This window comes from Furipterus horrens, unplaced genomic scaffold (genome assembly GCF_987537825.1).
Source record: "Furipterus horrens unplaced genomic scaffold, mFurHor1.1.pri manual_scaffold_8, whole genome shotgun sequence".
Taxonomy (NCBI): Eukaryota; Metazoa; Chordata; class Mammalia; order Chiroptera; family Furipteridae; genus Furipterus; species Furipterus horrens.
In genome coordinates this window covers 87,888,501-87,956,701 of record NW_028327178.1, presented here as the reverse complement: position 1 = coordinate 87,956,701, position 68,201 = coordinate 87,888,501, and the positions used below count along the sequence as shown (strand labels likewise).

The window sequence follows — 68,201 nt, the reverse complement described above, 5'->3', positions numbered from 1 at the left end:
CCTCTGCAACTTATAGCTTTTTTACAATGGGTGCATGAAACAGATCTAAATCTGTTACATGGGAAATTCCGCCTTGTTCTTGAAAATCAAAGAATTGTACTATTGGATAAATTTGGTGAAAACCAAAATTGCCGATCCAGTCCAGCCAAGGGCCAATGCTCAAACTGTAAAATAATTCACTAATAAGTTGTCTAGTGCTGACTCCATTTTTACTTAGTTCATTCAGCATGTAACAAGAACAAATCAGGAAGGCAAGTGCACCTTTTGCCCCCATTCATGGCTGCCACATTTAAAAGATATGGATGCGTTTGATGGCTAAGCTTGAAGGTTAGGTACGGATGGCAGGCAGCCCAAACCACTTCAATGTGTTGCTCTCCTACCTTTTTCTCTGTGGAGAATGCCCGTTTGTTTCTTCCTTGTTACATAATTTGTGCAGATTCATTACAGACACTAGACAATACAGCAAAACACAATAAGGAAATATCAACCATCTGGATTTTGCTGTACAAAATTCTAGGCTTTTAAAATTCCTACATTTGCCATAAAGATATGTCAAAATTGGATCATTCTATACATGAAGTCTTAAAATCTACTTGTATATTACTATATATCATTAACATCATTCTGTGATAATATGGTCATTTTTTAAAATGGAAATATGTTGTCTGATCATTAAAATATGTTATCATTGAAAAAATATAGAATTGCATAAATAATCAAGGTTCTCTTTTAATACACTGCTGTTCACATTTTTTTTAATTTTTGATTTATTTATAGTTTTTCTATTATAGTTGTCCTACTTTTTCCCCCATTGCTTCCCCCACCCAGCCCACCTCTCTCCCACAGTCAATCCCCACCTTGTTGTACATGTCCATGTGTTATTTATACTAGTTCCTTTTGTTTACATTCTAATATATATATATAGCTTTCTCCATTTACCACACTCGTCTGGACAGCCTTCACCCCTTTCCAAACCTTTAGATTTCTTTATAAATCACATTTATATTCAAGCGGATTATGCTATGTCACTTGGCAAAAATATAGCAAGGCATTGAACATACAAGTTACTATAAAGTATCCAACACTATTCCAATTCTGAACATACTTTTTCCTCGAACCCATGTATTATTAGTGCTTAACGTGAGGTGGAGAAGAAGGAGCATAAAATTTGGAATCCAAAGTTCTAGATTTGAGTCTGGCTTCTGCTGAGATACGCAATCTGCCTGGACATCCATCTTCTCCCCCGTTACAGGGCAGTTGTACTAAAATGTGCTTCCCAGGAACCAAGTAAGCATCAGGTGAGACATGAACACACAAGCAAATTCTGTGATGATTGTATAAATGCTTAACGATATTGATAATACTTGCTATTGTTGCTAAATTGAAAAATATTTCCCTAATTTTGCATGCCCAACCCCTTACGCTTTTCTCTAAAAGTGACTTCTCAACTCAATGAATGGGACTAAAATGATATAGCAGGAGAGCAGAGTTCAGAGAGCTGGAAAGCCTACATTTCCAGGTGATCTGGGTAAAAGGAGGACATTGGACAAAATGACCCCTCAGTGCTCTTCCAGCTCTGAGACACAGGCTGGTTACTCTGTGATTTTAGGCAAATCATTTCTCCAAAGGTTTTGGTTTCTCATTTGTAAAACCAAAGGGTTGGGCTGGATGATCTCTCTGATCTGTTTCCCTTCCGAGAACTTATACAACCCCGGTGACCTGCCCTCTGTCCTCCCTGTTCCCTAGGGTGCTCTGGGTGCCAGCACGCCTGTGGAAACTACCACTCAGCCTTCCAGGTGTGGCCTCCGAGTCCCCACGTGGTGGACTGTGGTTTCTTTTCTCTCTGTTTGGTTTTTCCGCTGCATGCTCACAAATAGCCAAGTGACACAGGGTGAGCCGGGCTGCCCACTGGTTTACCTTGGCCATGCCCCAGGCTTAAGCATCCTCGGCTGTTTCCAGGTGGAGCTGGGGCCTCTCTGGCCCTTTCCCACGTCCCCAGGTGCTGTGTGCTCCAGATAAACTCATGTGCACTCTTCCCCAGGGTCGGCTGCATCCCCTCCTCCACTCTTTCTCCTCCTGCCCAGAATGCCTCGCTGTGTGATCTTTTCCTTCCGGAAATGCCTGAAATGCCTCCTCCTTCAAAAACCACTCTTATCTCCATAATCTGTAGTCGTCACTCCTGAATTCTTTCTACAAGTGGTATGCACCTCTTTTTTAGTTCTTATGAGTTTCTGTCTTTTAAATAAATAAATAAATAAATAAATAAATAAATAAATAAATAAATAAATAAATAAATAAAAAGCTTCATTGTTCCCTGTCTGTCTTCTCAAGGGCTGGGCGCCCCTTAGTGCTGACCACCCACATCACACCAGCAAGCATTCGATGAGCACCGGTGTGAGTCGGAAGGGACTTTTGCCTGTCTGTTCTTCCTTCAAGGTTTTGCACATCAAAGTCGAAGCTTTGATATTAGTCTCAGCAGGGCCCTGCCTCACTGTTCAGCCCTGAGTCATTGACAGTATCAGTAGGTAATGATAGTCTCCTGAATGAAAGGCCCAGAAAGACCCAGGTTTTACTCAACTGGGTGAGTCGTCAGAGACGGGAGACATAACTTGGGTTTCTGCTATCATGTTGGCCTGGGTTCAGATCCTGATGTTATTGCTTTTGATTAACTCAGTTGCTTGCCATGTTACTTCACTTCTCTAAGCCTCTGGCTTCTTTTCTTTTCTTTTAAGATTTTATTTTTTTTTTAGAGAGAGGGGAAGGGAGGGAGAGAAATATCAATATGTGATTGCCTCTCGCACGCCCCCAACTGGGGACCTGGGCCACAACCCAGACATGTGCCCTGACTGGGAATCAAACTGGTGACCCTTTGGTTCGCAGGCCAGCATGCAATCCACTGAGCTACATCAGCCAGGATTAGTTTCTTTTCTATAATACGCAATAGCAATATCTTCCTCGTAGGGTTGGCATGAGGCTTAAATGTTAACTGATGTAAACTCTTAGCACAGAACCTGGCACCAAGAAATGATGGCCAGCCACACAGACTCACGTGCTCCCCTCCTGAAGAAACTTGCCACTAAGAGATTTTTAAATTTTATTTTTATTTAAGTGTAGTTGGGGTGCAATCTTATATTGGTTATATTAATTTCAGGTTTATAATACAGTGATTCAACATTTTTGCACCTTACTTTATGACCACCCCACTAATTAGAGTGATCATCTCATGGATTTAGATGGCATATTATTTGATGAGTCACCTGGGCATATTTGAGAGGTTCAGAGGTAGGGAAATCAGTGCATCTTGTCATTTTCAATGGGCTTTTATGTATGTCATCTCATGGCTCCCCAGAATGCTCCAGGGGGTGAGCGGTGCAGGTACCATTTATACCAGCTTTTCAGAGGAGAAACCTTAGGCTCACAGAGGTTAAACAATTTGCCCAAGGATGGTCTGCTTATAAAAATGGGTGCTCCTGGTAATTTAGAATGTGTCTGAGACTTAAACCTAGGTTTGTTTGGTTCATGGCAAACTCTCTTTCTACAATATACTGAAATGATCAGGTGGAGGGGAGAGACTTGCTTTCAGCCTTAGTAAGGACAAGACCTGGATATCAAAGAAACAGGAAAAGGGTTCCAGACAGGGGCATTTTATAAATAGGTACAGAGTCAGGAACAATCAGGTTGAGTTCCAAGAAAAATGATTTAGATGTATTTGGCTATAGAGTTCATGGAAGAGCGGTATAAAATAATGGAATTAAGGTTGAACAAACACTGGAGGGCCTTGAATGCCAGACTAAGGAACTGAAACTGTAATAGGTCAATGGGGAGCCATTAAAGGTTTCAGAGGAGGGGAGTAACATGATCTCAAGATGTGAGAGGCCTCCAAGTCATAACTCATCGGGAATGGTTGAAGAAACTGATATTTAACCTAGAAAAGAGAAGACTTCTTGGGAGGGTAGAGGGGTGTTTTCCAGACTTGGGGAAGAACATGATTGTTGTCAGGTGAAGGAAGAAACAGACTTGTTTCACATGGATTCAATGAGGGACTGGCAGGGAAGCAGTGAAGACCAGTGGGTAGAAGCTCTCTAAGACAAATTCTCAGTTCAAATGGAGAACTTTCTGGTCCTTTTGGTGCACTTTAACCCCAGTTTACTGAGAACCCAGGGCATGCCCTGGGCACTGGAATGCACTGGGGATAAAACAGTGTTGGGGACAAAGTTCCTGCCCTCAAAGAGCTCCTACGATATCGGGGAAGACACACCTTAAAGAGAATCACCCCAGAAGTGAATGTTACAGCCAGAACTGTCTAGCGCAAGTGCAGGCTGCTTGGACAGGTGCAAGTTTCCTGTCCCTGGAGCTTTCAAGATAAATGTGTCAGGAAAGGGGATTCGTGTGCTCTGAGAAAGGTGGGGTTGATAATTTCTCATGAGATTCTGTGCTTCTCTGCCTGTTGCAAAATATTTAGCAACCCTAAATCCCTTAATTAGAAGGAGAAAAAAAGGTAAAGATCATTACCATCCTCATTTTTTTTTTTTAAAGCAACCATATTTGCGTGCTCCATCTTCACTGGAGTTCGAGGTGCAGAGTGTGGCCAAGCAGGAATTTCATCCAATGCATAGCTGGGTGACTCCACCTATGAATTGAAAATCATTTAGCTGAAATTGTGACATAGTGTGCAAATTAGGGCTCGCCTGCAGGTTGGGGCTGCGGCTGAGGCCCTGGCGCAACTTCCCAGCAGTTAACACAAAGACAACTCAGGGCAGGCTTTGAGGGGATGGGGGCGACAGGGCCCGGCTGCAGTTAACAGGCTACAGGGGATGGGGCAGAGCAGCAGTGCGGACAGCCTGGAAGCTGGGCCCCAGGTGTTGGTGCAACACCATACTGCCTACAGAGGAGCATTGCATCCACGATTTCATGATTGTGAGCCTCACTCCAGCCCTGGGAGGTGTATGGGTAGGTTGAGAACACTGAGGCTCCGGGATGTAGAAGGATTCTGCCAGGGTACAGTGGGCAAGTCAGAGCCCAGCTTTTAGCTGGGGTCTCCTGAAATCAGCGTGGGTGTCTCTCTACTACACCCCCTGGGGTCAAGGTTGATCAGCTACAGACCCTCCAAGGGAAGACCATGAGGTCAGAGGTCAGGCACCACTGCCCGCCCTTGTGGGTTCCACTGCCAAATCTGCAATGCTTAAGACTATGGAGGGATAATAAGAATACTAATAATATCAATACTAACGTTGCACTGGGCAGTGCCAGGCACTGTGCTGAGCACTTGCTACTCGTTGTCTTCCTTAGTCTCACAGTGATTCTACCTCAGCTGTACAGGTGAGGAAGCAGTGACCCTGAGAGGTGAGGTGATTGGCAGAGCCAGAATTGGGAACCTCCATCTGTATGATCTCAGGGGTCCTCTCTAAGGACAGCGCTGCCTCCCTATCACCTCGGCAGGTGGCCTTGCCAAGTCACTGAAAAGAATGCTCAGGATCCAATTCTCCTCAGCTCCCAGGCCACCAGTAACAATACTAATAAGCAAAACCCCTGTTTCTTTATAACACACTTGAGAGTATGTGGGGCACATTCACGTCCATTCATCCGTTTGGTTCTTGGGGTCTTTGGCAGGACTGACTGGCCACATCCCAGCTAGTGCTGTGATAGGGGCCAAGACCCACACTCAAACCTACTAATCTGGGTCCAGCAGTCCTTGCCAGACACCTCTCTACCCCTCTCTCTTCTGGGTCATCTGTCAGAGCCAACAGTAGTCATTCTGCCTGGCATGGCTACAGAACTATCTCTCTCAGATGCTGGGAAAGACTGAGGTCCCACCTCTCTTAGGCGGTTGACCTCCAGGTTAAGTGAGCAGGTTCTGGAGTCGCTCATATATGGATATGAATCTTCTGGTTGCATAGATTCAGGTTAACCCATTTCTTCCCCCTGAAAAATAGGAATAAAAACAGTAGCTATGTCATAAGATTGATATGAAGATAAAAAGAGGTAAGACATGTGGAGTGTTTAGCCAGTGCCTGCCCACAGTGAGCACTAAGTTGATGGTAGTTATGTCCATCCTTACGGTGAGTGATTGATTCACGTTTTCAAAAATATGTGTGCTTGTGCTACGTGGCCAGCCCACGCATGGTCCTGAAATGTGAATAATATGCATCCTGTGCCTTCAAAGAGTTCAGTCTGGGGGTGGGGGGCAGACATCAACAGATCATTCCAGTGAGATACAGGTGGTAACAGAGGTCCTGCAATGTACAAAGTGCTGTGCAGAGAGAGAAGACATACATTCCTCTTTTTCTAATCCACCTGTCTATTCGGTCTCGCCTTTCTCAAGATCCAGCGCTCCCACATTGTCCTAAAGACCCTATCTTGCCATCACAGTGCTGGGTCTTCATTCCCACTCCAACTCTGGGGAAGCCTTAAGAAATTTCTGCTCTGTCATGAATCCTCAAAGCATTATCAATTTTTATTTTATTTATTTTTTATTGTTTTTCTATCACAGTTGTCTCATTTTCTCCCCTGTGTTCTCCCCTGCTTCGCAGCATTATCAGTTTTTTAACCTCCTTTGTCTATCACAGAAAATGTTGGCACTTGTAAATATTCACAATAGGATCTTTTGAAAAACACATCCCCTCAAAACAACATGCAAGCAACCTGGGCCCAGAGAGCATCCATGACTTACCCTTCAGTCCTACAGAGGACATGTGGCAGAACCAGGCTGAAATTATTTCACCACTACAAGATCCATGGCTGTCCCCACTGCCTCATTTTAAAAAGGAGAGTTTCCCCCTAATCTGAAATCCAACTGACATTGGGACCCAGAGGGCACCTGGATTTAACCCACTGTGGCTCCCATCCATGCACTTTTGACTTGCATCACCTCATTGATTATTCCCTCTACTTGGTGAGTTGAGAAGGGAAGCCACAGAGGAGACCCCCAAGGCTTCAAGGGCCAGTGTTGGACCAGCCAGCGTTGGAACTGAGCACTTCTAACTCCCACCCAAATGCTCTTTGGGGCGCACTGCAACCCTGAACAGGTGAGCTGTGGTGAGTGATCCATATCCTTGCCCAAGTGGAAACCACCAACGTGTGTGTATAGTGAGAAAAGACTAAGTGATTTTCTGCTTCTAGGTTTTGCAGAGGCGTTTCTTGGAGACTTCTCAGCTCCAGCTCTGGACAAGATACTACAAGAAAACCACAACAAAACTTCCTAAACCCTGCAATCCAGAGAGAGTTATTCATCTCTGGAAAAAAAAAATCACAAAAGCAAACTCGTTCTTTCTTATCACCCTTCTTCTCCCCAAGCTAATCTTGCCCAAGCAGGCGCCCTTCCATTGGGCGGTGAGCTGGAGATGGCATAAGGCAAACGTTGACAGGCCCCACAGGAATGACCTGGTGCCGCGCCCACCTCATTATAATGCTAATTGGGGTGCGTAGGAGAGGCTTCTATAAATGGTAAGGCAATCCTCGGCAGCCAGTCTCCCCACTTCTTGCTGCCGTTCCCAGCGGAACCCCAAGAAGAGGAAGAAGAGGCAGAGGAAGGTGAAACATGACTGGTGAGTGCATAGCATCTTCTCTACCAGGTCCTCGCTGGAAGCCTGTGCTTCTCCTGGGCCAGCCTGAGAGGCCGGGTGGTCCATCTCGGACAGCTGCCACCGGAGGCTCTGAAGGCTGGATCTTAGTATGTTTAAGATTCTGTTCTTTCTCAATGGCTGCCATGGTCCTGGGGGTAGAACATACTTGGGATGTAGTCCTGAGTAATGGGTAGGGTATTCAGTGTAGCTGGAGGTCACATCCCCTTAGGGAGAGAGAGACAAGCTTTGCTGTGTCAAGCCAGCAGGTGTCTGCTTCCCATGTTTCTCAGTGCAGTTTTGCTGGCTGTCAGTAGCACAGGCAAAGAGAAGCATGTCTCAGACCTACAATCAGTGAGACAGTGACAGCCTGTAAATTGATTTCAAAGAAACCATCAGCAGCACTGGGATTCATCTAAGTAAACTACACCTTCAGAAGCACCGGCAGCCTTTTTAAAAATTTTAATTATTTATTCCCAGAGAGAGGGAAAGGAAGGGAGGAAGAAAGGGAGAGAAACATCAATGTGCAAGAGAAACATAGATTGGTTACCTCTCACACGCCCCCAGCTGGGGACCTGGCCCGCAACCCAAGTATGTGCCCTGGCTGGGAATCGAACCAGCAGCCCTTCGGTTTGAAAGCCTGCACTTAATCCACTGAGCCACAGAAAAGGGCAGCAGCCTTTTTTAAAGTGACTTGATGAGTTGGAACCTCCCAGTAGCAGCAGAAACAGGTGTGCCAAAGACTGTCCCTACAAGCAGTGCCAGGGAAGGCGGGTGGATAAGAACGACAAGAAACGTGGGTTCTTTAGCTCTGCGGTCACTGTCGAGGATTTGGGCTCTTGTTAGATGGCACCCCTGCTAAGCAGCGTGCTGACTATTACCTGTCCTGGGTGCTCAGCCTAGGGCATCGCCAAACCCAAACAAGACATGGATCAAACCTGTAAAATATTTTGAATGGCGGTTAGGGCCACAGGAAGGTTTGCCAAAGATCGCTGAGCATGGTGCAAAAGGCAAATGCTGGTTACTTCAGGAATCACAAAAACCAGGATGGGGTGGCTGCAAAATGGACCTTTCCCCTCCTCCCACCCCCACCCCACACCCCTTATTACCTCCTGTGAACATGCAGCAACATACTAGGTTGCTAAGAAGGGGAGCTTAGGACCCCATAGACTTCAGTAGAAGGGGATGTCAGCTGTCACCTAGGCCACCTTCCTCTCTCTAGGGGGAGGAGGAGTTCCAGGAAGGTCTAGAGACTTACCAAGTCACTCAGAGAGTTGGTAGCAGAGCCCAGACTGGGTCCTAGCAGTGCTGTTTCCACTGTGTCCTGTTCCTGGAGCTGAGTTCATCCATGAGTACGTGTGATATTCAGGACATGGCAAAGCAGTGCTGGACCTGGTTTCTCATTTGAATCCTGTTACCAGCAGCTTCTGCACTGAGCCTCAGAATCTTAATGGCACGATGAAGGGCTTGAAATAGGTGACTTTCTGATGACTCTTGCCTTGAGAGGAAACCAGGGACAGGGGACTATGGGCCCTAGCAGTGCCCACCCACTGGGAGCCTGTGCAGCCATTGCTGTTCAGGCCCCGTGAATAGCCTCACACCTGCCCACTGGGAGCCCCGTGTGTCAGTGCCTGTGAGTCTTGGAGACGTTAACCTCTTAGAGCTCAACATCTAAACCAACTGGAGATCTTCTGTGGTCACAACCAAGCATAGACAATGGGTGGTAGAGAGAAAATAAATGTTTAAAAGGGCAGGGAACAGACAAGTGAATACTTTTATTCCCTTCAATTTGTCACATATGCAATTCCTGGCTTAGCTCCTAGTCCCTCAGCAGGGAAGAGCTCAATGTCTCTTGAATGAATGGATTTATTTATTGGACACCTAGGGAATGGAGCCACAGCAGCCGCAGTGGAGAATGCAGAGATAAGTGAGCTATGGTCCCTGCCCTCCGTGGGCTCGCTGCCTGATCATGCTTGGTCAGGAGCAGTTTTGTAGGGTGAGGGGTGTTCTGGGCAGAGGGAACAGAAAAATAAATGTGGGCAGGTCAGCAGGTGTGACCCAGAGGCTATCAGGTCAATGGATGTTGATTGGAGAGGACTGTGTCCAGCTCCCATTTTAAGGTTCTTATTGGAATCAATGGGGGTTCAGTTACTGAGCGTCCAGGTGGAGAGGGCAGCCTGGGCTATGGGTGAGGACAGTGGGGGTGGAGGGAGGCCTGGCAGTGTTCTGAACAAAGTACAGTTGGCCCTTGAAAAACATGTGTTGGAACCGGGTCCACTTATACACAGATTTTTTTAAATTGACCTGCACAATTCAAACTGAGTTGTTCAAGGGTCAACTGACCACTTGGGAATCCACGTGTGCAAAAGTATACACAGATTTTCAACCGTGAGGGTAGACGGTACCCCTAACCATCAATCCCAGCACCCCAAACCTCCCCCAACCCCATGTTGTTCAAGGATCAGCTGTAGCGTGGCATCCTCTGCCTGCTACCCACTGAGTCCAGAACCCACGGGTGGACAGGAATGCAGGTTGTGAACACAGGCTTTGGGCACACTGTGGAGTGGAAGCCTGGTTCCTCAGCCCCAAGGCCATGTGGAGGCCCTGGGTAAGAGGCAGAATCCTCAGGGTTCAGACACGAACCACGGACCTCAGCCTGTGGAAGGCCAGAACCTCCGTTCCGGGGACTAACGCTCTGACCACTGGGGCAGGCGGCTTCCTGCCAACTCTTTTGCTGGGCAGAGTGCTGCCCTTGGCTGCAGAGACTTACCTGCTCTGGCCTCATTCTTCAATCTGTAGATGACCCATCCCGTTCTAGGCTGTGGGTCGGCCACAAAACAAAACGTCTTTCTTTGGAGCTGGGACACTAGTGGCTCTTTCTGATGGGTTCCTGCCTCCTTCTGGCCTGGAAATCTAGGTGCATCCTGGGTTCTCCTTACACTGGGCAACTGCTTCTTGGTTCAGCCACCTGGACCGCAGCAATTCCTATGGTCTCTCTGAAAGCAGATAGCCAGTGCCTGGGCTCAGAGGCTCATGGCTTCAGGCACTCAGTGTCTGTGATAGGACAAGCTGCCTCTTTTTCTCCCTGCCCCGCCCTCCCGCTATCTTTCATCTGGGGCAGCATCTACTCCAAGGCCATCTCACACAGACCTGCCAGCAGCTGCATCCACCTGGAATGAGGGCTACCCATGTTTCCACTTGTTACCCAGGATCACATGCAGAGGTGGGTACCCCAAGGGTTCTGAGCACACGTCCGGGGACAAGCTCTGGATTGAATCTCAGCTCCATCCCTTTCTAGCTAAGTGATCTAGGGCAGGTTACATAACCAAAGGGCCTCAGTTTCCTCATCTCTAAAATGGGGTGATTGTGGAATCCACCTAATAGGTGCTCAGTTCACACATCTTATCGATTTGGGGAAGCTTTTCTTGAGCCTAAAGAAAAACCCTATGAAGTAGAATCCGTTTTCTAATTGAGGGCAATTCTTAGGGGAACCTCTCCCACTGAGAGCCTCCCCTGCCCCCTTGCCAGCCCCCTCACTCATTTCCAAGTCCCCAGTGAGCTGTTCTCGTTCACCTCAGATAGCCTCTCTGCTCTGCCTCCACCCCGCTGGGCCATGCTCCGCAGGTGGGGCAATCACTCTCCTCCCCAGGGCCCACATGCCAGCCTGGGGTGTGAGCTGAAGTTAGGAAATTATTTTCCCTGTCACTCAGGAGTGGAGGGAATGAGGCCCCGGGGTCTTCGGTAGGGGCTGAGAGATGGGGTCCAGAAGGAGTCGGCATTCTCTGCTCTGAGCCTCACCTTCCTCCTTTGTGAAAAGGAGGCAGTGATTCCCTCACCTTCCTCCCAGAGCTCCTAGTGTGGCTCAGGCGAGAGAATTCATATAAAGGAGTTTTAAGAAATGTAAAATGATATATCAACCTAAGGTAGTAATTCTCAGTCCTGGGCGCTTATCAGAATCACCAAGAGAGTTAAAAAGCAAAATAAAACACCAATGCTGTCCCTAACGCAGCAATTCTCATTTAGTCAGCCTATGATGAGGCTCAGGCCAGTCTAAACTCTCTGGATGATGCCATGTGCAGCAAAGGTGGGGAACCGCTGGCCTAAGTTAAGCTCTCTTTGCAAGTGAACTTGTCCAGGGGTCCTTCTTGCTTCCTCTCCTCCTTCTCTGACCATGTAATGTCAGGTATGGGTGGCCCTTTCTCCCTGCCAGCTTCCTAGAACCATCCTAAGTCATTGTCACCACAACCATCTTTGCTGGCTGCAGGGCAGCAGCTTGGAGTCATATGTAGTCAGACCAAACTGGCTTCCAGTCTAGGCTTGGGTCCAGGCTCTGCCTGAGTGTGCAATATTTGGCAAGTGATGTCACCTGGCTGGACTTTCAGATCTCTTACCTGTGAAATGGGAATAACATCATTGGGGTTGTAACTATTGAAGGACATAATGCAAGGAAAATGCTTAACACTGTGCCTGGCATAGGTGGCGTCCTCAATGGCAGCCCATAAAAATCCTCAAACCCTCTTTTGCCATTATGTATGGGGTCCCAAGAGATTTGCACCCCCAACTTCTGGGGGCCCAATGCTAGTAATGGGTGCATGTCGGATCCCAATAATAACCCCACAATAGGAGGATGTGCAGGTTTAGTACATTCCAGAAACACTTGAGACCTTGCCCAAGGCCTCATCCTTCCAGGCCACCAGTCCAGGACTCCCTCACTTCCTCCCAGGGAGCCTCATCAGCTCCTCACTCAGCCAGCTTCTCTACCAACTGGGCACCCAGCAATCAGACCACTCGTGCTGCACAGTGATCACCCATGTGTGAACGTGGGGGAAAGAGGAAGGAAACAGCACAGGCTAGAGAGAGAGAAAAAAAGGAGAGGTGAGAGCTGAGAGGGAAGCATCCAGTTCTTAGGGCAGGGCGGGGAGCTCTGGGAATGACTCATGCCCCATAGTGACCAGGATCTAAGACCAAGCTCTGCTTTTAAAATACCCTGTAACCTCGGCAGATGGTTTCCCCTGTCGGGGCCTCAGTTTTCTTACCTGTAATATAGGAATATGGGATTACATCACTGCACTTCAAGCTGCCATTTGTTACCCCCTGGCAGCTTGTAAGATCAGCTTCATGGACTGTGACCAGCAATTAAAATGAAGTAGAAGGGAAAAATGTCAGTAGGAGTCAGTATTGTTTTGTGAAACTTTGGGTCAGGTAGAGACCCATGTTTGGAAACACTGTGTAAAGCGTATTTCTTAATGTAGTCTCTAAAAATACTTGAAAACACTTGGCTGGATGATTTTTTAATATGTTTATCAGCCCTAAACTCTAGAAATCTGTAAGATACAAATATGTCTTTGCCTAGAAAAGAGACATAGGAAAGAAGGTCTGAGTAAGTGGGGGAGACGCAGCCACTGGAGTATCAGCTACGTTGTGTAGGCCACCTGCCAACATCTATGCTGGGATCCTCTCAAGAACAGGAGGTGAAAACCCCAGTCACTCACCCGCAGCCAAGTCCTACTTACCTGTCTGCTGCCGGTGATTCAGTCAGAGTGCCAAGCTGGTAAGAATTGTGACAGATGACTAGTAACCCCCTTTCACAGCCTGCAATCTGCTCTGTGTTTCTCATGTTACCCCTGCCAAAGTGGACCCCAGAATAATTTGGGAGGTTACATCATCAGGTATGTGTGATTAGGTCTGGCTGTGAGTGACAGGGAGTCTTCATATAACAGTGGCTTAGAGAAATAAACAAGACAGAAGTTGATGTTTTCCAACACAGTAGGTCTGGATGTAGGCAGTTCCGGTCAGATACGGCAGATGCACAACCCCCAGGAGCCCAGGCTCAGTGCAGTCCCCACACAGCTGTCCCCAGGCCATGCATGGTCTGGGGTGACCACTAGAGCTCTGTCTTTATCACACCCACAGTCCAGGCAGCAGGGTGGAAGAAGAGGGTAAGAAGACTAAGGGAATTTGCCAACTGGTTTGAAAAAGAGGTTTCCTCAAGAGAATTGAGAACAGGTATTCAAACAAATACTTGCATATGAGTGTTCACAGCAGCACTACTCATAAGAGCAAAAAGGTAGAAACAGCCCAGATGTCACCCAACTGATGAATGGATAAACTGAATATGGTAAATTGATATACAGTTCACCTGTAAACAACACAGGTTTGAACAGCTGGGTCCACTTATATGAGGATTGTTTTCAATAAATACAGAAAATGTATTTTCTCTTATGATTTTCTTAATAACATTTTATTTTCTCTAGCTTGCTTTATTATAAGAATATAGTATATAATATATGCGACATACAAGATGTATACTAATTGACTTTTTATTTTAGTAAAGTTTCCAGTCGCTAGTAGGCTATTAGTAGTTAAGTTTTGGGGGAGCCAAAGGTTATGCGTAGGTTTTCAACTGTGCAGGGAGCTGGTGCCCCTCACCCCCATGTTGTTCAGTGGTGTACTGATAAACGCTACCTTGTGGCTAAATCTGGAAAACATTATGCTTGGTGGGGTGGGTGAAAAAGGTGAAGGGAATAAGAAGAACAATTTAGCAATTACAGAACAGTCATGGGAATGTGAAGTACAGCATAAGGAATATAGTCAATAATACTGTAATAATTATAATGGTGCCAAGTGAATTTCCCTTATCAAGGGAAATTACTTCTTGAATTATATAAACATCTAACCACTACACAATATACCTGAAACTAATATAAAATAATATTGAATGTCAGCTGTAATTGAAAAATAAAAAACATTAAAAAGAATAAAACATTATGCTAAGTCAATGACTTTCAACCCTTTTCATCGCATGGCACGCAAAAACTAATTACTAAGATTCCGCGGCACAGCAAAAAGTATATTTTTTGCCGATCTCGCAAAAAATCGGTATAATTTTGATTCGTTCACACTGGACGGCTATTGTTGTGTTGACTTTTGACATTTTTTTAATTTGACAATATAAGGGAAAGAGATCAGTGCCCCTGACTAAATAGTCAGGCATTACATGTTTTAAAAACACTTCCAGCCCCCCGGTTGAAAATCACTGTGCTAAGAGAAAGAAACCAGACTCAAAACCACACATTTGTGTGACTCAATTCCTAAAAAATGTCCAGAATAGGTGAATCCATGGGAACAGAAAGTAGGTTATACTGTTTGCCAGGAGCTGGAATTAGGAGGAAATAGGGAGTGACTGCTAATGGGTAGGGGGGTTCTTCAGGGGATGATGAAAAAGTTCTAAAACTGGATAGTGATGATGGTTGCACAACATTGTGAATGCACTAATTACCACTCAGTTGTACACTTTAAAATGGTGAATTTTATGTTCTGTGTATTTCACCTTAATTTAAAAAAAATTTTTTAAGAGATTGACTAAAAGTTAACATATTAACTTCCTGCTGCGAGTGACTGACCAGAACTCATTCACATGATCTCCCAGCTGCAGGGGAGCTTGGGAAATATAGTGCCCATGAATATGGGGGATTTTGTTACCGAGAGAAAAGGAGCAAGTGAATATTGGCATAGACATTTAACAGTCCTGCCACAGTAGGACTGCTGGTGGCCTGCAATTGTGAAAAACACTGGAATGAGAGCCCAGAGATGTCTCTCTGTGGGCAAATCACCTCCCAGGCCTCCAGGTCCCCATATCTGGATAAGGGTGGGAGTATATGAGCTGTCTCCAAGGACTTTTTCCCTCTGATGTTCTTAAGAGTATATGCTAATGATCAATTGTAGGGTTGATGCAATGCTCCTTTTCTTCCTTCTCTTCATCAAGCTGGAGCAGAAGACAGCCCTGGGATTCATAAATACCCCTGAGGTTGTAAACTTAGGTGTGCCCTGCCTCACCCCTGCCCTTTCCCTTCATAAAACACTCCAGTGAAGAGGCTTGTGATTACTGCTCTGTCAAAGGGTGGTAGGTAGGGGAAACTGGGACCTAAATAATTCACAGACAGGATCATCAGACCCTTGATTTGGGGGCTGGCAGAGCCTGTGCTAGGGCTCAAGGGGTGCCGATGACCAAGGGCAGTGGCGGGTGGAAGGCGAAGGGTTTCAGAAACCACACGGGAGGCATTAGGCACATGCTCTCAACCTGCCCGTCCCACTCCAGGTGCTCACTCTCTCCTCTGCCAAAATACAAATGCCAGAGGGGAGGACAATGCATAGTGAGGGACCCTCACCCGTTACGTACCCTCTCGACTGAAAGTCTTGAATGGGTTCGTCCCCCTTCTAAGTCAGAGAACTGGGGACCACAGCAACAGAGGAGGGCAAGTAAGACCTGGATTCAGAGCCCTGACTCTGCCCATCACTAGGTATTGACCTCAAATAGATACTTACCTCTCTGCACATCAGTTTCTAGTTTCCGTAAGGATCCCATCAATGATATGCAAAGTGCTCTGTATACTGTTAGTAGCAGCTGATGTGCAATAGATTGATGTCAACTGTGAATCATGCTTTTCCTCGCCCTCCAGCCCAGAGAAGCTTTGCATATCCCACAAGCACCCTGAGGGAAAGCAAGGCTCCTATACCAGGGCTCATGTTTGGTGTCAGGAGAAACAGAGATGACCTAGCCGAGAGTGCCCTTCGTCTCTTCAGTGTCTCTGCAGCCAAGGCACCCAGGAGCTCAGTCTTTTCTTTGTCATTTTCCCTGTGGACAAGCCACTGTCACTGGGATGAAAGGGCGAAGCCTCTGCTTTTGGCACAGCTACAACATGTGGTGCATAACCCTTGGGAGAGCAAAGAAGGATGTAAACCTGTTGAAGGAGAGGCAGGTGCCAGCTGTAGATGTGAAATCGCTGCATCCCTTTCCTTACCCCTGTGTTTGGTAGAGGCTGTGAGGGACATTCTTTCTGCTCTCAAAGTGCTCATGGTCTGGAATGGTGAGCTTCGCCTGGGGACAATTCATGCATTCTTTTGTGTTAGGGAGTGGAGTGAAGAATCTCTAGGGGGTTTATGTTATTTGAACCCACATGTTCCTTGGGGCTCTTCTTTTTTCTAAAACAAGACACGAAATAAAGTTCTACCAAATCTCAACTGGCAGGCATGCACAGCTGGTAGTGAGCAAGGTTGGGGAAGAGGCAGGTGGTTGCCAGGGGGGCCATTGCCCCAGAGAGAACTAGCATCTACAAGCCATGGAGAGCTCAAGGTTGCCAGAGAGTGTCTAAGATCTGGGCTGTCTCCATTTGATATATATGTACAGGAGCACTGATCTCTCATCCCTCCCTCCTTTGGTTCCTCCCTTTGCCCTTCCCTTTATTCAATAGATCCTTGTCAATTGCATGAATGTTTTAGTTTCTCTGAGTTTGTGCAAAAACGGATTAATTTATCCACTCAATAACTACTTGTTGAATTAACAAGTGAATGAATGTGTGAATAAATGAACCTTTAGTACCCTGAGCTGGTGGCAAGATCACCTCTTGAATGCGCCTCTCCAGTAGCTTTGTTTGGCTGGTTTTCACTTGAAAGAGTATCTATGATGACCTTCTCTGCCCACGTCCAAAGCTGGTTTGGGGGGAGTCCCCAGCCACAGGCCAACCCTGGAACCACACTCTCCTTGCCTCACTTTCTCTTCTGGAGAGAGCCTTAACTCTAGCCAAATAGCATACCTGCTCCCTTGTGCCCCGGCCTCCCTTCCCGTTGTCTGGAATGCAGGCTGCTCCATTGCACCTGACAAATTCCTCTCTTCCTTCAGGGTCCAGCATTTTCATGAAGTTTTTTCTGGTCCCTGCAACAGAAAGTGATTTTTTCCCACCTGCATCTGCTAGACACTCTTTATTGGGGAGGTTGGATTTACCCTGTTCCATCATTCATTAGGTGTTGTCTTACCCACTGCTGAACCGCTCTGAGGGTCAAAACTTTTTTTCATACTTTTTACACTGCCAACATTGTGCCTAACCTAGTGTCCTGTAAATAGTAGGTACTCTATATACTTACTGAATGAATGCTCTATATTCCCTTTTTCTTGTGGACTAAATCTTGAGCTGTAGTTACAATGGTCATATCATGACATTAGTTTTTGTTTGCTGGTTCATTTAATTCCTTCATTCATTTGTTTATCTAGTTGTCCTAATGTAATCAACAATGTGCTAGGCATCAGAATACAAAAGTCAAGAAGGCACATTCTGAGGAAGAGAGATGGACACATTTATAAAGAGAAGTTATACCTGGCGCTGGGATGGGCCACCACCCTCACATAACTGTGGTCTCATCATAAAGGCAGAAGTCAGATTGATGCGCAGAGGCATGGATGATGAAACATCTCAAACATAACTCAGAGGAATAAAACTCTTTAAAGGTTTATAAAGGCTAAGTGCCTCATACCTCGTGGTATCTCTCACAGACTCTTCTCAGTTTAGCTCCATTACCTCTGTAATCATGTGAGAAGAAGGGAGCAGTGAATTTCAAGGTGTTTACCTTCAGGGTAGTATCCGGAGATCTCACGGACCTTTGACTTCCTCCTTTATACTTGCTCTCGCCAGCGAATCTCTAGGCCTACGAATGCTGCTCAGAGTTGCGCTGCTCTCCCCAGCTTCAGAGGCACGAGCCAACAGCCAGATGTTGCATATGTCAAGTATAGAATAAATACACAAGCAAATATTTGCTGGATGTTGGAATGGTAAAAGGTACTTAGTGTCCATGGAGATGTGAAGGGAAAAGCAAGCAAGCCAAACCAGGGTGGTGGGTTTGAGAAAAGTAGCTTCCTCCCAGTTCTCTGTGAGTGCCCATCCACCACGTAATGCTGTTAAAAGAGGACAGAATGTGGGTGCTCTGGTTACGCAACTCTCATGGCTGGCTGGGGGAAGCTACACCAAGCACATTGCCTGTTCCATGAGGGCTGAGTGACAGCTGGCCAGGCAGAGGGGGAAGATTCTGGCAGCAGTGTGAATAGTGTGGGCAGCGGTTCAGCTGCCTAGAAGGGCAGAGGGGATAGACACATTGTGAAGCTTTTGCTATGCTGACTAGCTCTTTGGATTTTAATGTGGTTTTTCCTAGAAGTTGGGCTCTACTAGCCCTGTCTAAAAGCCATCCCTTTGGTAACTTAAACCTTCTCCCCATAACACTATCTCTGGCCTCTAAGGAACTAAGGTCCTCTCTTGTCTTTCTCACAGATTTAAGACTCCAGAATATTGACTGGCATGCAGCTACCAACCGGCAAGCGCATCACACAGACAAGTACTACAGTCAGGAGCTCATCTTGCGAAGAGGTCAATTGTTCACTTTTTCATTGACATTGAACCGACCTCTTCTACATCAAGAAAGTCTAGAGTTCATAGTCTCCACAGGTATCTGCTCATTGCTCCACCCTGCCACACACATCCAAGGGGTGGTGATGGTGACACTGGGGTCACTGGTCTCTGGGCATTGATTTGATGTGACCTTGGGCAAGTTTCTGCCTATCTCTGAACCCAAGAGTCCTAACCTTCAAATCAAGAGGAATTTGGCATATAGCGACCCTCCAGTTGCTTCCAGTGCCATAATGTGGTACTTCCTAGGATGACGTCCCTCAAAGGGCTCCTGCAGTTATATTGGAATCTGATCTTTCCCCATAGTCTGACCAGCACTCCTTGGTTTCCATTGACCTGTGCCTTCTTTTACAGGACCCTCCCCCTCAGAATCAGCCAGAACAAAGGCTGTGTTTCCACTCTCCGATGGGACAAGTGGTAGCAGTTGGAGTGCACAGCTCAAGTCTCAGAGGGACAATACTCTGACCATCTCCATCTCCAGTCCTGCCAATGCACCCATTGGAGGGTACATGTTGAATATGCAGATCTCCCATGGCCATAATGCTACTCTGAAACTTGGGACATTCATACTGCTCTTTAACCCCTGGTTGCAAGGTAGGCACCTAACCATCCACACTCCCAGTCATTAGGTAAGCAATGCCCATGGAAAGATGAGACAAGTGGTTTTCATGGGCTCAAGTTTGATTAGGAAGTTCTTGGATATTGAAAAAGCATAGAAGCTAGAAGTCAGAAGCCATAGGTTTGAGTCCCAGCTCTGCCACTTAACTGGCTATGTGAGTCTAGGCAGTTCCTCTACATTTTTGAATCTCAAATTCCTCACCATTAAATGGACATCCTTTTATTTCTTCTAGGGGTATTGCAGGAATCTCAGCTCTTTCACAAACTGCATGGAATGATGTAATCATAAGGGACAATGACCACAGTATAATTCTGTAACAGAGAGAGAGCTTTCTCCATAAAGAAGCAAACATCTCATTCCTGGGGTCTCATTTTCAAACTCTCAGGTCATCCCAGCTTCTCTTTCAAACTCATAGTTCCCACAATATGAATTGGGAGCATTTTAGCCCAAGGCTTCCTTCCTCAGTGAAAATTGGGCAGAAGGGTGCGGGTATGACTTGCTCCAGCTCCCAAGCCAATACTCAGGAGTGGGAGGAGGACTAGTCTCTATAGTCCTCTGTAGGATTCTAATCCCTGATATCTGATCTTTGTGTAAACAGCGGATGGTGTCTTTATGAGTAACCAGGCTGAGAGGGAGGAGTATGTTCTAGAAGATGCCGGAGCCATCTTTGTGGGAAGCACAAATCGAATTACCATGTTTGGCTGGAACTTTGGACAGGTAAAAGGAAGGCTGGGTGATAATGTCCCTATTACCCAAGAAGCTTAGTGGCTACCCCACAGACAGGTGGAAGTTCCCAAATCTATCTAGTTGCCTGCCATTCTATTTATTTATTAATTTATTCATTCATTCAGAATACATTTATTGACCACCTACTATGTGCCAGGTCCTGGCTCAGGAAGGATACAGGAGATGAATGAGACATATTTCTTGTCTTTGAGAAAGTCACAATCTAGTGGGCAAAAGAGACATAGCTAAGCTGACACAATGAAGGGGTATTGGTGCCACAACACACAACTGAGGATAAGACCCAGTAGAGACACTTTGGAACAAAAATGCAGTTTCTGTTAATTCACTCCAAGTAAGGATGTGATAAAGTTTCCTTAATATGTGCATTTAACCTTCCAAGGGGCCTTTATTACTGTGGTCCCCCATCTGAGAGCATAGAGTTCCCCGGTTTGCTCAACCTAGAAAAACATTCGGGGATTTCCTCCACCATTTCTTTTCTAGCAGACTAATGAAGGCATTGGAATGGGGTAACTTGGGTGGGACGCCTTGGCTATGCAGGAAGAGGTGGACAGGTACATGTCCTGCCTACCTCCAGACGCCATTCTAGTCTGTGATACATTTTATATGTTGGGGTTCTTGTGACAAATTTCACTAGAAAGGAAAACATGGATAAGGACATAGAATGCATCCAGGGTGGAAAAGGGGCTACTTTTGATGACATGGCCTGGACAAGCCTCTCCCAGGAAGGAGCTTTTGATCAACAACCTGAAGGAAGCGAGGGAGCCAGATAGATATCTTGGAGAAGAGCATTAAAGGCAGAAGGAATAGCAGCCTAAGGCAAGAGAGAGCTTGATTTTCTCCGTTTGAGAGACACTGGCTAAAAATAATTCTTATTTTGTGAAAATACCTTCAAATATCTCATTTAACAAGATATTTTATCTTTATTATTACTTTCTCAAGAGTATAAATAATATGCTGAAGATCACAGTCAGAGTTAGATAGAAACTTTGAGATGAGCTTGGGCCAATCTTCTGTTCTGCAGATGGAGCAATTGGGGCCCCAAATGGTTAAGTGATTTGCTCCCAAGTTCGTGACACTGAGAGAGTCCTATTCATATGGGGGCCTCAACACAAGGTCTCATGTGTCACAAGAGCTCTAGCTGAGTTTGCAGGGTTAAGGGCTGGGTGAGGTGGTTGTTCCTCAGTAGAGGAGGCCACAGAGTGAAGGGACCCAGGCCGTTGTTGTGGTTCTCACCAGTGTAGCCCCTGTACCCTTAATTAGCCAACACTACTTGTCATTTCTTTCATCATAATATACGGTTCCATTCCGGACAGTTTGAAGGAGACATTCTGAGCATTTGCCTCTCGGTTCTGGATAAGAGTCTGAATTTCCGCCGCGACCCTGCTACTGACGTGGCCCGCAGAGGCGACCCCAAATATGTTGGCCGGGTGCTGAGTGCAATGGTGAGTGATAACAAGACCACAATAACTAGTTGTTACCATATATCAAACCCCATTATGGATGAGGCACAGGCACTCTTACACATGTCATCTCACAGAATGCAGATGGTGGCTGTTGTAGCCCCATTATGCACACATGGAGCATGAAGCTCCTCTAAGTTAAAGGATTTGCCCAATGGCAAGTGAGTGACAGAAGCTGAACTGGAACCAGATCTGCCTGACTCCAAAGCCCTTTACACTGTATCATGAGGCCTTTCTCAGATGACAAGAGGGCTTGACCTTTTAGTGTCCGTCAGGGCTGGGAGGTTGCAATGCTGAGACTGCTCCATCCTGGGCCTTCCTGGAAAGGAGGTAAGTTTCTGAATGAGCCTGAAGTGTTAAGCTTCTTTGTTGTGATCCATCCCCTCCACAACATAGAGTGCTTGAATATCACACTAGAAGCACAGAAGGCCAACCCACTCATTATCTACGAGGGGAAACTGAAGGCCCAAGAGCTGAAATGACTTGCTCACAGCACACAGCCCGTGTGTGAATCAAATCAGAACAAGGCCTCAGACTGCCCATCCAGGGTCTTTTCACTCGCTCAGTCTCTCTACTTGAGACACTCGCCACCCTTCCCCAAACACACACACACACACACACACACACACACACAGGAATCCTGGAGGACTCTCTCACTCTGCACTTAGTATGTAGAGAACACCTCCGTCAGAAAACATCCACATATGGGATCAACCTGCTTAAGAGCTACAAATTAAAAAGCTAAGTGTCAGAGAGTTCTTGATCTTTAATCCTCTGAAACTAAATAATTACCCCAGAGGTGTCTTTAACTTCTTTTTAAATGGACTAGGCATGTCCCAGTCTCTTTACTTTTGAGTTGGAAAATATCCAAGCTAACAAGCTAATTATATGGTTAGGAATTTGAACAAACTTCTGACTGGATGATAAATATCTGGGCATAATCAGAGAGGGCTTAAACCAAACCTTACAGGAAAGGATGGGGAGGCCCAGGAAACGTGGAGGCATGGCGGAGATGTGGGGGAACCAGGGTGGCTGGGGAAAGGTACAGAGAGAAAATGGGGCCTGGCCTGAACTTTCAAAACCAAGTGGCTCAAGAAGTTTAAAGCTGATGCCAAGGTTAAGGAAAGCTGGCCTTCAGGGTGACTTAGGAAGCTGAGCGTCCTTGGCCCAGGAGAGGGTGGGTGAGGCCAGCCGGCTCCAGCAGCTGCTGACTCACTCTCACCCTTAGGACAAACCACTTTTCTCAGTGCCAATTTCCTCAGCTACACCTCCCCGCTGCTCTTTCCAGGCCTCCTGGTTGGGCTGGGCCATGAGCTAATTATGGGCTGTGTGGGGCTTTGAGATGCTCAGAGATGACCCTGCTAATTACCACTTTGGTGACTGGGCTACACAGTGTTCCATCTGGGAGGAGGCCCCATCATGCCTGATCCTGCGATGAATGTCCAGATCCTCCTGGAATGGGATGCAGCGCTCACCCACCACACAGAGGCACTGTGGGACACTGGGTGAGCCTGACCTGGGCAAGCATCCTTCTGTTCCCAGACTGTATGTTCTCATAGATCTGGCCACTTGCAGACACCCACAAAGAGAGGGAGCAGGGCTTACAGGCTGCCAAATCCTGGTCTAGCCTCTCACCGTATGGTTTGGATAAGTGCTGGTGAAAGGGTCATAAACTCTGAAAACTTGGCTGCTGGAAACCCCTGAGTGCTCACTTGTTTCTCACTTTCCCTGTATTGGAAGGTGAAGAACTAAGGACCAGGCTGGGGAATGAACTTGCCCAATAGTCACTGAGCTGACAGCGCCAAGGATAGGCTTGTTACCCCCATTTCTCTTTCTTTTTCTCTCTTTTAACTGTGCATTATACAATGGTTTAGACTTTCACAAAAGTAGAGGGAAAAGTAAAATGAACACCTACATACTCATCACCAGCTTCAGCAATTTCCCATTCCAGACCAGTCTTGTTTCACCTCTGGCCCCCTCGTCCACAGACCATTTGATAAACCCCAGGTGTTACATCATTTCATTCAAAAACATTTCAATATGTGTCTTTAAAAAACAATGGAACTCAGGTCTCTCAATTTCTAGCCCTGTGCTCTTTTTACACTGTATCATGGTTGTGTTACATGTATAAGAATCATGCCTTAAATTGAATGAATGAACGAACGAATGAATGAATAGCAATATTCCACCTTTAGTCTTTGCAATAAGAAGTTAGTTGCTAAATCCTAAAGTGATCTTTCAGAAGACTGGGATGCCAAAAGAGAGTTTCAAACCTTGGACCCTCCAAGTCAGATATCAGTGATAGCCTGTGAGTTGTGGCAAAAATCCTGTGCAGGGCACTGGCCAGGTGGCTCATTTGGTTGGAGGAGCAAAGTCCCATCCACCAGAAGGTTGTGGGTTTGATTCCTGGGCAGGGTTTGATCCGCGGTTGGGGTGCGTACAGGAAGCAACTCATCAATGTTTCTCTCTCTCTCTCTCCCCCTCTTCCTCTCTCTCTAAGATCAATAAATATACCCTCAGGTGAGGACTGAAAAAAATTTTTTTTAAGAAAAAGAAATCCTCTGCAGGCTGGATTTCTGACCCCGCTTTGCCACTGACAAGCCATGGAGCCTCAGTTTCCATGTGAGCCCGCTGCAAATGTTTGATGCATGGGTTAGGGGCAATCAAACATAACCTATTAAGCAAAGCGCTTTTAAATTCATAAACTACTCAGTACCCCTAAGGGAACATTATTACAATTCTCATCCCCAAGTCACCTAAGAAGACACAGGAAATCCATTTGATGGCACCTTGGCTTCCCTCCTCATCTCCCCACTTTGTCCCCTGAAGTCTGCTTGTCACTCTCCGCTGATTCATTTGAGAGTTTTTGTTGTTGTTGTTTTCCCTGCCCAGATCAATAGCAATGATGATAATGGCGTGTTAGCTGGGAACTGGAGTGGCAGCTACACTGGTGGACGGGATCCCAGGAACTGGAACGGCAGTGTGGAGATCCTCAAAGAATGGAAGAAATCTGGCTTCAGGCCAGTCCGATTTGGCCAGTGCTGGGTCTTTGCTGGGACCCTCAACACAGGTACTCTGGGTGTGATGTGCCTCTGCTGGGTCGGTGGGCAGCAGTGGAGTGCCCCAAGGTGTCGTCCCCACTGCCACGTGAGGCCTCAGACTGCCCCTTGATTTGCAGTGCTGCGGTGTCTTGGAATTCCTTCCCGCGTGGTCACAAACTTCAACTCAGCCCATGACACAGACAGAAACCTCAGCGTGGATGTGTACTACGACCCCATGGGAAATCCCCTGGACAAAGGCAGTGACAGTGTATGGTGAGTGTCTAAACCTCTCTGAGTGCCAAATCTGAGCAGCATCTTGCTCTCTCCAGCCCCTGGGACCTGGCTCCAGACAGGAGTTGGGAGGCAAATAACGTGTCAACACATAGTTTAGAATAAAAATGCCAATAGTGCTGACCGCACATCTAGCAAAACCCAAAACAACCCTTCTCAGGTTCTGCAAACTCTGATGGTTTGCTCTGTCCCACACCTGGATGAAGAGTCTGATACCAATTCATAACCTGTGCGATATCAGATATGGCTCATGGGCTCTGCAAAGCTGCCCTAATATACAGGCCCATTAGCCCCTGTGCTACTTTAGAAGATAAACATTGAAGTTATTGATCTCATAAACTGATCTCATTTCAGATAATCCATATAACTTATGGGCTTTCTTTTTTAAAAAGCTACTCGTTTTCTCTTATGCTTATATACTTTTTATGCACCTTGGTTGATAGAATAAAAAGTTAATTTATTCTGGATTCCAGCTGAAAATAAGAAGCTTTATATGTATATGGGCATATATATTTCTAACCATAAATAGACCATGTACACATATATCTATATGCACATATGTGTATATCATGTATAATACATGTGAACCAGAAGTTATATAAAACTTACATGCATATATCTATAACTTCATATAGCAGTATATATACATAAAATAGATATTGTTTCAGCTTTTCAAGGTTATACCACATACCAATTACCAGGTGGCAACTGAAAATAATTATGTCTGTATCTGTATATTCACATAGATATCTGTGTCTGTATAGAAAGTGCACACATATGTCAGTAATCCATTGTTTTAATCCATTTCAAAAGAAACACACACACACAATCACATGCATAGATACAGTAGGTAAGATAGCAGATGCCATCTTATTTCCAGATGTTCAACTTTGAGGTAGTCTATATAAAATATTCTTTATTACTTGTTATTCCCAAATAAGTACATCCAACTTCTCTGAAATATGCTTAGTGTAACTAATGGAATAGTCAAAGGAAAATAAAAATTAATGGAAAAAGCTATTGAAACAACCACCCTGTGCCAACAATGGAAGTTAGTGACATAAGCAGCTCCGAAGGAGAGTGAGGCTCATGTAGCTCCCCAAGGTCATGTGGTTTCAAAGTGTATTTTAGGATGTTCTTTCTGTATCTGCACATCCACAACTTTCTCCCCAATGACATTGCTACTTATGGCAAGGTTTTTTTTTTTCCAGCTTCTCTTAAATGGATATATTTTCTTCTTGGTTTTTTCTCTTGTTGTTTTGTCCAAAATGCCACTGCAACCTGTTCTGATTGTTGGGACAATGCCATTCCTGGCCTTGGTTTCCTTCACTAAAGGAGATGATTGGCCCATCAAGGCAACTGATTTGGTGGTGGGATAGGGGTCCCTTTTGGCATAATCCTTCCATGATTATCCTGCACACTAGAAACTGCAGAGACCAGAAAGCTTATGACTTGGTCCTTCTCCTGAAAGCATTTCTGGTGGTGTTAGGGACCAGGGCATGGGCAAGCCATTAGCAGAGGCTGATTAATGACTCAGAATGGTGCATGGAGCACCAGGTGAGTGACTCAGACAAATCAGGGAGGGAGTCGCCAAAAAAGGCTTCTTGGGAGCAGGAAGGTGGAGCTTCTCAACTGAACTTGGAATTAGAGCCCAGATCTCTTGATTACTGTTTCATGCTGTCACCTCACATCAGCTTCATAATTAATTCCAAATATAATCACCATGGGGCAAGTATGGTCCCGTGGAGACATGCCAGGGTGTTTGTACTGTCTTTTGTGTGTGTGTGTGTGTGTGTGTGTGTGTGCCTCCTTGGATGGTGTTGGGCCCCAAAGCTCTGATTTTTGGTGTGTGTCTCATCCCCCCTCGCCTCCCCAAGATGCAACAGCCTTTTCTGAACTCTCCACAGAAAGCAGTGAGTGCTGATGTTCCTACCACCCCTTTTCTTAGTGTCTGTGGGCGGGGAACCAGCACTGGATAGTCTGAGGACAGAGCATACTGGGTCTTGGTTTCAACCCCACCACCATCCTGCTCTAGTATGTATGTAAGCCACCTCATCTTTCTGGTCCTAAGTTTCTCCATCAGTAAACTTGGTTGGCCTAGAACTAGATGTTCACTTAAGTTTCTTACCAACTTTAATCTTTTGATTCTGTGCCACTTCAGCTCCCTCTATTTTTTTTTTTTTTTTTATCTTTGGTATGAAAGCTACCTCTCCCAAGGGAACTCTTCCTTCCCCTCTACATGGATCCCATACAGGGTGGGGTAGTTAAACCACAAGTTATTTTCGGCCTGGAGTGAAATTACTGTCCTATTATTATAAGGACAGTTTGGGTATGGACAGAAGAACTTTGATCTGAGTCTTTGCATGTTGCAGATGTTGAAAGCATTTAGAAACTTGTCCAGATTTTCCTAAAGTATTCAAATATAAGAATCAAGTGAGGTTAAGCATCTGAAAATCCTTAATAAAAGCAATAAGTAATAATTCATTGAGCAATTGTTGTGTACTAGGTACTTTTCTAAGTGTTCACATTTACTCTTCAAAAATGATGTAGTGGACACTATAATGATCACCCCCGTTTTATACTTGAGGAAACCAAGACATGGGTCATTTACCCAAGGGCATGTAATGAGAAAATGGTGAAGCTGGACTTTGAGCTCAGGTGGTTTTGTAAACTCTGGAGTACCAGAGAGATGCCAGATAATATTTTTATTATTAGTCCTGACTGATGTTTGAAAAGTCTAACAGCTTACCTTGAGATTCTTCAGAAGGGTTAACTGGGCAACCAACCGGCCAGGGCTCTGGTTAGGTTGGGAGCTGTCCAACCCATTCAGATGGAGAAGCAGAGTCTCAGGTCGCATTTGGGCAGCAAATGCCACTTCTCCGTAAGACTAGACCCTGTCTCAAGGGGTCAGGGTAGAGAAATGACTTGCCCAAAGTCAAACTATGAATTAATGTCCAAGCTAGGAGTGGAGCACAGGTCTTTTTCAAAAGGACTCTCCTGAGTCAAAGAACATCAGGACTGGAAGAGACCTTAGAGAGGGATCTGTTCATTTTAAAAATGAGAAAACAAAAGCCCAGAGAGAAGTAAGGGTAAACAGCTGGAGACATGCAGGCACTCTAAATAAGTTTATGACTCCACATAAGTTCCTTAATTTTTTCTGTACCTTCATTTTCCATCTGTGAAATGAAGGGCCAGGTCAGGGGATCTCAGCAATTTCTTTCAGATCTTTCTTTAAGTCATATTCTTCTAAGCCATTTTGCTCATAGCAATGGTTTGGCTTAAGAGGCACCAGGTTCTCAAATATTCACTTCTTGAGAGTATGGATGCTTTCTAAGGAATTATGGCGGGGAATTCTTCTTTTATATGGTTCTCTTCTGGACCTGCTCAGAAACCAAATTATTTGGAACAGTTTAGCCAAGGTTATCTTTATCTTGACGTTTCGGTCTTGTTTTCTAATTTATTTGACTTGATTCTTCTGCTTGTGGACTTTATAGAGCTCCAAGGTGGAAGGCACATGGGATTGCCCTGCCCTGTCATCAAGGAGGTGGAGCCAGCCAGTCCTGGAGAAGAACTGGCACCCCATCCATCAGCCCAAGCCCCTGGCTCCTAACGCAATCTCTCCATGGCCACTAGTTTCCACTAACACTTAGCCAGCCCCCATCATACCTAGAGCACCTCGCTCAGATCCACAGCAAGGAAACCAAGGCTCCAAGAGTGGCCCCAACCCCGAAGTAATTCAATTCAGAAAACATGATTAAGTATGTGCTGTGTGCCAGACCCTGCACTGGGCACTGGGCGCCAAGAGGAGTGAGACGCAGGAGCCACGCTGGGCAAGTTCATAGCTGCATGAGCAGATTGGCGAGCATATTTTCCTTTATTTCAGAGAGTATGTTTATAATAGCTGTAATTCCAACATCTGGATTATATAAGGAGTAGTCACTGTTGATTGTCTTTTCCCTTGAGGATAAGTCATGTTTTTCTGGTTCTTTGTATGTTGACCAATTCACGATTATACCCTGGACATTGGATATGCCTGGATTCTGATATTTTGTCTTAGCAGTCTACCTGGGGTAGACTCAAATCGCCAATTCTATCTCACCTGTAGTGAGCAGCAACTCAAGTCTCGGTGCACTTTTGTCTTCAGCTGGACTACTTGTAGTCAGCCTCATACGTGCAGGCTTAAGAGGTCACCCAGGAGCTTGGGTGGAGTTTATATAGCAATTAGGGTTTCCCTTTCTCTGATTCTTTCCTTTCTAGGACTTCTCCCTCACTCTCTAGTGAACTTGGTTGACCCAGTCTCTGTTTCTTCAGGTCAGAAAGATGTGGGCCGTCTGTTGGACATTTTACTGCCCTGCATTTACCCTAACTGTGGCCTATCTTTAGTACAAAGTCACCAAAATATACTCGACCCATGCAATCCCATTCTTCCAGGCTTTGAGTCCCTTCCAAAGTCCTCCCACTTTGTTCATTCTCAGTGTTGTCTTTTGTATTTTTTCAGTTCATTGTTATCTGCCGAGGAGACTATCTGCTATGAACTTACTCCTCCATGTTAGGAACAGAACTACAGTTTGTTTGTTAGTTAGTTAGTTAGTTTGTTTGGTATTTGCAAGTTTAATATTTTTACGTAGTCAAATGGATCAGTGTTTTCCTCTATGGCTTCTAGAGTTGGCTTCTTTACTTAAAACTATCTTCTCCACCGCATGAGTATTTTTAAAAAGTGTTTTTTTCAAGTTGGATAGAACTTGGATTTATGTCAGACTTGTATTTTCTTCTAGTTGAACCTCAGACTTCCAAAGCCAATGTTAATGTCATTGCTGGGGGGTTGGGGAAGAGAGAAGAGGGCGGAATCAAGAATGAATAAGACTTTGGCTAACTGGCTATACCTGGTGAGGGAGGGGACTGGTGGCTGAGACGTACCAATTGGGATGCCATTGATGAAGAACACGTTAGGACCGGTCATTCTTCAATCCAGATCTCAACGCAAAGGCTGTGTGGCTCCTGGCCAGATGTGTCACTCTCACTGCAGCCCCATTCATTTTCAGCAAACACAGAATATAATGGTGTGCCCTAACAAGACACACAAGAGTAAGCTGCACAGGTTTACCTGCTGGTTCACTGGCTCTGACCTAGGTCTGCTCTGCTCCTCAGAAAGGCAGTAGAACGTGATGGTCAAGGACCGAGGTTTTGGAATTAGGCATACCTGTACACACTGATTCTGTCATTGTTAGCTACTTAACTGCTCTGAGCCTCCATTTCCACTTTTATGAGATGGGCATAAAAACAGTACCTATTTCACAGTGCTGTGATAATTTAAGTGAGACAATGCTCACCAAGTTTACTACAATAGCTGGCACAGGGTAAACTCACTTGATGAGTTTCAGATCCCTGCATGGTCAGACCAGAGATGTGGTTTTTGCTATTCACCTGCTGTGTGGGCTTGGGCAAGCTCTACAGTCTCTGGTTCTATCTGCAGGAATTTCCACGTCTGGAATGAAGCCTGGTTTGTGCGGAATGACCTGGGCCCCTCATACAATGGATGGCAGGTTCTGGACTCCACCCCCCAAGAGAGGAGCCAAGGTAACCCCTGCTGGCCCACTGATGGCCCCCTTCTCTGGGGTTGATTCTAAGTCACAGCCTCTCGGTTCTTTACAGTAGTGGACAGTGACACAGGGAAGTCACCCAAGTCCTCTCCATCTCTGGAAGGCACAATGGGATTAAAACAAAATATGTCAAAAGTAGATTTCCCCTCCTGCTATGTAACTGAGTGCCTTCCCTGTGCCTCCATGGCTGCCATCCATGGGGAAGAAGCTGTCCCTCTGCCTACACTGTTTTTCCTGCTCTGCCTCTAGCAGGCTGTCCCTCATAGCATAGGATTATCTGTTACCTTCATTTTCCATCATTTCTTTCAAACTTAAAAAATAGTTAATTATATATGTAATGTGTGCACATGGTCAAAAAAGTTTTCAAACCATTCTCAAAGGACCTAACAATGAAAAACAAGTCCCCTAACTAACTGCAGCCTTTCTACCAGAAGCAATGGACGTGACTAGATTTGGGGGACTTGGGGATGGAACAGTAACGCTCCAGATAGTTTCTGGACCACTGTTTTTCAGGCTTTTCACTGCAATCCATTAGTGGTTATAAAAGCAAGTTAGTGGGTTGTGACCATCATTGTAAGAAATGAAATAGGATGGCATAGAAATGGGTGGGAGGAAGGAAAGGAAAAGAAAATCACAGGGTACATTGGACACGGTAAGAGTAAGTATTGTCCTGTGAAACTTTTGTTTCAGGCTCATATATATATGCCATGATGTAAAATCTATTTCTAGAGGTCATGATTTTTTAAAAAATACAAAAAACAGTTGAAGGTGACTGTTCTAAGCACATAAAGTTGTGTGTGTGTCTTTTTTGTTTGTTTTGGAAACACAAATGGGATAATACTCTTCTTTCTATTCTGCTACACCTTGCTTTTTTTCCAGTTGGGCACATTATGAATGAAACTATATTTATACCTATATATCTGTATTTAACTTATATTCATCTATCCATTTATCTATTTATTATCTATCTACCAACCTATGTATCCATCTGTCTACCTACCTACCTACCCACACATGCATCTATCTATCATCTATCAGCGTATTCTAAGCTGAGTGCTAGAGAAGGAGGTGATGGCTGAGCGTTCAGGGAAGCCTTCCAGGAATAGAGATGTGATGATTTGGGAAGAATGATTTGCACATGTAGAAAAGAGGCAACCCTGGGCACAAGACAGCATCACTGAGGGCAGTGGGTCAGCACGAATTATGCACCCACAGAATGCAGGGTGGGGCCAGGTTTCTAGAGAGGTGGAGTCTGACCAGGGTGCCATTACAGGAGATAATGATGGCATGGGAGGGTCTGTGCTGAGTGCCAAATGAGGAGGGGCAGACTGTCAGGGCCTAAGGAGTTTGGCAGGGGAGTTGGGTGCTTATGGATGGTCCCCAGAGGAGCAGACCCTGGGGTGGGCTGTTGCAGATAGGCCTGGCTTTGACACACATCCAACCTCTGCACCCTGGCCACTAGGGGTGTTCCAGTGCGGCCCTGCTTCAGTTATGGCTATCCGAGAGGGCGATGTGCACCTGGACTTCGACATGCCCTTCATCTTTGCGGAGGTTAATGCCGACCGCATCACCTGGATCTACGATGCCCACCGCAACACCACGAGGCAGAATTCCTCGGACACGCATACCATTGGCAGGTACATCAGCACGAAGGCGGTAGGCAGCTACTCCCGCATGGACGTCACGGAGAAGTACAAGTACCCAGAAGGTAGGAGGGGCACTGGTGGGGCTGTGCCACTCAGGGCTTGGGGGCAGGAAGACAGCTTTTAGGGTGGGGAAGAGAAAATGCCACATGCTCCTCCCACTTTCTCAGCCAGTTTGGCCTGAATGGTAGGACTGCTCCCCAGCACCAAACGCCCAGTGCCCCAGACTATTTCCAGTGGGGACAGGACAGTTGTGGGCAGAGTGGCGCCAGCAGACGTTTGCCACAGGGCACAGACAGCTTTTGTTCCAGTTCATCTCCAGCGGTGTCTCTTGGCCAATTGCACAGACAGGGTGACAGCACCGTGACTGAACAGCACAGGGAGAACTATGGCCCCCATGGGAGTTCCCCAAGGGCGTTAGGAGAGATTGTTCAGTCAGCCCACTTCCCTAGCCTCAAAGACACACAGGCAGGGAACATAATCTGAACAAAGAAATGGACAAAGACCCCAAAGCCATGGTGGGGCTGTGCTATGTATACCTCAGAGGCGTCCCAAGAAGTCACAGGAGGTGAGACTGCATCGTGAGGAGAATGCGCAAGTCCCCGAAATCTTAACATCCACACGCATGCTGTCCCCGCAAAGCCACTGGGAGGACTAGTTGCTATGAGGCCACCTTTAACTCAAATGACAGTTGTTGCTCTATTTTGGAAATTGCTACCAGAGTCAACAGCCTATCTCTGAGGATTTTCAATAGTGCCAAAGTTCTACATTTGAAGGTGGTGTTCATTTTTAGAAATAGCCAAGAGTAAATTAATGCTTGCTCTAGCAGGCCACAGTCACTCCTTAATGGAGCCAACATTGCTCTGTCTCAAATGCCTTGAAATAAGTTGCTTCAATGGATCCTCACAGTTGACTCTGAGGGTCAAGAAAGCTGCTCTTGTAAAGCTGCCCCAAAGTACATCCTAAAGTAAACCTTAAAACTCTTGCAACTGCTGGCTGTTGGTGCTAGCTGCAGTTTACATAAGAGGAAAGCTGAGCACAGGAGACAGGGTCTGGTTTCAAGTTCAAGTGGATGGCCCCTCGGGTGGTGGTATTTGTGGACATTTTGAGGCATGACTCTAGGGCAATGAGATTGGTGGCCTCAATTTGGCCCCATCTGTCTCTGCTCACCATTTCCCCTGTTGGTGTCAGATGGCCCTTCTCTCAGTCAATAAACTGAGACATCCCCAAGTACCTGCTCTGTGCTCAGCTCCAGGGAGACAACAAAGATCAACCAGATGGGGCCCTGGGCTTGCAAAGCTCATAAGCCAGGGGAAGGCAGATGTAGGACAAGCATTTTCAGCAATGTCATGATGTCGAAACAAATGTAGAGGCCAGAGAACAAATCATCCAGGGCAGGAAGTGAACCTCAGCCCTATCACTTAGATCTGTGCAGGATTCTTAGAATCCCTGATCCCCCCTTTCCTCGCTTGTGAAATGAGAGTAGTAATGCCTGTCGTCAGTATAAATGAGCTGGTGTCCATATAGCACCAAGTGAAGTGTTGGGCATAGAGTGAGGACTAATAAACTGCTGATTTTTACCAACTTAAACATCTGCAGCCTCATTGGAATAATGGCTTTTGAAGTGCACTACTTACATGGACATATAATTCTGTGGGGTGCCTTATCTTACTGTCACATCCTGTGGGCTCTGGCTGTGCCAGTCAAACCTCCTAAGCAAGGGAATGGGGCCGGGTTGTAGCTAGCTTGGGAGAATCCCTGTAGGAGTCCTGGCAACGCCCCAGCCCCTTCGTGACAACAGGGCTCATCGTCCTGCCTGCCTGTTGTTGCCCAGTTTTCCTTCCTAATGATGCCAGTTTGTCTCTGAGGGCCCTGAGGAGGAAAAGCTCATAAAATGACTTGCTAAGCATTTGTGCAATAGCAATACCAAGAGAGAAAGCAGTAGTAGGAAGCTTAGTCTTGAGTAAGCCCAGCAGGTGACCTATATAAGTATCTAGGCTCTGAGGCTCATTGTGCATACACACCTGCTTTGAGGTCCTGGGCACAGAAGGATCAGCTCCCTGTGTAGGCACCAGCTCTGGGTGCAGACTTACAGCTTGGCTAAAGAATGGGAAGGTACCAAAAGGAACCCAGCCCACCAGCTATCAGCTTGGGTAATCTGGCTGCCTGCCTCCTTTTCAGTAGGGTGTGTAAGGGGAACCTTGGACTGTGGGTCCTGAGGACTGGCCCCCTGTCTGCCTCTAATCCCCAGATTAGACTATTTGCTTGGGCTGGTCGCTTTCCCTCTTAGGACCTTAATTCTAGTATGATGGACTTTATTGAGTTGGCCTCTGAAGTCTTAGCTGGTTGTTACACATAACTTAAGGGCAAGAACTCACTAAGTTCTAAAGTGCTTATGATAAGTCATCTGGTGTCTTAAATTTTTCACAGGTTTGTTGGAGAAGGTGGGGGCCAAAAATATGGTCTGCAGGTATAAACATGGTAATTCTTTGTGTACCTGTATTCGTGTTCCGTGTTCCTGGAAAGTCAACCCCTTCTCATTGCTAGTGGATCTCTCTCCGGGTCAAGGCAGAAAGCCTGGTGTGAACTAAGAGCTCAACACTGGCTCAGACACTTAGAGTTGGTTCTCAGCTCTTAGTGTCCAAGAGCCATGGTCTTTAATGTACATCATAGCCATTCTCCTGGGACTGTTCATACCATTGCATTGAGCAGGACTCACATTCCAACTCATGGTCAGAAAAATCCTGTCCTTTGTGTTTTTTGTTTTGTTTTTTTGTTTTTCACATTAGAATTTAAGTTTTTTAATTTTTATAAATAACTTATCTGTTACAAAGATAGTTTACCCAGCTAAATCACAAAATTCCTTTATGTTGTTGAAACCTGAACTTCCTTGGCAATTTGAACCAGTCATAACTTGGACCCATACCAACCGTGGGAAGTTCTTGTCAGCTGACACAGACAAAAGTTCCACTCTTCAACTCTTGAAGCACCTGTAGAAACAAAGCAGAATAACATGGTTTAGTGGTTTAAAGAAAAATTTAATGAAGTCAACTTTAAATCATAACATTTTTTATGAACTCATTCTAACCTTTTCAGCCCAGTTTTTATTTACTTTTAAACTATCTGTTTTTTTCAGATTTTATTTATTTATTTTTAGAGAGAGGGAAAGTGAGGGAGAAAGGGAAGGAGAGAAACATCAATGTGTTGTTGCCTCTCACATGCCCCTAACTGGGGACCTGGCCTGAAACCCAGGCATGTGCCCTGACTGGGAATCGAACCAACGACCCTTTGGTTTGCAGGCTGGCATTGACCCACCCTATCCAGGGTTCTGTTTGTTCTTTAAGTCTTACAAGGGAATTTCTATAAAAAGAAAGAAGAAAGAAAGAAAGAAAAAAAGAAAGAAAGAAAGAAAGAAAGAAAGAAAGAAAGAAAGAAAGAAAGAAAGAAAGAAAGAAAAGAAATCTAACTTAATTGACCTAGGCAAAATATCAGGTCATATAGTAATTTTATACAATTGCTGATAGAGCTTTTCCTATAGCTCCCTGGAAATTTAGGCTGGTTGGAAAAGCACCATAGACCAGCTGGTCTGTGAGCCTCACATCAGGGAGGATGAAATGGAGACCAGGAGAGGCCAAACACTTGTTTGCAACAGCATCTTTGCGCAGCAGCGGAACCATTGTTAGCCCCAGGCCATCTTTCCAGGCAGGACCTGGCCTTTGTCCAGGTTGCCACTGCATACTTGAGATGCTTCTCTCTGTCCCCCCACACAGGTTCCAGCCAGGAAAGAAAAATGTTTGAGAAAGCACTGGGGAAACTTAAACCCAACAGCACATTTGGCCCAACATCTTCAACAGAGGCTGAAAGAGAGGAACGGGAGCCCAGTATTTCTGGGGTATTCAAGGTTACTGGTGTACTGGCAGTGGGCAAAGAAGTCAACCTTGCCCTGGTGCTCAAAAATCTGACAAGTGATATGAAGACGGTGACGGTGAACATGACAGCCTGGACCATCGTCTACAATGGCACACTTGTCCACGAGGTGTGGAAGGACTCCGTCACAATATCTCTGGACCCTGAAGAAGGTAACGCATCCTACATGTTGTGAGGCACCATGTATCCAAGGTCACTGTTATTCTGTTGGGGTTGGAGAGTTCCTATTAGAACTGACTCAGTTGTCTAAGGAAGGAGCAGGATGCAACCTCTGTGGTTAAGCCTTGGATTTTGAGGTTTTGGAAATTACTGTCATTCTGAACAGTGCAAGTTAGGGTGTTGCCAACCCAAATTCTTTTACGCCCTGAGAGAGGAAAGAGGGAGGCTTGGGCAATTAATAGACATATCACAATATCCCTGACAGCAGCAATATCAACCGATGTGGCATACTGATGCACCACAAGGATTTTTAAAACATGCCACACCTGACTATTTAGTCAAGGACACTGACCAGTTTTTCCTTAGATTGTCAAATTTTAAAAAATGACAACAACCAACACAGCAATAGCCATCTGGTGTGGATGAATCAAAATTATATCTATTGTTTTTTCAGATCAGCAAAAACTATTATATATTTTTTGGTGTGGTGCAGAATTTTAGTAATTAGATTATGTGTGCCATGCGATAGAAAAGGTTGAAAATCGCTGCCTGGTGGGTATATACCACTTCCCACAGTATGCAGAGTACTTCTTTATATACTACCTCATCGACCTTCTAGAAATAATAGATTCCAGTATCCCCATTTTACGGAGGCTAAAACAGGCTTGGAGAGATTGGGGTTCACTTAAGAAATTGTCATATCTGGTAAGAGCAATGCCAGCGCCTTGGTCCTAGGTTTCCTGCTGCTAAATCCAATGCTACCCTCATTTTCTAGGATGTATAGCGCCACATGCACCCCCCTCATGCCACCCCCATCTTACCCCACAATGAGTCACTTTTCAGGTTTGACCCAAGAAGAGTTGCAACATACCATGGGGCCTTGAACCCTCACCGAACATTCCCCCACAGCTGCCAGTGGGTGAGGGGAGTTGCCTGATGACAGCGATGGGTTTTCTTGGGGGTCTTAGAACTTAGGAGGCATAGTGACTCCTTGCTCCTGGTAGCACAGACAAAAAGGGACCAGATGGAGGAGCAGAGAAAGCCTGGTGCCCGTGGAAGGATTAGAATGCAGGCGTGCCCACGTTGGCAAAATCCCTCAAGCTGTTGCGAAGAGTTGGAACTTACAGGGCAGATTAACAGGGTGGGGTGGCGATTTGTTGCACAGAAGGAACTAATACAAACTGATTAATTATACAGCCCATCTTGAAAGTATTCTGTCTGCAGAGAATGAGACGCGTTATGCCTGTCAGAGGGCAGCATTCCCCTGGCAACCTGGCTTCTCACAGAATTTTTGCAGAAATCTCCCTGTACCAGAAGCAACCGCCCGGCTGTTGTTTACCTTCAGAGCTCGAGGGAAGAGCTATTTTTGTAGGCCAAAAATCATTCGCATGAGGGAAATGGTTCCAAAAAATACATGCTTCTGCAAGAGGCAGCAGAGTGAAATGGGAAGCGGGGAGTAGGCAGGTGAAGGAGTCTTGGAGGCCTGCCGCTGTCACCTGCTTTCTGGGCGACGCTGTTGGTTGCCCTTCCTTTTCAGTGTTGGGTTCTGGGAGGGCTTGACCAGCTGGTGCAAGGGCCTGTCATCTCCACACTGGGGGCAGACCCGGCAAGTTCCCTTAGTGCTAAAGGCAGGGGCAGCCTCCTCCTCGCAGTCTTACCGCAGAAGGTATATGACACAGTGGGTGCCGGGGCACCCTCAGGCCACCCACCATGTGAGGGGGGTGCCCTGGACCACAGAGCAGGGAGAAGTACCTGTGCCCTGTGGTGCCAGACAGAGCCTTGGAGCTTGGGGAGGAGCCAGGTAACTGGAAGAAAGCTGAAGAAGATATTTCCATCTGAGGGAACCCTGTGAGTCAAAGCAGGGAGGTGACAATATGCCCGTTTTGTTGAAGGGACCGTGAAAAGCACAGAGGGTCTTTGAAAGGAGGGGTGAGTTGGGCTCAGTGATGCAGGGCCAGGTTGGGGGCTCTGAACTTTATTCAGCAAGGAGTCACGGAAGACTTTCGAAGTGACATGGGAGAAGAGTGACATGGCGGGGTGGGGGGTGTCTTTTAAAGCCTTATCTGACTGATGTGTGTGGACAACTTGGAAACAGGAGAGACCAGAGGTGTGGAGGTGGTTTGGATGCTGTCGCAATAGAATCCCAAGCTATTAGACAGCCTGGGAGGATCGAAGCCCTCATTCTGCCCATCCCTGGCTTCCCTTCCCAGTTACTATTGCACTGTTTTCCTCATTGTTATCATCACTAGATAATGAGTTAACATTGGTATTCTTGCTCTGACCTTTAGAAGGGAACTTGCCCTCTGACATTTTCTGGGTGTGGAGGAAGCTTCAGCCGCTCCAAGCCCATCCTCCTGAGAATCTGCCCAGCCAGCCAGAGCGCTGGTCTCTCTCTAGTCCCTGCCTGGAGGCTGCACGGGACAGGGTGGGGTGTCTCTTCCAGGGCCTGGCCCAGGGAGGACTCCGTCAAGCCCTGGGCTACAGATATTCCTGGCCAGCTCACACTGACCCGGCTTGGCATCAGCTCTGAAGGTTTCCGAAGCCAACCCCACTCCCTCTCATGCTACTCCTCTGGCCTCTCCTTCCAGAAATACAGTATCCTGTGAAGATCACATATGCTCAGTATGAGAAGTACCTGAAGGCCGACAACATGATCCGGACCACAGCCGTGTGCCAGGCCCCTGATGAGTCCGAGCTGGTGGTGGAGAGGGACATCATCCTGGACAACCCCACCCTGACCCTGGAGGTAAAGGGGTGCCTCCCCAGCCAGCCAACCCCCATGAGCCACAGCCCTCCCAGACCACAAGGGAGGCCCTTCCCTGCTGGAAGGGGCAGAGGACTGGGCCCAGCTCGGGTCCAGCCTCTGCCAAATGGATCAGCCAAGAGAACTTGCTCAGACTCATATCCTTGCTCCCTGACTGGTGAGATAAACAGGCTCATTGCCCCGCGGCTTCTTTGGTTCCAGTTCTAGACTCAGCTGAGGAGTGGCTGGAGGAACTCTAGTTCACTCCTGCACCCACTCAGCTTTGAGCATCTGCTGTGTTCTGGGCCAGGCCAGGGTCCAGGATTACAGAGGAGCACAGGGGGTGGGTCCTTCCTGAAGGGAGCCCACAGCCCAGTGCCCAGACACATTTGGGCACAACTCACATGCATCTCTCTGCTCTCTAGACCCCAGAATGACAGAATGGGGGACTCTCGCAAGGCTAATCTCATGCTCCCATATTTGGCCATTTTGCACAGGTCTTAACCAAAGCCCAGAGAGGAGAAGGAAAGAGACAGTTACTACCAGGGCCAGGGCTAGACCTCAGGCCCTGGGACTCCCAGCCCAAGGCTCTTTTCCAGGTATCCAGGCCCACCTGCAGCCAGCAGCAGCACCTTCACAGTGGTTGACAATGAGGCTGCCTCTGTCTCTGCCTTAGGTTGCAGGCTCTGCCCCAGGCCGCTCCCAGGAGCCCAGGCTCACAGCCTGGGGCCTTGCAGGTCTGCAGAAGGTGCCTAGGGCCACTCTGTCCCTGCCTCAGAACCAGGACCAAAAATACTTGTGTTGACTCCAAGCCTGGGTCTCTTCCTCCAGCCCCTGGGTCCTACCTGCCCTGCAGCCCAGGCTGGAGGCCACCACAGCCAGACAGCACCAAACTGAGGGTAGAGGCTGGCAGGCAAGGACAGCGGGGGAACAGAGAGCCTCATGGATCAGGCATCTGCTGGGTCTGCTGTCAGCGTCACCTGTCTAGACAGTTAATGTCTTTTTCTGTTCTGTCACTGTGCCATCGGTCTCCCGAGCCCCAGGTTTCTGAAGGAGCTGGATAACTGTGGGGAACTTGGTCCTACCCTCCCCTAAGCTGCACTCTAGCTGCAGGGGTTCCCGACCTCAGAGAGAGGATAGGGGGACCCAGGGCTCCCACTCCCATGCAGCTAGCCTGCAATTGAGCCGTTTCTCTGTCCTGGTTAGTCTGATCTGTGCTTCAGAGTGGGGGGAAAGGTCCCCCACCTTGGGGGCTAGGGAGCCAATGACTGGACAGCTAATTTGGGGAAAGCAGAGGAGGGCAGTAGTTCAGGCGTTGGGCCTGTAACCTTTTATCCAGACTCCACCATTTATCAACAATGACTCTGAGTAAGTCCCTTAATTTCTGCATCTTGTTGCTCCAACTCTGCCATGGGCGTAATAAAATATTTCCCTTGCAGGGTATCCTTTCCTCAGAGAAGACTTTCCTGACATTCCACCCTCTCCCCAAATTAAGTTTGGTCCCCGTTAAACACCCTCAGATCCTGTGTCCTAACTGAAGTCATCCCTTTATCTGTGCAATTGCTTAGTGGCAGTCTCCTACCAGACATAAACTCCATGAGAGGAGGCCCTCCCCTGTTCCGAGGCCATCGCTGTCTCCCCTGGTATAATACCTTAGAGAAGCTCATCAGTATTTGTAAAACAGAAACACCCCTGTGTGCATTCTTCGCCACCCACAGTCTGCATGGCCAGTCCATGCCTGTCCCCTGCGTGGTAAGGCCTCTCCTGCTTCCCAGTGTCCCTGCAGACATAATGGACAGCCGAGAGCTGATTCCTACTCCCGAGACTGGGAAACAAGGCTGGGGAGTAGCCAGTTCAGTTATGGAAACGTTCTGCATTAAAACCATCAGTGTTTAAGTGAAGTTAGGTTTTTCTCCAATGTATCCCCTCCTTCAATATCCTCAGCCTTTCTTATAGCGTTACCTTTTATTCCATACTTTTGCACTCTATCTTTGGGATTTCCATATCAAGTCTGCTTTGTCTTTAAAGAGACTATAAAATCTTTAGAAAGAAAATCAGAATACACACAGGCTGGAAAGGAGCCACCAAGAACTTTCTTACTGAATCTTGTTAAAAGGTATCTGCTCTTTCTTTTTGGGGGCATCTTTGTGTGAATTTCCTCCCAACACATCCTCTCCTCCACTTTGGCCTTCAGAGAATCACTGACAATCAGACACAGGTTTCTCGTGGCCCTTATCCTCTCCTTTGGGTGCATGTATGGATTTGGTTCAATGGGACAAGGTAGAAATCAGCAATAAAGAAGCAAAACAAATACATGGAAATCCCAACTTGAATATCAATGTGAAAAATGTGGTACTGTTTATGTAGCCTTTTTATAACCCAATGGCATAGAATTATGCTTCCCCTCTCAAATTATGTCATACTCTTAAGTGCGTTGGGAGAAATTATGGTATAGATCATGGTCTCTAAAATGTTCCAACTATGTACAAATTATTGGTAGGCATTGCAGGGCCTAGTGAGCAAAGGCTCTGGAACCAGGGAGGTCCTGGCTATTCGATCTGTCTGAACCATAGCTTTATTACCATAAAATGGTTGCTCTAACTATTGGTGGCAAGAAAAAGAAAAACCAAATGCAAAAGCAGCCCCCTATTGTGACCCTCAAGAGAAGAGAAGAAATCCACCAGTCACACAATTTCATTTTCTATTTCCAAAATGGTTTCCCTCCAGCCATGATCTCATCTGCTCCCTCCTAGCCCACAGAGGAAGGCAAGAAAGAATGACTAGTTTATTTATCAGATGAGAAAGTTGAGGCCCAGTTAGGTCTGCTTCTTGGCAGGACCACAGGCTTTTATCTTTGAGAGTGAAGAACTCATCCAGGTCGTTTTTCTGACTGGAAACCAAGGCTTCTCTGGCCTCTGACCCAAGACAGTGCAATGTTGGAGCCCTGTCCAGAACACAGCATGACATCTGGGGAAATTCTGGGCTCCAGAAGTTTAGAAGGGCATTACTAGACTGGGCTTCATCAGAGGAGAATGGCCTGGAATGAGGTGGGGGCCCAACACCATATCCTGGGCAGAGGAGTGGACCTAAGCAAGCTGGAGCCTCCCAGGGAGGGGTCTTCCAGGCTGGAAGGGAAGAACAGAACCAGTGAACAGAGGCTCAGGAAAAGTACCGTTATGAGGTGCAAAATGAACATTTTCCCAGCCCTCAGAGCAGCCCCAAATGGAGCCAGGGTGTCCTGGGAAGAAGTGGCGGCCCTTCCCAGGATGAACTGGAAAGAGGGAAGTTAAAGCCCTCTCAGCCGCTGCAATGTGCCACCTCTCCACCTAAGCCTGGGTGTCCTGCCTGTAGCGTGGGGATCATAGCAATGTCTTAGGAACCCCCTTCAGGGATATGTCACTGGCACTTGGAAGGACTAAACAGACAGTCCCTTCGGCCTTCGGCCTCAAGGACATCTCCCCATTCCCACGTCGCCCGCCCCACCCCGTCAGCTCTCACTGAGTGGCAGGTGAGTTTCCCCACCGTGCCCTGACCCCTCCGACCTCTACCCCTGCAGCTGCTGAACCAGGCCCATGTGCGGAAGCCCGTGAACGTGCAGATGCTCTTCTCCAACCCGCTGGATGAGCCGGTGAAGAACTGCGTGCTGATGGTGGAGGGGAGCGGCCTGCTGCTGGGAACCCTCAAGATCGAGTGAGTCCCAGGCCTGAGGGGCCCATGTGGGTGGCGGGAGGGGGGGCCTGGGGACCTCCAGGAGCAGGGTAGACGGAGCTTCTCTAGCATTAGAGCTCAAGAATCTGCCCATAGGCACACATATTTGCATTTCATTTGAACTCCTGGGAAGTCTGAGTCACCAGAGCTTGCAGCTAGTCCTCAGGGCTTAACATATTTGAGAGATCAGGAGTCCCCCACACCTCTGCTGATGGGTCCCAGGGCTGGAAGGGCATGGTGACCCAAGGCAGCATCTCGAGGGAGCTAAAGAAGCAGTGACCTTGCCCAGTCCCATCCAGAGCAGGACTTGAAGCCACAAAGGCCTGTCCAACCTGAGGTCTGTGAATCTCACCACCAACACTGATCCGTGCCCTTCCCCACCAGTGTGCCAACCCTGCGCCCCAAGGAGCGATCCCGGGTACGTTTTGAGATCCTGCCCAACCGGAGTGGCACCAAGCAGCTGGTCGCTGACTTCTCCTGCAACAAGTTCCCTGCAATCAAGGCTCTGCTGTCCATCGACGTGGCAGAGTGAAGGGCCCAGGTGGCCCCACAGAAACTTGGGAACCACGAAGGAAGCAGGGCTCACCTGTCTAGCCTGGGAAACTCCATCCCCCAAGGCTGCCTGGATAGGGCAGTCCAGCCTCCAGCACATCCTGTCCCTCACTTTCACGCTGGGCTGGCTCCACCCAGGCCTGAGACTTGATCACTTTTGCATGTTCCCTGGCTGTTTCTCCCTGTGGCTGCCTGCTTTGTGAGCGCCATGGCCCTGCCCAGCCCTCTCGTCCATCAGTGCAGCAGGATGAGTGGCACCTGACCCAGCGACTCTCTGAATGGATACAGGGAAGAAGATGGTCTAGACTGTTTGCTGATTCCTAGCCTGCAGTTGGGACATTCCTGCTCCTCCCTTGGGTCACTGTGGAGGGAAGGGTTGGCCACCTGTCATGGCACTCACATCCTTACACTCAGAATAAAGTTCAAAAGAGTACAACCACACAGCTCCGACTCTGCAAGTGTGCTGATTTGCCGAAGGTGGCGGAGAAGAAGAGAGGGGCTGGGGCCGTGTCCCTCCTGAGAAGGAATGGCTAATCTTGGGAAAACTTGTTCTCTATGTCCCAGGGTCCAAAGGGAGTGGGCTGGTTCTGTGCAGCTCCAGACACAAAACTGGGGAGGTATCTGAAGTCAGTTTAGGAAAACTTCCTAATACGATGTCCAAAAATACATTAGGTCACCTTGGCAGGCAGCTCCTTGTCACGCAGGCTTCCAGAGCTCTCGTGTGGCTGAGCACTCTTCTTTAGGGCCTTTCATAGGTGTCACAGTGAGAAGGGACTTCAAAGTCTTCATGGGAACTCTTTAGCAGAGCAGGTGCCTGTGATGGTCTGGCCTCTGCTCATGTGGGCTCTTTCCTCCTCATGCCACACTCTTCCTCCTGCAGCCGTGGCCTCAGCAGGGCTTAACTCAACTGGAACCTTCTCTGCCTTCACGTATGTTCTGATGGTTCCTCAACCTTTGCCCCTTGAAATAACCCCAAGCAGATCCCTTAGCTTTCCTGTTGCTTGGGCTGATGAATCCCATTTTGGCAATCATACCTCACTTTCTGATTGGAAGGGATCAGTCCCACCTCATGTCTGGCTCAAAGCTTCCACCCCATGCTCAGCTGGGGTCTGACTCAGGCAGGCAGAAGGAGGCACTGTCCATCCTCAGCTTCCTTCCCCTCCTCCCACGTGCTGCCTGATCCTTCAGTGTTGGAGCAGGGAGAGAGGAACTTAGGAGAGAATGACCAAGGTCTGTTTCACCGGTGCCCAGGTAGCATGGCCACCAATGCCCTGTGTGTGGCTGGTGTGTAAGTGCAGGCTTTCTGCACTGTGTGTTCCCTGGTGTGGGCAGCATGACACTCAGTGTTGGCCCCCAGAGGGTCATCCATTACCTCTCACTGCCCTGGAATTTTCGGCGCTTTCATGATGCGTGAGCCCAGTTCCCTTTCACGGGTCCACTGGCCGTGGGAAGCTCATACCTCCTTGCCCCCCCCCCCCCCACCAAACAATAGGTGCGCAGGTTGCCCCAGCAGCCTGCTCTCTTCCTTGAGTCTCAAGCTGCTACAGCCCCAGCTTCCCGCCTCCAGGGTGCCCTCAGGGGCAGTCAGCCCAAGAGCCTGAGTCTACCGCTTGCTCCCGAGGTCAAGGATCTCCCCCAGCTCTGGTGTCTGGACGCAGCTAAGCTTTGCAGTCTCTGCAGCACAGCAGGACTCCACGTGTTCCTGGGGCCTTGCCCCTGGACTGGGCCTAGAGATGGAGTGTTACAGTCTTCCTGAGGAAGGTTGGGGTGAAATAGACAGACTTCTGCTTTGGTTTCTGATAGAAAGAAAGAAATCCAAAGGTTTCATTGCCTGCCATACATGCGAGGCCTGCCCGAGACCTTAATTCCCTCAACCATCAGCCTTGCCAGCAAGCATTTCCTGAGCACTAACTTTGTGCCAGGCTCTGGGCTGAGCACGGGGCCCAAAGAGATTAAAAATCAACAACAACATGATTCCCGCTATTGTTGGGGTTTCTCCCCTTGAGGGTGACTCCTAAGGTGTAACATTAAAACTCCATGTGTTTTTTTTAAAGATTTTATTTATTTATTTTTAGAGAGAGTGGAAGGGAGGGAGAAAGAGAGGGAGAGAAACAATAATGTGCGAGAGAAACATTGATCAGTTCCCACATGCCCCCAACCAGGGCGCCTGGCCCGCAACCCAGACATGTGCCCTGACTTTGAATGAAACTGGCAACCTTTTGGTTCACAGGCCGGCGCTCAGTCCACTGAGCCACACCAGCCGTGGCTCCATGTGGAGTTTTTAATCAACCCAGGCACATGTGTCTTATATCTAATAACACTCCTCCACCCCACCTCGGTTCTGAAAAATTTTAGCAATAAAAAAGAAATAGCAGACAGTGGCCACAACACTATGTTCATTTCTAGTAGAACTGAACTGGGAGGCTGCAGTATAGTGTGAAATGCAAGGAAACCTGCTGGCTGAACCCCAGAATAGGCAGCTTTGGTTAGAGTGTATGCTCAGATGCCATCACAGGGAACCCCAACACGCCAGGGTCCTAAGTGAGGGAGTCATTCACCCCTTTCTTGTGTAGGAGCCACAGGAGGCAGTTCAGGCACCCAGGATCCTTTGTCTTAAGAGTGTCATTTTCCACTTGTAATGTCTACCTAGTTATTCCAGGTGGCTGTTCCAGCTCAAGCAAAATGTCCACAGTCCATCCAACAAGATGGAAATGGATGGGCACCTTCTTTCCCACTAAGGGAACAATCTGACAGTTGTAAGTTAAAATGATGCATTTCACTTCTGCTTACATCCAGAACTTAGGCCACATCTGCAAAGGAAGTTGGGAAATGTGGTCGTTAGCTTGGTGGACATTTACCCAGATAATGGTGAGGGTTTCTTTTACTGTAGAAAGAAAGGGGACTAGGTGTTGGGGTAACCAGAAAGGGGACTAGGTATTGGGGTAACCAGAAAGCGGACTATGTATTGGGGTAACCAGAAAGGGGACTAGGTATTGGGTCATTTCTCTGACCCACCAAGATGTGGGCCATGCAGGCCTAGGATGGCACTATCCTCCATGGTGGCAGAAAACCCAGAGGAGCACGGAGGACCCTTGAGCCAAGAGCAGCAAAGGTAAGTTGAGTCACACACATACACCTGAGTAAGATCCAAGAAGCCTTGTGTGCTTCTGTCCTCAACCTTTTATCATAGAATGCTGCCCCAAGACCACTATGGGAAGAAGCCTCATTTTTCTTTGTGTCAGCCATGGATGGGTGTCACTCTGTGACAGGACAGTAAGGAGCTAGGAAAAGTCCTGGGTAAGTGGAATAGGGAAAGTGAGGTGAGAAAATAAAACAAGGCCAAACAATCTGAACAACTTACAGCCAGCCAGTGAATTTTAAGACCTTATTTTCCTGAACCAAGCACACTTGAAAGCAAGTAGTTTTTACCTCTCCTTCCTCACCAGAGAATACATAGTTTAAATCACACTGGTTGGGGAGATAGAGGACAGAGACCCAATTAATGTTCTTTGTGCCAGCTAAACCCAAGCACAGATGAAGTCAGTAGAACAAGTAACAGAAGCCCCATTAGAGCCAGACCCAAGAAAAAAGTAAAGCACACCAAAACATAATCCCAACCTTCCACACTGTATATTCATTTTGATGCATCAGCATATTTAAATGCACCTGGAAAACTGATGAATATCCTGCTGAAACCGTCCCCTAAGATTCTCACCTGTAGAAGAGACAATAAAACCCTCGGGGCAAAGACCTGGTGTGGCTTGCTCTAGAGCATGCCCACATTGCTTCCCAGGCATGAACTTTTTACTTTCTCCTAGACTCTAAGGGTCCCCACAACGCTTGCAACCAGGGGAGCAGTGGGCAGTAGCAGTTCATCCCGGGCTTACCCTCTGATCCTGTCTCCAAGGCCCCCTTTTCTCTCCATCTCCAGTGAGCTAAGAGTAGCCCCACCTTGGCTCACTGCTTTCCTGTTCCATTTCTAGGGAGCCAAAGCAGAGCACTGCCTACGCTCTCTCTTGTTGCTTCTTCTACCCTAAGTCCTTCCTTTGTTCCACTCTCCCCAGCTTTAATAAATGCACCCTCAAAATCACCTGGACTCATATTGTGAAATCTTTCCTATATGAAGTCAAGAACCCACATACTACAGGCTGGCCTTAGGCAGACCCACTCCATGCTGGTCCCTGTCCGGCAACAAGCATGCTGGAGGTGACATACTATAAGGGTCCAGGAGATCCTCCCCTATCCCCATCAGAAGATTATGTTCTATTGAGGGTTGCAAAGAATACTCCCGTTATTCACTAAGGCCATCAGGAATGTGCTGGTGACAGATGCATTGATACCCCTAAGTGGTGGCCGTCTCTACATTGAAAGCAGAAGTAATAGCAATGTGCTGCAGGGCTTATAAAATTATAGAAGTAAAATGTATAAAAGTAATAGCACAATGGCTAGGAATGGGAAATTGAACTATACTGATATAAATTACTTATATCATACGTGAAGTAATAAAATATCATTTGATGATAGATTGATAAGTTAAAGATATACACTATAAACCTAAAGAAACCATTTAAAAAATAAAACAAACAAAAATACAAATAATTATGATTAATAAGCCAACAAAGTAATGCAATGTGAGGAAAGAATGAAGATACTGAAAATATAAAATGGAGTCATTTTAACCAAGCTGCTAAAGTTTTTTTTAATGCATTGGTTGATTCTTTTCTTTTCTTTTTTTTTTTCTTTTCTTTAAAATATGCTTTATGGATTATGCTGTTACAGTTGTCCCAATTTCTTTTCCCTTTGTTTCCCTCCACCCAGTGACCCCCCCCTCCCTCCAGTTGTCCCATCCCCTTAGTCCATGCCCATGGGTTGTGCATATAGTTCTTTTCAACATCTTCCTGTCTACTCCATTCCCTCCTACTATGCTTCTTAATTCCTGTACCATCTCCCTCCCTTTCCCCCCTTCCCCCTCCCAGCTGACCTCCTCTCAAAATGTTCCCCATACCTGTAATTCTTTTCCCACTCTCCTTGCCTACTTAGTTTGCCTTTGTTTTGATTCCCTGGGTTCTGTTGTTGGTTGTCGTGATACAGTTTTCATTTTAATGTTCATAGTTTTGATCCTCTTTCTCCTAAACAAGTCCCTTTAACATTTCATATAACAGTGGTTTGGATCTGATGAACTTCAGTTTTACTTCGTCCTGGAAGCACTTTCTCTGCCCTTCTATTCTGAATGACAGCTTCGCTGGATAGAGTAATCGTGGCTGTAGGTTTTTGATTTTCATTACTTTGAATATTTCTTGCCAGTCCCTTCTTGCCTGCAGAGTTTCTTTTGAGAAATCAGCTGAGAGTCTTATTAGGACCCCTTTGTACATAATTCTCTTCTTCTCTCTTGCTGCTTTTAAGATTCTCTCTTTATCCTTAATTCTTGACATTTTGATTATAAAGTGTCTTGGTGTGGTTCTCCCTGGGTCCAGTTTATTTGGAACTCTCTGTGCTTCCTGGACTTGTAAGTTCATTTCCTTCCCCAAGTTAGGGAAGTTCTGCTTCATTATTTTTTCACATAGTTTTTCAATTTCTAGTTGTTCTTCTTTACCTTCTGGCAACCCTATGATTCGGATGTTGGCCCAATTATAGCTGTCCCATAGGTTTCTGAGCCGCTCCTCATTTTCCTCACTTTTCGTTTCCTCTTTCTGCACTGGTTGACTGCTTGTTCCTTCCCTGTGTTCCGATTTGTTGATTTGATCCCTGGTTTTCTTTCCCTCACCATTTGTTTCATATGTGTTTTTGTTCATTTCAGTAGGACTAGCCTTCATTCCTTCCCCGTCTTGTTTAAGATCTGCTGTTAGATCTCTAAGCATTCTTATAACCAAAACTCTGAACTGTGCCTCAGAAAGATTTCCTATCTGCTGATCCGTTAGGTCAGATAGTTGCTGGATGGTCAGCTGCGTCACCGGGATCTCTATCATGATCTGTGCCATGCTGACAATTTTGTGTTTACCTTTGCTTCCTGGGCAGGGCTGTCACACCTCCTACGATATAGACGGCGGAGCCCTGTGCACTTTTCACTACCCAGCAACCCTTTTCACCACGCTGTGGCATTTTGTGGGGGGGTGGGGGTCCAAGATGGATTCTTGCTGATTACTTTACGCTGAGAGAATGGGAGCTTCTTCCTCCATCCCCATCCCCTCTGGCCTTCACAGTCCAAGGTAATGGGGGTCTGCCTTCCCCAGCATTGGAATCACAAGCTGACAGGTCTGGTCTGCAGCCAGGGGTGTTCCCCAGGTGTTACTTGCCTCTTTTTAAATATGGTTGTCTGTGCTTACCGCCATCCCACCACCATCACTGCAGCTGCTGCCACCAACACGCCTTGACCTCTCCACCCTCACTTTGCCCCTCCTACCCATCCAGACAAGCACCACTTCTTTATAACTTCATTCATTAGATTTCCATGTAGCTTTATTTTCTGGAACTTCTGGTTATTTATGATTTTGTGGTAGTTGTATTCTTTCTTAGTTGTGGAGGGAGACAGAGAGTGTCAGTCTAGACCTCCATCTTGGCCAGAAGTCCCAAGCTGCTAAATTATTAACATAAATGTTTGAGGCATGAGAAAACAATTCTTTTTTCTTGTCTTAGTTAGCCTGAGTACTCAAACATTTGAACTTTCCAGTCCTGCATCAATACTTAGAGATACCTCAGTTTGTTGTGTATCAATGCCTGGATAGATACCAACCTGAAGATAACCCTTGACTAGTCTATAAAGGTCATAGGTCCACTTGGTGCCCATCCTCCAGATCACCTGGCATCCATCAACCAGACTGCCTGACATCTAAGAGCTGTCTTGGACCAATCCAAGGGCTAAGAATGCAGGACTCCTAAGACTTCATTATAAGAACTCTTTGCTTTTCTCTCTTCTTCAGCTGACTCTGGGTATTGCCTAGTTGTATTTCCAGTTTGCCAACTCTAAGTTCCCTGAATAAATCTTTGTCATCTATTTCTAACCAAATCCTCCTGACTCTTTTTGAGTACATTTAACAAATACTAAAAAATACTCAATTAATAAAAAAAAGGAAAAGGGGAACAAATGACAGACAGACAAAAAAATAAGTGGTAAAATGGTAGATTAAAACCCAAACATATTAATAATTATTTAATTATTGTAATAAAAAAATGAAATGTAAATGGCCTAAACACCTCAATTAAAGGGCAAATATTGTCAGATTGGATTTCAAAAAGCAAGAACCAACTATATTCTGCTATAAAACACAACTTTAAGTATAAAGTCAGAAATAGGTTAAATGTAAAAGGGTAGAAAATGATATACCATACAAATAGTAATTAAAAGAAAACCAGAGTAGCTATACAAACATCAAACAAAATTGTCACAGAAACTAACTTCTAGAAAGAAATATTTTATAATAATAAAAGGGTCAATCCATCAAGAAGGACAATTATAAACAATCTTAATGTTCTCTGGCCACAATAAAAGTAAATGAAAAGTCAATGACATATGTCTATCTGAAAGTTCTCAAATATTTAGAAACTAAGAAATATCTTTCTAAATAACCTAAGAGTCAAGTAAGTTTAAAAAAGAATTATAAAATATTTTAAACTGAAAGCACAACATACAAAAACTTGTAGATTTAAGCAGAAGTGGTATTTAGAGGGAAACTTAAAGCATTAAAACACCTATATTACAAACAAAGAAAGAAATCAATGCACTCAGACTCCACCTTAGGAAACCAAAATAAGCAGAAGAAAAGAAATAATAAAGAGTATAAATCAACAAAATAGAAAGCAGAAGAACAAAAATAGTACAGCAATGAAATGAAAGGTGGGTTCTTTGAGAAGAATAGTATTGATATATCTCTAGCCGGATTGATCAAGAAAATATAAAGCAGACACACATTACTAATTTCAGGAATGAGGGACCCTACAGCTATTTGAAGAATAAAAAAGGAATATCATGAACAACTTTGTGCCAATAAATTAGACAACTTAGATGAAACAGACAAATTCCTTGAATAACACAAACTATTAAAATTTCATTCAAGAAAAATAGATATCCAGAATATCCCTATATCTATTAAAGCAACTAAATTTGAAGTGAAACCAACATAAACTGGCCAGCTGAGCCTAACCTTAATTGCCAAGCCACAGAACTTGTTTCATTGCTATGTTTTTCTGTAGTTTCTTATGCAGCAAAAAATATAACTAATTTTATTCCCTTTCTCCATGGAAACATTCACTTACTCTTTAGCATCCAGCTCAAATATTCTCCCTTCTAAGAAACTTTCCCCACATTTCCCACCTTGCTGCATCCCAAACACAGTTGGTCCTTTCTTCCCCTGCATTTGCCTTCATGATGCACACATCTTTTTGGACCACAATGGCTTTTAAAGCCATCTGGACATGTCTTTCCCCCTCTTAGATATATGCTTGGCATAGGCAAGGACCATGTTTTCATTAGCCCTTTACCCTCTACACTAAGCACAGTGTCTCGTGTAGATTAAGCATTCATAAGTATTTGTGAATGATTAAGAAATGAATGAGAAAAAAAAGAAATGAATGAGATTGTAGATAAGAAATGAATAAATAAATTAAGTGAATTATTGAAATGACTGAAAAAAAGTAATATCTAACATTCATTAGGAGTCTATAATCTGTTAGTCACTGTTCTAAGTATTTTAAAAATTTTATTGAGTGCCTACTCTGTGCTGGATACCGTACTCAATTTTGCACATTCATTATTTTTACGAATTCTATATAACATTTCTAGTAGCAATCAATGTTATTCATATTTTTGTCCTTTTTCTTTAAATAGACTTCATTTTTAGAGTATTTTTAGGTTCACAGCAGAATAGAGCAGTTGGTACAGAGATTTCTCATACATCTCTCGCCCCCACGTGTGCATAGCCTTCCCCATTATCAACATCCCCTGTTAGAATAGTACACTCAATACCATTGATGAACCTTTATTGGCTCATCATTATCACCCGAAATCCATTGTTTACATTGGGTGCTGCTCTTGGTGTTGTTCATTCTATGGGTTTGGACAACTTTGTAATGACATGTATCCACCATTTTAGTATCATACAGACTAGTTTCACTGCCCTAAGAATCCTCTGTGCTCTGCGTATTCATCACCCCCCTCTCCTCTAACGCCCGGCAACCACTGATCCTCTTACTGTCTCCATACTTTTGCCTTTTTCAGAAAGTCATGTAGTTGGAATCATACAGTAGATAGCCTTTTCAGCCTGTCTTTTTCACTCAGTAATATACATTCCAATTTCCTCTATCACTTTTCACATCTTGATGACTCATTTCTTTTTAGCACTGAGTCATATTCATCTGTCTAGATGGGCCACAGTTTGTTTACACAGTTTATCCACCCACTGGAGGACATCTTGGATGCATCCAATTTGGGGCCATTATGAAAAAAGTTGCTATAAACATTCCTGTACAGTTTCTTCTGTGGACATAAGTTTTCATATCTCTTGGGTAAACATGAGGAGTGTGACTACTGGATTGTATGGTAAGAGTATATTTAATTTTGTAAGAAACTACCAAACTATCTTCCTATGTGGCTGTACCTTTTGCATCCCCACCAGCAGTGAATGAGAGTTCCTGTGGCTCCACATGCTCACCAGCATCTGTGTTGTCAGTGATCTGGATTTTGGCCATTCTCATAGGTATGTAATGGTATCTCATGGTTGTCTTAATTTTCATTTCTCTGTTGACATATGATGTGGAGCATCTTCTCATATGCTTATTTGCTAGCTAATATGTATCTTCTCTGCTGAAGTGTTCGTTGAAATCTTTGGCCTGTTCTTAAATCAGGTTGTTCTCTTCTTACTGAGCTTTAAGAGTCCTTTGTATATTTTGGATAACAGGTCTTTATCAGGTACGTCATTTTCAAATATTTTCTTCTAGTCTGTGGCTTAGCTTTTCATTCTCTTGATAGTGTCTTTTGTAGATAAGAAATTTTTCATTTTGATGAAGTCCAGTTTTGAATTCTTTCATAGATTATGTTTTTGGTGTTGTATCTAAAAAAAAAAATCTTGGCCAAACCCAAGGTCATCTAGGTTTTCTTTTATGTTATCTTCTAGAAGTTTTATAGTTTTGCATTTCACATTTAGATCTGTGATTCATTTGAGTTAACTTTGGTGGAGGGTATAAGGTCTGTGTCTAGGTTCATTTTGTTGCATATAAATGTCCAGTTGTTCCAGCACCACTTGTTGAAAATACTGCCTTTGCTCCATCGTACTGCCTTTACTCCCTTGTCAGAGATCAGTTGACGAGTTACATGGGTCTGTTTCTGGGCCCTCTATTCCATTCCATTTATCTATTTGTCTGTTTTCTGTGGCTTCGTGGTAAGTCTTGAAGTTGAGCAGCATCAGTCCTCTGATGTTGTTCTTCTCCTGGTCAGGGCACGTGCTTGGGTTGTAGGTTCCGTCCCCAGTCGGGCATGTACAGAAGGCAACCAATCAATGTTTCCCTCTCTTCACCTCTTTATAAAAATAAATAAATAAAATATTTAAATAGCTGCTCACCCCTTACCCTGCCTGAAGCACGAGGAGGTTTTTCTCTGATCTTCACTGTGAGAACCTGATAGGGCTCCTGGAGGTAAAACTCTCAAAAGTATGGGGGCTCCTCTATGACTGGGTCCCCATGGAGTTTTTAACTCTCAGACTTGCCCACACCGAGCCTCCAGCAATTTGTCAATCACAGCTCAGGTTTCCATACCCTGACACTGGTCCCCATGGAGGTTACAGATCATGGGTTTCTGCTCCCGTAAGTAGGGATTCTCTGTATTCACCTGCCAGTCTCTTCGATTTAGGGGGCAGCCATTTACTCTATGGCCCCATTTCTCTTACAGTTCTCAGAAGAGTTGGTTCCTCAATTCATTCAGCTATTATTTGTTATTAGGAGAGAGTGGCAACTTCCAAGCTTCTTAGATGCTGGAAACCAGAAGTCTATTCTATGCATTTTATAAGTGTTTATTTACCTTTTCAACACTCCTTTGAGGAAAGGATGAAAATTATCTTCATTTTTCAGATAAGGAAACTGAGGCTTAAGGGAATTAATCAGGTCACAGGAGAGCTAGCAAATGGCAGCATTGGTACCCAGGCAGACTGGCTCTAGTACCTAGCCTCTGTGTTATGCAGCACTACCCACACAAATTCTTAAAAGGTACCCAGTGATAAATGCCACCACAGGTTTACAAAGAGACAGGGAAGTGAATGATGCAGAAACTCAAGGAAGCTTGTCTCTGCTCCAGCACGCAGCCCTCTGGAGGCATTCTTGGATGCCGCCTAGCCTGCTTTCCTGTAATGATTAGTGATTGGATCTTTCAGTTCTATACTGAAGAAGTGCCATTGGCGGGGAAACTAAGAGTTCCTCTTCCCAGAAGCAGCCTCTTCACCCACCCTCCTTCTGGCTGTACGCCACCCCTCCTCCCAACCTTGATCACACCTGCCTAGGAGCCAGCCTCCAACAGCTGGATTATACCCGCATGTCCTGGAGCTTGCCCCAGTAGTAGGGGTTCCTCCTGCCACTATGTCACTTCTCCTCTGAGCAACCTTCAAAGACAGACGTTATTTACCCACCTTGTACCAATGGGGAAGCAGAGCGGGTTCCCTCCATTGTTTTACTCTCATCTAGCTTTAGCATTCCTTTATAATAGCCTACAGCACTTTTTACAACCACTTGTTTATCTGTCCGTGACTGCCAATCTACAGGTGGAAACAGGCAAATGTGCATAAAAATGATTTATCGATATCCCATTATAATATATAATATGTTCGGTGGCATGACATGATAAGTTCAACGTGTTTGAATTCTTGCACAGCATAACTTGCGTTATGCAAAAGTGTGAGGAAATTGGAATGTTAACAGTGATTTCGTTAATCCTGCACGCTGCCTCAGATGATCTGTATCTCTGATTTTCACCAAATAAACCTGCTCCTTTAGCATGACTCAGAAGATGTAATCAAAGGGGATTATCTGGAACAAAATAAAATAATATTATTTATGTGTTCTGACTTTATGGCCACTCTGTGGTAAATTAGCTTTCCCTCTTATAAAATAAAAAATTCTAAGTATACACAAACACATTTATAAAAATATTTTATACAAATATATTCACAGTATAAAGGAATCCCTTAAGTACATAGCATATTAAAGAGTAAAAAAAACAGCCTAGCTAGTGTGGCCAGCCTGAGGACCAAGAGGTCACTGGTTCAATTCCTGACCAGGACACACATCCCCAGGTTGCGGGCCAGGTCCCCGATTGGGGTTGGGTGAGAGCCAATCAATCTATGTTTCTCGCGCACATCAATGTGTCTCTCCTTCCTTTCCCCTCTCTCTAAAAAATAAATAAATAAAAGGTTTTTTTAATAAAATAAAATTATGATATTTTAACATTTAAAAAAAGAGAGTGAAAAAATAGACAGTTTCGCGTTCCCACTTTTCTTGCACTCTTTCCCCCAAAGGACACTCACGTTGTCACTTTGGAGTGTGCCCCTCCCAATACTTCTGAGCCCATGAGGGGTGAGAGTCTGGTGCCTCCTACTGTCCCATCATGGGAATTACAAGCTTTCGAAAAATCATCTGATGGCCAGCGCTTCAGACTGAAGACCCAGCCTTCTGTTAAAATGTAAAATGCCTGTGGGGGCTGGGGTTTGGGGGGTGGAGACATAACTCTATAGAAAAACTGGTATTTTTGTGTATGACACCAGCAATGCAACTCACCTGATCCTGGAATATGTGACTTCTCAGGGTGACCAAGCCATTAAACTCCTTGGCCAAGATTTCTCTGAATTGCACGTGATTCATAAGCCCCTACTGTGACCAGATAATCTGTCTGGAAGCATGTCATCATGGGGAAACAGAAGTATGAGGCTGTATGTGAGAAGGTAGATGATAAAATGAGTAATCAAAAAAATACAAAATATAAGTCAGAATGAGGTATGTGTTGGGGAGGGGCTGGGGAGGGTAGACCCTCCAGTAGGTGATATTTGGGTAGAAACCTGACATGAACTATGAGGGCAAGCCATGTGAAGAGCTAAAGGAGTGAGTTCTGGGGACGTGGAGCAAGGTCCGCGGTGGGAGAGTTCCCTGACGTGCATGAAGAACATAGTGAAGCAGGGAGGGTGACAATAATCAAAATGAAGACAGAAGGGTCATGGGAGGAGGGCACCTAACTGACAGGGCCTTGCAGGCTACAGTAAGGACATTAGCTTCTATTCCGGGTGAGATGCAGAGCCCAGTGGGGTTTGAGCAGAGGGGTGACAGGATCTGACTTGTCTTTTAAAAGAAACCCTCTGAATGTAATCTGGTGCAGCCACTACAGATAACAGTATGGAGGAGGTTCCTTGAAAAACGACAGATAGAACTACCATATTATCCCGCAATTCCAGTTCTGGCTTTTTATCTAAACAAAATGAAAACACTAATGAGAAAACATAAATTCACCCCTATGTTCACTGCAGCATTAATTACAATAGCTAAGATATGGGAACAACCTAAATGTCTATGGATGGATAAATGGATAAGAAATTGTGAGATGTATATATTAGAATATTATCCAGCCATAAAAACAAAGAATGAAATCTTGCTATTTGAGACAATATGGATGGGCCTAGAGGGTATTACACTAAGTGAAATAAGTCAGACAGAGAGAAACAAATATCATATGGTCTCTCTCATATGTGGAATCTTAAGCTAAACAAACAAACAAAAATAAAGTCATAGATACAGAGAACAGATTGGTGGTTGCCAGAGGCAGGGGGTAGGGAGTAAGAAAAAGGGGTGAAGAGATCCAAGAAGTAAAAAGAAAAAAATTAAAAGTAAGGAAGCATCTGGTTCTGGCAGGGAGTCCAGTGAGGAGGTGACCACCAGGTAATCACCCAGGTAGGAAGAAGTGATGGTGACTCAGACCAGGGTGGTAGCAATGGGTTGGTTGAGAAGTGATGGAGGAAGCAGAACCCACCAGACATCCTGAGAGACTGGATGGGGGACGTGAAGAAAGGAGCCGTCCTGACACCAACATCTGCTAGCCGGAGCAATTTGATGATTCCAGATCTCACCGAACATAGCTCTTCTTTTCCTTCTACCTCCACCAGGTGAGCCCTGGGGCTTGTAAAATGGAAGCTCTTTATCTCCCCCTCCAGGCTCACTCTGGTCCCCATCAGCCATCTCTCTGTGTCTGAATCCCTAACTACTGTGCTGGGACCCTGGCCTAAGCCCAGGGAGCATCTCTGTTGGTCGAGGCCCCAGGTTCTCAGAGCTCCACACCAGTCCTGCAAAGAAGGAGCAGGTTTTAGAGGGAAGGAAGACTTGAGGTCCAGCTGGGAGACTAGAGCAATCAGGGAGGACTTTCTCAGATGACTTGGCCTTGAAGGATGTTAAGACATCCTCATTTTAGGCAAAGAGCCTTGGACCCTCACATGGGGAAACATGAGAAAGGAAGATGTCTGTGTTACTAAACCTGAGGTACATGAGGGGCTGGACGAGGACTCGGAAAAGTCCGACACTGACTGGCCAGAATTAATTTCAAAATTGCATGGTGGAACAGGGGCAGAGGCCCTGGGGCAGATTATATTTTCCAAAAATGATTCCATATGGTCTCCCAAACTCAATCAAAAGGTGGAATTTAATTTCCTCCCTTCTCCAAGGTTGTCCTGTGAGACTACCCTGATGAACACAATGCAGCAGAAGTGATGCTATGAGACTTCTGACAAATCGTAACAGACAACAAGGCTTCTGCTTGCTTCGCTGTCTCAGGACACTCACCTCAGACCCAGCCTCTATGTTGTGAGAAAGCCTAGGCAGCCGCATGGAAAGGTCTTGTGTAGGTGTGCCAGCCAAAAGCCCACCTAAGATTTCTGCCACCAACCAGATTCAACCACCATGCGAGCAAACGAGCTTCAGGTAGCTTCGGCCCCAGACACTGAGTTACATCACGTCTTCAAGCTGAGGCCCCAGACACCATGGAGCAGAGGCAAGCCATCCCACCACACCCTGTCTGAAATCCTCACTCATAGGAACAGTGAATGTAGTTATTTATGAAACAATAGCAACTCAAACAAGCTCCAACACATGTCTGCCTGGTAAATAATGTTCCAGTATCATTAATTTCTCCCTATTATTTCTGGGGTTATTGATGTCTATGTAGGCATTACACACAGGCGCTAAAGCCAATTATAGCCTCTAATGTAAATATAATTTTATTATTGTTCCCCACTGTGCTTGGTTGGTGTCTTTTTGTTGGGGAGTCAGACAACCCGCCCAGTGCAGCGACAAGCCTCGTGATTCTGTCTAAGAATCGGGTTTTCTCTTCGTGGTGCTCTCTCATAGTCAGTGATGCACCTGCTCATCATGAAGGAATAGAACCAGAGACTCCAGGTGACTCTGGAGGAGGAAATGTGACCTGAGGTAAGGGGTTATCTGCCCTTCTGTGACCACCAGGTTAGCCCGGTCCCAACGCAAGCCTCTAACCATCCATGCATCCACCAGTCATATCTGCACCTATTCAGTCAATCACAACCATCTTGAACACCTACTATGTGTCAGGCTCTGCTCTGCACACACAAGAACACAGTGGTTCTTAGCCTCGTGGAGTTTACACCCTAAAGGGGAGCCAGACAGAAACAGATAAACAAACAAATAGAATACTGGCATGTTGGGATAAGCGCAATGAAGGAAAACTCGGGTGTTGTACTGGGGAATAGTAGGCTACCATTCCCTTTGGCCAGGAAAGGCCTCTCTGAGGAGAGAGTTGTATCTATCCACTGAGACCTGAAGGAGCCAAGCATGGTAAACCTATCTGCGAACAATGGAAACTGACTGTAGCTGGGTCAAGAAGGGAAAAATATTGAAAGGGCATCAGGAAACTCATAGACTAAGTGGAGAACTTGGAAGATCAGGCTCAGAAAGTGGGCAGAAACAGAAGGTGGTCATGCAGCCAGCATCACAGTCAAAATTGTATTGCCAAACCCATAGAGCGAGAACATCACTGCTTGACCTAAGAATAATATGGCACTAGAATCTATAATGACCACCAGAAACATCACCATTGTCCCCCAGAATGGAGTCCCCATTGTCTCCGTTTCTTCTTGCCACCAGCTCCCAATTAAAAATTCTAGGTGATGGTGAAGACACAATAGAATATACAGATGATGTTATTATACAGTTGTACTCCTGAAACCTATATCATTTTATTAATGAATGTCACCCCAATAAATTCAATTTTAAAAGCTTTTTTAAAAATAAAAACTAAAAGCTTCCACTTTAATCTGCTGAGGTTTGTGGATTATGGTGGGATGATGGCCAACATACAAAGAAATAGAGTCTACAGGCTATAGAAATAGAGGGTTATTATATTTGTGGCAAAAGAGAGCTTCCTGTTGGAAAGTAAATGGACTTCCACTGGCTTTTCCAGATGTTTATTGTTCATCTCAATCATTAAAACATAAGCTTATTAAGGTTAGATATCTTCTCTCTCTTTTTTTTTAACTTCTACAGCTTCACCATCTAGAACATTGCCTAGGAATGAACAAGTTGACAGTAAATATTTTGACCAAACAACAAAAATCCAGGTGAGAACATGTGCTTGGCTGAACCTAAGTCATGTGATTATGTGCCTTGGTTTCTTCAACTGTACAATGCAGATAATAGTAGTGCCCACCTTACAGAGTTGTGATGATCAGTGAGTTAATCATTTCGAGCACTTAGTACCTGGCAGAGAGTAAAGGTGAGCTTTAATTACTATTGCCAGGGTCAGTCACTGCTCAGAGAGGTTCCCCACCCCACCTCACTACACCAGGCTTTGAGAGTACCAGAGAGGACACTATCATTTTGCCTGGAGGTCATTGGGAGAACTTTGAAAAACATGAGATTTAATTTCCCCTTTGGTCAGAAGCGATGAACCAGGGCTGAGTCTGTGGCACCAAGGAGACACCTAAGCTCAGCTCAGCAATGAGGATCCGCCTAGAGTGGAGCAGAGACCCACACCTCTGGGGAATCACAGGGATAGAGATTAAGAAGTGCAGCCTAGAAATAAAGGGGAAACCCAACCAAAGGTGCTGAGGGCCCAGAACAGTTTGCCGCAATCTTAAAAATAACCAACAGAGGGAGACCTAAAGCAGAAGCGGTCTCCAGAATACAGCAATAAGCAAATGCCAGACTCAGGAAACCAGGGGATTTCAATGTGCACTCAAGACTGAGAACCAGCACCCTAGAGAGCACATTAAAAGCCCCTGAGGAGCTTGTTATAACTGCATGTAATAATCCCGCATGGGAGGAGGAGGAATGGAACATAGATGTGCATCAGACATTTCAAATTCTCTTGGCCTCACCTGTCACTTGTCCCAGTCCCTGCTGCACTCTGGAACCAACTCTGGCATCTGACAGTCCTTTCCCTTGTACCTTCACTTTAGACTTATCCCCTGTCTTTGACTTTCCTTCGGATGCTCAGGACCCAGCTCAGCATCCACTGAACTGTACACTTAAAAATAGTTAAAATGGTAAATTTTATTTTATGTACATTTTACCAAAATTATTTAAAATAAATAATTTTTAAAAAGACAACAGCATAGAACAATCATTATAAAACTATGCTGGTGTGTTTATAATGTATAAAGATGTCGTTTGTATGACAAACAATAATTACACAAATGTTTGGGGAGGGAATGGGGCTATGCAGGAGTAAAGCTTCTATATGCAATTCACACTAAGGTAGCATTAATTCAAACTAGATCGTTTCAAGTGAAGATGCTATTTGTAATGCCAGGGCAATCATTAAGAAAATAATTTTTAAGTTATAGGGAAAGAAGAACAAGAAAATTAAAAAGTTACACTAAAAAGTATCTAGCCCTGGCTGGTGTGGCTCAGTGGACTGAGTGCTGGCCCGTGAATTGAAACATCACCGGTTCGATTCCTGGTCAGGGCACATGACTGTGTTGTAGGCCAGGTCCCCAGGTGGTGGTGTGTGAGAGGCAATGGATTGATGTGTCTCTCACACATTGATGTTTCTTTTCTCACTTTCTCCCTCCCTTTCCCCAACCCTCCCCCTCTCAATAAAAATAAAAATAAAATCTTTTAAAAATAATGAAGTTTTAAAATATATATTTATTTAACACAAGATCAGAAATAGAGGAGCAATGACATAAGACAGAAAACGAATAGCAAAACAGCAAATGTAAATCCTATCTTAATGGTAATTACATTAAATGTAAATGAGTTAAACTATCCAATTAAAAGGCAGAGGTTGGCAGAATGGCTTATAAAAGAAATGACCAAACTATATACAATCTGCAACAGACACACTTCAGATTCAAAGACACAAATATGTAGAAAGTAAAAGGATGGGCAAATAGTAACAAAAAGAGAGCTGAAGTGACTGTACTAATATTAGACAAAATAGACTTTAAGGCCAAAATTCTTACTAGAGAAAAGGTAATAAATATTCCTTGGGCAGGATCTCAGTAGACAAAACCCCAAAATGCACACACTTAACTTTCACTCCAGAAAGTTCTCCTGAACACTAATACTTAAGAAACTTTTGTGAATGTAGTAGGGCCAGGAATTATTTAATTTGGCCCATACTTTATTTTAAGTGTTTAATTTATTAACATTTAAAAATTATGAAATGGCATAATATTCAAACTAGCGGCTTCTCTTATAAAACCTGGCCACACTAGGTCTGCATTTCTGCTTGATAAACATTGGCTCCACCTGAAACCAGCTCCCTTTATGGATGCCCTGCTTTCAGATAAGCTTCAAACAACTGTTCAGCCATGTGCAGGCACATTACAGAAGTGTGGGAGAGGTGACACCTCTGGGTAACCCACTATGAGAAGAGACTGAAATCAGCCCTACCATCTCTTGGGGGAACAGTTCTAAGGTATATCCATACAGTTCTTCAGGGAGTTCCATGCAAGATTAAGCTCCAGTTGCCCATAGTAATTGTCTTAGTCCATTCCAGCTGTCATAACAACGTACCATAGACTGGATGACTTGTAAACAACAGAAATTTATGTCTCACAGTTCTGGAGGTTGGAAGTCTGAGATCAGGGAGTGAGTATGATAAGGTTCTAATAAGGGCCCTTCCAGGTGGGCAACTCCGAACTTCTTATTGTCCTCCCAAGGCAGAAAGAGGGAGGGAGCTCCATGGGGTCTCAGGATCAAATTACCTCGCAAAGGTGATTTTCAACACATGAATTTTGGGTGGGATACAAGCATTCAGTCCATGACAGTCATCCACATATTAACTCACACTTTATTTACATTCCTCCCTCAGCATCACACTTAATGCTTCTTCACTTCTGCCTCCTTGGACCACCTCCCAAATCAACTATTGGCACCCAAGTCCTTGCCTGTGGTTCTGCTTTCAGGGGAATCCAGAGTAAAACATCCCTCATCACTGCTCCCAGCATGCCTCCCAGCATGCCTCCCAGACATGTGCCAGGACTGCCCCCTGTGGATAACAATCACAGCCTTACCCAGCTCTAGACCCCAGGCTTCTGGATGACTTGGCTTTCCCCTCTTCACCCCCAGAAGCCATCAGGACTCGGGAAGAAGTAGCCAAAAGGAAAATATCAATGCACTTGATTTTATACTACATATAAAAATTTGTATATAAGATTAGACCACAAATAGTCCATGGTGACTGCAGATTGGGGGGAAATAAAAAGATTGGCTTGGGACATATGTTTTCAGTGCCTGAGTGATATCTTGGTGGAGTTCCTAGTAGACATTAGTTATCGGTTTCCAGAATTCAGAAGACAGAGATCTGAAAGACATCAAACCGTAAGTGATATTCAAAGTCATGTGCATGAGTGAGAGCACTCAAGGCGAATGTTGAGAGCAGAAATAAAGATTAAGAGTCACTTTTATAATTCTGAAGGATGAAGTTTTAGTAGTAGTGGAATGAAGGAACTTCTATTTTAACTTTAAACACTTTTTTTCAGCTTTACTGAGGTGTAATTGACAAACAAAATTGCATGGTATTTAAAATGTACATTGTGATGATTTGATACTGTACATTATGAAAGGATTCCCATCACCTAGTTAATTAACACACCCATCACCTCACCTATTTGTCCCTTCTTTGGTGAGAACATTTAAGTTCTTTTCTCTTAGCAATTTAAATTATGCAAGACAGTACTATCAACTATAGTCACCATGTTTTACTTTAGATTCTCATACCTCATTCATCTTGTATCTGAAAGTTTGTACCCTCTTACTAACCTCTCCCTATCCTCCCCACTCCTCAGCCTCTGGCAACCAGCATTCTCTTCTCTGTTTCTATACATTTGACTTTTTAACACACCTTTGATTTGTTGTTTTATGCATATTTGTCTGTAGTAGTTGCAAGTGAGAGAGCCAGAGACAGAGTCATGGAGAACCCCTTTTTGGACCTGCTGGATGCTCCTCCTGACATCCTCTCAGCTGCTAGAGGAGGAGGGCCAACTCCCAAAACATGCCCCAGCTCAGGGGCAGGCCAGTTTCATCCTCTTGGTGTTAACTATGACAGGACTGCACAGCACCCCAAACACGACACGCCATGGGATTTGCTCAAGGAAGCAAAGACGGTTTATTTGTTCTTTATAGTCACCACCTGACAGCTGCCAAGTCCCCCTGGGCTGTTTCGGAGGGCAGTTCCCCACAATAGGCATCAGGGAGCTCTCCTGCTGAAGAATACCACCTATAAAACTCAGGATGAGATGCCAGCTCCACCAAAGGCTTTGTCCACCAGGTGGAGAGGCCCCACCCATGATGCTGGTAGGCAGCCAGGACCAGGACATGGAGATAGATGGGGGGAATCAGGGCAAAGTGGCAATGAGGTACTCACAACTCCCCATCCTGCCACAACAACAGTAGTGTGGTCCTTGGTCAGATCACCTGTCCTCTGAGTCACAGTTCCCACACCTATAAAACGGACCTAATTACACATACATTTCAGCCTCTTTGAGCAAAATCATGTGAGATGATACATTTGAATTTTTTTTTTTTGTAAATTGTTATGTGCTGAATACACTGACAAGGGATTGTTATTGTTGCTCTGCCTATTGTCACCAGGCATGACCTGCTTCAAGCACAAAGATTCATGGAGTCTCAGAAGGTCACCTACCCAAGAATCCCAAACTTCTGTCAATTGTGAACCATCTTCATGATTTTCACCTTTTCCTGAGAAATACTGTGTCTGCCATTTGCTTAATATTTTTCTTTAAAATAACTGCCCCTTCTTTTCAGGAGCATCTTAAGCAAGTTAAGAGCTTGGTGGGAAGACCTTGCCCACAGAGGAAGCTAGACCAGTCCCCATCTGACACTGGACCTCATTCTGCAGTGAACACCCCATCAGCCTCCTCATGTCTCTCTTGAAAACATGCAAAGAATAAAATTAAAATAAAGTATGCTTTTCCATGTCTACTCATTTAATGGTGACACAGGGAAAAAAAGTTTTTCTCTTTTATTTATTCATATTCTTTATCAATGTTTTATTTACATGCCCATCAGGCCTGTTCCTAGCACTAGCCACCTGGGGCAAGAATAGAAATGGAAGCCCATGAATTATGTGTGTAAATATTTAAAAGTAAAAAATAAAGGTAATGGGCTGATAAAAAATATACATTTTCTCCTCTAGCATTGACAGATACATCTTCAAAATGACCTAGGAATATTATTTGGCCTTAAAAGAGAAGGAAATTCTGACATGCTACAACACGAACATTGTGCTAAGTGAAATAAGCCAGTCACAAAGAGACAAATACAGAGTGATTCTACTTAGCTGAGGTACTTAAGTAGTCAAATTCACAAACAGAAAGTCCAACGGTCATTGCCAGGGGCTGGGGAAGGGGAGTGGAGGCAGTGGGCGTGACTGCTTAATGGATACAGCGTTTCAGTTTTACAAGATGAAGTTATGGAGTTGGATGACTTGGACGGCTGCACAGCAACGGCAATGAACTCAACACCAATGAACTGTATGTACACTTAAAAATGGGTAAGATGGTATTTTACCACAATTTTTAACTTTTTTTTAAAACAATGACCTGGAAGATCAAGCATGATTTTTTTATTAAATTTATTGGGATGGCATTGGTTAATAAATTATATAGATTTCAAGTGTACATGTCTATGGTGCAGCCCCTGGCCATACATAGATCAACTTCCTCTTCCTTCCCACCCATGGCCCTGAGCCACCCTTCAGAATCCAGGACTCCCAATTCAAACAAGATGACATGGACTTGATCTCCCTGCTATCCTCACTCAGTACAACTATAAACCCTAGAAGTAACACAAGAGGCAACCAAAGGAGAATCTTCCAGAAGGAAGGGAGTAAGAGGAAGGTAAACTGGCTAGAGACCCCAGAACTAGAGGAACAACACAACGGCAGGATGTCTTACAGCCCCCACCCAGCAGAAGACGGCAATCCAGGCCCACTGCAACGTAGCCACTGAAGGTGGCCCAGTAGGCTCATTCCTCCCCGGACCAAAGGGGGAGTCACTCCAACACCACCAGGCAGATCCCAACACTGACAGGGGGACCGAGCCAGACTGCCCTGAAAATAGGCAGCCAGGGAGACACTCTCTTCCCTTCTCCAGGTCTGAGACTCTCCTTCCCACCCAGAGACACCAGGTGCTGGTGGCCCTGGCAATGGGGATTCTGCCCACATGGTCCCACCAGAGAATTCCACCAAACATTAAAGAAGAATTAGCATGAAGTTGTGCTACCTCTTGTAGAAAATTGTGGGGCGGGTCTTTCCTGGTTATTTTTCTGTCCTGCCTTTATCTGGTTTCGGTGTCAGAGTAATATTGACTTCCCAGTTGTTGTGTGCTGTGTCTCAGAAGTTCATTCCTCTTTATTGCTGCGTAGAAGCCCAAGGTGTGGATGTACCACAGGTTGTTAAACAATTCACCCACTGAGGGACTAATTGTTTTCAGCTTTGTGGTGTTACAAATAAAACTGCTAAGGATGTTCATGTACATGTTTTTGTGTGAACATAAGTTATTATTTCTCTGGGATAAATGCCAAAGAGTGTGGTTGCTGGGTCAAATGGGAATCACATGTTTCATTTTATAAGAAACTGCCAAACTCATTCCAGAGTGACTGTACCATTTTACATCGCCTCTAGGATTGTAGCGTGATGGAAGTTCTCCACATCCTCGCCAGCATTTGGAGGAAACTATTTATTGATACCCACGACACTTTGGATGAATCTCATGGGGATTATGCTGTGTAGGAAAAGGGGTGAAGTCAATCCCAAGAGATTACATACTGTGTGATCCTATTAATATAACATTCTTGAAATGACAGAATTATAGAAATGGCGAAGAGAGTAGTGGCTGCCAGGGGTTAGAGATGGGGTGTGAGAAGGAGGTTGGTGTGTTATAAAAGAGCAACCTTCTTATAATGGGATCCTTACAATGATGGAACTGTTCTGTATCTTTGCTGTGGTGGTGGAGTCACAAACTCATACACAATAAAAATTTGCATCAACTAAATGCACACACATCCATGTGAGCAAAATGGGATGGTATCAATGTCAATATTGTACTATGGTTTTCTAAGTGTTGCCCTTGAGGGAAACTGAATACCTGGGGTCTCTCTGTGGTATGTCTTACAACTGCATGTGATTCTGGAATTATCTAAAATTCAAAGTTTAATTTTAAAAAAGTCATCTCAGCCAACATGTTCCAGTGCCATCTGCACCCATCTGCCAATAGCCAGCCTTGGTCCACTTGCAGATCTAGGGCCGCACACAACAGTGTCCAGTCCACCAACAAGAAGACCAGACTGGGAAAGGGACCCACTCAGGATTCAGATGCAGGCTTGGAGATTTTTGACCAGGGCTTCAATGGTCCCAGAGCATGGTCTAGATTAAATATAGGGTCACAGGCTCCATTTGGGCATGGCCTCTTGACCCCACAGAATTCTCTGCCTGTGGGGAGGGACATGGTACATGGCCCAGGTCTAAGAACAAGTCAAATATCTCAACAAGCTTTGTATGAAAATCATCAGTTGCCCACTCCCTTCCCCAAATGCCTCCAATCCAGGGCAACTTCTTCCTCTTTTGTGGTAGACAGAATCCTAAGATGGCCACTATAATGATTAATTTTATGGAGCAACTTGCCTGAGCCACAAGATGCTCAGATATTTGGTCAAACGTTATTCTGAGTGTTTCCCCAAGAGTCATTTTGGATGATATTAACATTTAAGTTGGTAGACTGAGTAAAGCAGATTGCTCCACCCCAATGTGTGTGGGCCTTATCCAATCAGCTAAAGTCCTGAATGGAACAAAATGTTGACCCTCCTGTGAGTAAGAGAGAACTCTACCTGACACCCTTCGGGCTGGAACATTGACTTTTTCTGTCTTGAGACTCAAACCGAATCATTGGCCCTTCTTGGGTCTTGAGGTTGCTGACCTTCACATCACTGTCTCTTCTGGGTCTCAGGCCTTCATATTTGAACTAGAATTACATCATTGGCTCTTCTGGGTCTCCAGCTTGCCAATTAACTCTGTTGCTCTTGGGACTTGTCAGTCTCCATAATAACATGAGCCAATTCCTTATAATTAATCTCTTCCTATCTCTATCTATCTATCTATCTATCTATCTATCTATCTATCTATCCATCTTATTGGTTCTGCTTCTCTGGAGAACCCTGACTAATACAACCACTAAGGACACTTGCCTTTATAAAGATCCTTTCTCCTTAGAGTGTGGTTAGAAACTATGAGTATATCACTTCCATGATGATGTTACATTACAGGGCAAAAAGGAAATTATCCTGTGTGGGCCTGACCTAACCAAGTAAGCCCTTTGGAAGCAAAGAGTCTTTTCACCTGGTTGCGGCAGAGGAAATTAGAAAGCCCTGCTCTGGCCAGCCTGGAAGAAAGCGAACATCCAGGTTGCAAACTTT

General features: G+C 45.3%; 1 protein-coding gene across 1 annotated transcript; it reads left to right on the top strand.

The window, feature by feature from the left end:
- Positions 1–7,456: 7,456 nt before the first annotated feature.
- TGM3 (transglutaminase 3) lies at positions 7,457–43,723 on the top strand. The gene is made up of 13 exons (XM_090286145.1): positions 7,457–7,544; positions 18,656–18,829; positions 19,145–19,384; positions 20,008–20,126; positions 21,470–21,598; positions 24,509–24,686; positions 24,795–24,930; positions 30,422–30,525; positions 32,011–32,256; positions 35,962–36,270; positions 38,866–39,023; positions 42,577–42,710; positions 43,113–43,723. The coding sequence occupies exons 1-13, from the start codon at positions 7,538–7,540 to the stop codon at positions 43,258–43,260; spliced, it is 2,082 nt and encodes a 693-aa protein (XP_090142271.1). The 5' UTR covers positions 7,457–7,537; the 3' UTR covers positions 43,261–43,723.
- The last annotated feature ends 24,478 nt before the right edge of the window (positions 43,724–68,201 follow it).

What these genes read in the sequence shown, in the direction of transcription:
- TGM3 (XM_090286145.1), top strand. An exon ending in CTTTAACCCCTGGTTGCAAG is followed by an intron (nt 19,385 to 20,007) that starts GTAGGCACCTAA and finishes TTGTGTAAACAG; the next exon opens with CGGATGGTGTCTTTATGAGT. An exon ending in TTGGCTGGAACTTTGGACAG is followed by an intron (nt 20,127 to 21,469) that starts GTAAAAGGAAGG and finishes CATTCCGGACAG; the next exon opens with TTTGAAGGAGACATTCTGAG.